The 72,089-nt window shown below is 34.6% G+C and overlaps 2 protein-coding genes, 2 long non-coding RNA genes and 1 other non-coding gene across 5 annotated transcripts; 2 read left to right on the forward strand and 3 right to left on the reverse strand.

The window, feature by feature from the left end:
* Positions 1–16,258: 16,258 nt before the first annotated feature.
* LOC105774559 (uncharacterized) lies at positions 16,259–17,283 on the reverse strand. Its single transcript, XR_001127417.2, has 3 exons — positions 16,902–17,283; positions 16,688–16,794; positions 16,259–16,605 (listed from the first exon to the last, which is right to left on the reverse strand). It is a non-coding gene; the product is annotated as an uncharacterized LOC105774559 (long non-coding RNA).
* Positions 17,284–20,221: 2,938 nt separating this feature from the next.
* On the forward strand, positions 20,222–24,611 carry LOC105774522 (protein STRUBBELIG-RECEPTOR FAMILY 5). Its single transcript, XM_052632018.1, has 12 exons — positions 20,222–20,241; positions 20,326–20,377; positions 20,811–20,950; positions 21,041–21,106; positions 21,244–21,309; positions 21,394–21,725; positions 22,144–22,412; positions 22,514–22,785; positions 23,184–23,304; positions 23,662–23,798; positions 23,889–24,045; positions 24,364–24,611. Exons 1-12 carry the CDS (start codon positions 20,222–20,224, stop codon positions 24,490–24,492), a joined length of 1,761 nt encoding a protein of 586 aa, XP_052487978.1. The 3' UTR covers positions 24,493–24,611.
* Positions 24,612–26,634: 2,023 nt separating this feature from the next.
* LOC105771523 (uncharacterized) lies at positions 26,635–27,789 on the forward strand. Its single transcript, XR_001126541.2, has 3 exons — positions 26,635–26,981; positions 27,075–27,210; positions 27,318–27,789. It is a non-coding gene; the product is annotated as an uncharacterized LOC105771523 (long non-coding RNA).
* An 8,760-nt stretch (positions 27,790–36,549) lies between these two features.
* LOC105771878 (uncharacterized) lies at positions 36,550–37,875 on the reverse strand. Its single transcript, XM_012593261.1, has 3 exons — positions 37,818–37,875; positions 37,115–37,696; positions 36,550–36,713 (listed from the first exon to the last, which is right to left on the reverse strand). Exons 1-3 carry the CDS (start codon positions 37,873–37,875, stop codon positions 36,550–36,552), a joined length of 804 nt encoding a protein of 267 aa, XP_012448715.1.
* Positions 37,876–53,304: 15,429 nt separating this feature from the next.
* Positions 53,305–53,411, reverse strand: LOC128042063 (small nucleolar RNA R71). Its single transcript, XR_008197271.1, has one exon. It is a non-coding gene; the product is annotated as a small nucleolar RNA R71 (small nucleolar RNA).
* Positions 53,412–72,089: the final 18,678 nt, after the last annotated feature.

The following is a 72,089-nucleotide window of genomic DNA, read 5'->3' on the forward strand; positions in this document are numbered from 1 at the left end:
AGAGAGAAATGTAGTGAAAATAAGGAATGAGGGATAAGTTAGAAGTAAGGGATGGCAAGGTATTTATAGGTGAGGAGTAGGGTTTGAGTTTACTAAAAAAAGTTTAAGATTACCTTCCTTCCCTCTCTCATGTGGTTGGCCATGTATCAAGAAAAAGGGATAATCAAGTCTTCCATTTTGAATTTGAATTTCAAGTTTAAGATAGTTATGTAGTGAACAGTTTCAACAAGTAAGTATTGGGCTGAATTTTGATTATTTTCCAACTTGAAGGACCTTCACTTAAATATCCCAAAAACACTTTTTGGGCAGCCAATATCAAGTGTCGAAACTGGACTTTTAATTCCCATTGTTGGACAATTCTTCAGTCTAAAACTTAGCAAATATGTTCATATTTTTATCACCTTTCTTTACTGGGTCAAGTAGTCAATCCCCATGCCCAAATTGCATGGTCTTGCAATCTACATGGGTAAATTGTACATGGCTACCTTTTATTTAGTTACATCATGTCTCCATAGCCTACCTATATAGTGACAAATACACATTAATAATTTAACATGAATAATATAAAATATGCCTAAAAATCATGTAATTAAGCATAATTTCACATACTTTCTAATTTCATGTCTAAAATTAATAATTAAGTAAAATTCACTTATTTCAATAATAATTACTCGAGATAAACATAATAATTAAGGAAAAAAGTGGTAAAACATATAGAAAAACCCTATATAATTTCGAGTTTACACACCCCCAAACTTAAACCATTTCTCGTCCTGAGTAATGTTCATGAACAACACAACTATTGCCAAGGCAATTTTGCAAAATGATAAAATAGCATCAATCTTCACACATAATCATGCATCAATAAAATCATGTTAAAAAATACTCTTTATTGAGAAGTTGCTCGAATGCAAATATTATTTCTAACTTTATACTAAGTACATCATAATGTCAACATGAATCATAGTTTGCATGCATTTTCAAAGTCATACATAACATTTACCAATCAACATGCTTTATTTATCAACTAAACATAACAATCCCAAGGTTTAATTAGTGTCTTCATATGTTGAACTTAGTAATTCCTCTCCACTAATGTAGTTGGTATAATCATCTAATCAATATGTCTTTTATTAAGTTGTAATAAGGCTAGGCTTAAGGTAGGGATAAAGAGAAGTGATTTTAAGGTTCAAAAAGTCTTACCCTAACCTTGTCTTGGATCCTTTGTATCACAACCTTCATACTATTAGATCTTTCGAACACCCCCAAACTTGTTTTGAACTCATCTTCAGCTTTTTATTTATTTATTTTCTTTTAAAAAACTTTGAGCAAACTTTGTTGTTTATTTTTGAGGACTCTTTTGTTTGCTCTTATTTTTCTTCATTTGAGCAATCTTCTTTATTTTGAGCAAACTTTTCTTTGCTCTTTATTCGTTTTTTTTTATTTTTCCTTTTCAATATGTGAAGAGCATGTACATCTTTCCATAATTCTCCTCAAATGTCACATCCTAAAAATTAGGTCAGAAGAAATTGGGTTTGCGAAACCAAGAGCAGTCACACCCTGATTTTTTAGTTAAGATTGTGAAAAGTTTATCAAGTGAATTGATCTAGTTAAGTGGTTAGGTATTGTATTTGTGTGTTAGAGGTCTTGTGATCAAATTCATTTTCTTGAATTTTGTTTCTATTTTTGCTTAAACCCCTATCTTTGAACTTGTAGCTTAAATAATATTTCTGCGCAAGTTATGAAAAAATGGGCTTGTTGCTTTAGTGGTAAGATGTCAACCTATTCGGAGATCTTATGTTTGAAACCCTGTATGCGTAAAGTGGGGATTTTTTGTCTTAAATTAGGATAAAAAATCTGATGTGGATAATGATGGGAGTTAGTGGGGTAGTTTTAAAAATAGTGATGAGGGATTTTCTCCTAAAATTCCTCCCTCACAACTGTCCCTCACTCATCCACTTTCTTTCCATCTTTCCCATTTTCTTTTGTTGAGTTTTGATTTACATTTTTTTTGTTTTCTCTGAAAGTTCTATCATTCTTCTTTTTTTTCTTACTTCTTGTTCAATTGTTCCCTCTCCGTCATTGATCCTATTCTTTATGTTCCCAATTTCTTGACATATTGCTTACTGGGTCCCTATTGCAGAGTTCTTATGTTGCATCAATTAACCACAACAATGTATACCCTAGAACCATATAAATTAGTATAATACTAAAGGGTTTAAGTTTTTCTACTTATTTCAATTTGGGTATTGTTTTTAGGTGGAATCCCACCCCGTGACAATAAAGAAACATGTTTCTTTTTTTTAATTTACAAGTTGTACAAAAAAAAAAGAAGGAAATCCAAATTGTCTTTTATGGTTAGCAATTTCTGGTCTTGGTCTTTTGTTGGTATTTGGAGTAAATCCACATTACATGCTAACTGATAGTGAAGTTTCTTAGATTATCAACATTTATATAGTTATAAACACATGAATAATGTTAGGGTAATAGCAGTTAGAAAACACTCACAATTGACGTGCAAACTAAATGACACATGAACAAACTACGCAGGTAATTTGATCACGTCACCTTTTATGGGAAAGCTAATTCTTTAACCTGAGAAAACTAAATAACAACAACCTAAATTCTTCAAAACTAGACAGTTCATCTTTAAAGAAAAGCCTCTGCAATCTTCAAACCACATCTAGTCTTTTCATCAATTTTGAGATAACCCTTTAGCTTATTTTACCCGTTACTAATCACTTTAGGCAACGACAATCACTCTTTTTCTTCAATTTTACCTACTTCTCTTTTACCCAATTTTTTATATTTTAGTAATCAGCTTTTTCATTTATGCATAAAAGTTTAATTTATTCATTGGAATGTTAGTTGAAGCATACCTCTAGGACCCGAATTTCCAGTGGCGGCGGCGGAGAGAAGAGGCGAAGAATTTCCAGAGAAGAAAAGAGGCGAAGAGGAGAAGAGAAGGGATTTGGGAAGTTGGGAAATTAGGGAAAAGAAATTAGGGAAGAATAACTTAGGGATTTCAGGGAAATCTGACTTGGGGCAAAACTAAAGGAAATTTGAGGCTAATAAAATGACATCGTTTAAGTTGAATTTAATTAAAATTTTTGGCGTTTATAAAAAACACCACTAATGTATAACCTTTTGTGGCGTTTTAGTCAAAATGCCACTAAAAATGTAGCTAAAAATAGCATCGTTTTGTAAACTTTTAATACATATTCACGGCATTTTTGGTGAAAATGCTGCTAATGTATAACCTTTGCGGCGTTTTAGACAAAACGCCACTAAAAATACAGCTAAAAACGACGCCGTTTTGCAAACTTTTAATACATATTCGCGGCGTTTGGACCAAAAATGCCACTATTGCTCAACTTTTTGCGGTGTTTGGACCAAAAATGCCACTATTGCTCAACTTAATTAAAATTTGATTCACATTATACCCTAATCTAGATATGAGCCAACTTTTAATGCCCAAGCTAACAAGTAAAATGACAAAAGAATCTGAATGATAAGACATTGATTATTTGATGACTCAAATAAAACGTTTTAAAAGAACTAAATTAGAATGCTAACCATAATTTAAGAGAGATAATTATGAATTTCAAAAAATAATTTTCATAAACCTAAAAATAAACATGAAATATATGTTGAATTGAAAAGGAAAATTAATATTTTGATATATTAGTCTTCCATTTGCCAAATACATCATTTTGCCATTTCACTTTTTTTTCCTATTTTATTGTTTGTGTTTTGCTTTTGACTTTTTAATCAATATTAAGTGCTTCCACAATTTATTATAAACATAAGCTTTTACATTAATATCTATACACATCAATATCCATATGGAATTTATTTTTTAGGGTTTAGGGGTTGGGGTTTTGAAGTTTAGGGTTTAGGGATAAATAGGGGCACAATCAGAAATTTTTTACAATCAGAAATTTTTTAGGGGCTGAAATTAAATTGTAAGTAAAAATTCAATCTCATCATTTTAATGGCATATATTTTTATAATTTGTAATGGACTAAATCAATTTTTTTCATCTTTAGAGGGAAAAAGTGCAATTTTACCTTTAATAATTTAAAATTTTAGAAAATTTCAAAAGGCCTAAATGGAAAGTTTTTCATTTTAGGCAGCCGAGACCCTGTCAAACCCCTAATTATGCCCCTGAATGTATATTAATTATAGGGTTTAGGATTTAATTGAATATTATTCACTTGAGATTGTAAAAGCTCGAATTCAAGTTAGATTTGTAATTTGAGATGTAAAGTTTTATTTAATTTGGATTGAATTTTATAAGATTCAAAATTAAAATCGAGGCATTCAAAATTATTTGATTAAGTTTTATTTTGGGATTTTGGGCTGGGGGGAACTAATTCTGGAAAAAATACCAAGGCATTTCAAGGCTAATAAAATGGCGTCGTTTCGCAAAAATAATACATATTTGCGGCGTTTAGACCAAAAACGGCACTATTGCTCACCTTTTGCGGCATTTTTCTCATAAACGCCACTATTGCTTGATTTATTGCGGCATTTTTCTGCTAACGCCACTAATGTATAACCTTTGCAGCGTTTTTTGTCCAAACGCCACTAAAGTCCTATTTTCTTGTAGTGAATAGCCTGCTTTCTATAATATTGGAACAGTGGTTTTGGGACCACAAACTCAACTAGTAAATTATTATTTTATTATCACTTTAATGTTTACAATATTATATTTAGGTCGTGTTAAAATTTCGTTAAGAAATTTTGATGTTTAAGTAGTTAATTAAGTAAAAAGGACTAAATCATAAAAAGGGTAAAAGTTGAGTTCTAATAGCTAAAAGAGCCAAATAGCTATGGAATCTTAAATTAAAGGACTTAAATGGTAATTAGACCATTTAATGAGTTAGTGGATGCACATGGCATAGTTTTATTGAAATTTTAATGGTTTTAAAAGGTTAATTTACTCATTTGGTAATTAAAAAGAAAACTAAATAACAAAATATGAAGAAAACATTGTCATCTTCATCTTTTGCTAAATTGAAAACCTAAAAACACCATTGGAGAAAGGGGGATATTCGGTCAAGCTAACATTGAGTGCATGGTATGTAATTTTGTCCTGTTTTTAATGATTTTTATGTTTTTGAGGTCGGTTTAGTTTAATCTAGCTAGCCCGAGGGTTAATATGTAAAAATGTTAAAGGTTGAGGATTATGCCATGAATGATTCTTGAATTGTTTATGATTTGCTTATAATATTGAATGAAGTTAAGTTTAAATGTTTCTGATTGTACAATAATGCTCCGTAACCCTAACCTGACGACAGATAAGGGTTAGGGATGTTACATTTAGTGGTATCAGAGCTACAATTTAGTCAATTCTTGGACTGAATGTACCATGTATGGAATCTAGAAATACATGCCATTATATAACCTATGATAGTGTGATAACTCCTGACTCAAATTCAACTATGTTTTAATATAGATAAAATTTCATCCAACTGAGCCGATTCCAATGAGGCTAAAAGAAATGCGCAAGCCTCCATTCATCGAGCAGCTTTGAGTGGTAGTAGGCTCATAACTGAGGGCCGAGGAGGGGAGACTAAAGAAGCCTTCTTTGAAATGATGTCCAAATAGTTTACTGAGTTCGTGAAAACGAACCTGTTGGCTCAACGACCTCTACCCCCTCCCGTAACCCAATCGGTCCCCATAGTTCCCTAGGGTTTGGATCAAATACGTACAACCAAGCCTCTAATTGATAAAATCCAAAAATATGGGGCTGAAAAGTTTTGTGGTACAGCCAAAGACGATCTAGAGAAAATTGAATTTTGGTTAGAAAATACGGTGAGAGTTTTTGATGAATTATCCTGCACACTGATGAATGTCTAAAATGTGTTGTATTGTTACTAAAAGACTCAACATATCAGTTGTGGAATACAATGATTACGGTAGTATCGTGAGATTGCGTAAACTGGGAATTCTTCCAGACAGGGTTTAGAAAGAAATATATTAGCCAGCGATTTCTTGATAAGAAACGTGAAAATTTTCTAGAATTGAAACAAGGTCGTATGACAGTAGCCGATTATGAGAGAGAATTTGTACGACTTAGAAAGTATGCTCATGAATGTGTACCAACAGAAGTTGCTATCTACACTCAATTTGAAGATAGTTTAAACAAAGACATCAAGTTGCTAGTCAGGATTCTTGAGCTGAAAAAATTCCTAGTTTTGGTTGATAGAGCACACAAGGCTGAGGAAGTTAGTAAGGCAAAAGGAAAAGCAAATTTAAAGGCTCGTGATACAGGAAAATGATCTATAGGAAAGACATTCTCATCTCCATCGAATAAATCAAAAGAATTTCATAGTCATTCATCAGCTTTGGTGGGTTATTCTAGGAGAGATAAAGGACAGCATCATTCGTGCTCAAAACCTTAGGCTACATCTGCAGTGAGCGTGAGTAGTGTTAGGAACAACAAGCCTGAATGCCAATAATGTAATAGACAACACTTCGTTGAATGCAAATTGAAAGATGGGTCGTGTTTCAAATGTAGTTCCTATGATCATTTTCTCAGAGATTGCCCAGAAAGGTCTAATAAAGAAAAGGTATAGAATACTCGTTTGAGTAATACAACTGCGAGAGGGAGACCACCCCGAAACACTAGAAATATAGGTAATTGTCAAGGTGGAACGAAAGATTTTGCTGTTAGATCTGAGGCGGGGACTACCTAGGGCTTATGCGATTCGTGTTCGAGAGGAAGCTTCAGCACCTGATGTGATTAGGGGTACATTTTCTATCTTTGATACTAATGTTAATGCTTTCATTAACCCGGGGTCAACCCACTCATATGTATACACAAATTTAGTATTGGATAAGAAAATACCTTTTGAGCCTACTGAATTTAATTAAAGTAGCGAACCCTCTTGGTTAGTATATATTAGTTAATAAAGTCTGCAAAAACTGTCCTTTGATGTTTTGGGGTTACAACTTTCTAGTTGATTTGATGTTGTTACCATTTGATGAGTTTTATGTAATTATGGGTATGGATTGGTTAACTCTGCATGATGCTGTTGTGAACTACAGATGAAATCATATTGTGCTAAAATGTCAGAACGGTGAAAAGATTCGAATTGAATCAGATAGACTGGATGGTACATCTAATGTTATCTCAGCTATGACGACACAAAAACATGTTAGAAAGGGATGTGAAGTGTATCTTGCTTATATATTTGATATCAAGGTTTCAAAATTGAAATTAGAATTGGTTCCAATTGTATGTGAGTTCATAGATGTATTCCCAGAAGAATTACCAGGGTTACCACCAATTAGAGATGTTGAGTTCGCTATTGAGTTAGTGTAGGGAACATCTTCGATAATGATAGCTCCATATATAATGGCACCTACAGAGTTGAAAGAGTTGAAAGAGTTGAAAGCACAATTACAAGAATTGACAGATAGGGACTTTGCTCAGCCCAATTTTCCCTTTGGGTGCTCCTGTTTTGTTTGTAAAGAAAAAGGATAGATCTATGCGAATGTGTATCGACTACCGACAGCTCAATAAAGTCACGATCAAGAATAAATATCCCTTGCCACACATTGATGATATATTTGATTAGTTGAAAGGTGCGACAATGTTTTCAAAGATTAACTTTCTTTCTAGATATTATCAGCTACGAGTTAAAGACTTGTATGTGCCGAAGACTACTTTTAGAACTAGGTACGAGCATTATGAATTTCTTGTTATGTCGTTTGGTTTGACCAATGCACCTGCTGTGTTTATGGATTTAATGAATAAAATATTCAGGTCATACTTAGACAGATTTGTTGTTGTGTTCATTGATGATATTCTGATCTATTCATGAGATGAAACAAAGCATGCCCAGCATTTCAGAATTGTTTTACAGACTCTACATGAGAAACAATTGTTTGCTAAGTTTAGTAAATGTGAGTTACGGCTCCGAGAAGTTGGATTTTTGGGACACGTAGTATTGGCAGATGGTATTACGGTTTATCTAAGTAAAATCTTAACTATAGTGGACTAGAAACCTTTGAGAAATGTGTCAGAAGTTTGAATTTTTCTGAATTTAGCAAGATATTATGAAGATTTTTCAAAGGATTTTTTATTATTGCTACACCATTGACAAAACTACTTTAGAAAGATGCTAAGTTCAAATGGTCTGAAAAGTGTTAGTAAAGTTTTAATCAGTTGAAAGCGTTGTTAATCGAGACACCGGTGTTAGTTCAGCTAGATTCCAGTAAAGAATTTGTAATTTATAGTGATGCTTCATTGAATGGTTTAGGCTATGTTTTGATGCAGGAAGGCAAAGTGATAGCGTATGCTTTTCAACAGTTGAAACCGCACGAAAAGAATTACCCTACTCATGATTTAGAGCTTGCAACTATTGTTTTTGCTTTAAAGATTTGGCGACACCACTTGTACGGAGAAAAATGTCATACCTTCATCGATCACAAAAGCTTGAGGTATTTGATGTCACTGAAAGATCTGAATTTGAAACAATGGAGATGGCTTGAATTGTAAAAGATTATGATTTTATCATTGATTATCACCCAGGAAAAGCTAATGTTGTTATTTATGCTTTAAGCAGAAAATCCCTATTTACTTTACGACCTTTAAACACACGATTGACATTGATTGATGATGATTCAATTTTAGCCGAATTGAAAGCAAGAGCGGCTTTTTTGCAACAGATTTGTGACGCTCAGAAATGCGATGTTGATTTGATCTCTAGATGGAAACAGATTGAGTTGACACCTGATTCAAATTTTCATGTTGGTTTTGACGATAGTTTGTATTTTAGGAATAGGATATCTGTCCCAAAGAATTTTGATCTCATTTAGAAGATTTTCAGGAAGCTCAAAGTAGTAGCTTATCAATACATCCTAGTAGCAACAAAATGTACGGTGATTTGAAACAAGTGTACTACTGGCCAGGTATGAAATGAGATATTTTAGAGTTTGTATCAAAATGTTCGATTTATCAACAAGTTAAAGCCGAGCATCAGGTAACTTCTGGTTTATTGTAGCCTGTGATGATTCTAGAATGGAAATGGGAATGAGTTACAATGGATTTTGTATCGGGATTGCATTTATCTCCGAGAAAGAAAGATGATGTATGGGTCATTGTAGATCGTTTGACGAAATCCGTACATTTTATTCCAGTACATACAGACTATTCACTTGAAAAGTTAGTTGAATTGTACGTTTCTGAGATTGTTATATTGCACGGTGTGCCGGTATCTATCATCTCTGATAGGGATCCACGGTTTACTTTTCGATTCTGGAATAAATTGCATGAAGCTCTAAGAACTCAACTGCATTTCAGTACAACGTTTCATCCACAAACTAAATGTCAATCTGAGCAAGTGATTCAGATACTCGAGGATATGCTTCGATGTTGCATTTTAGAGTTCAAAGGTAACTGGGAGAAATTTCATCCGTTAGTTGAATTCACATACAATAATAGTTATCAAGTGAGCATTAAAATGGCACCGTACGAAGCTCTGTATGGTCAAAAATGTCAAACTCCATTATACTAAACAGAGTTGAGTGAGAAAAAGTTATTCGGTATTGATTTGATTCGAGAAACTGAAGAAAAGGTCAAAGTGATACGTGATAGTTTGAAAGCCAATTCTGATCATCAAAAATCTTATGCAGATTTGAAAAAAAAGGATATTGAATTTCAAGTCGGCAACAAGGTATTTCTAAAAGCATCACTTTGGAAGAAAGTTCTCCTATTTGGTCGAAAAGGAAATCTTAGTCCGCGATTTATCGGGTTGTATAAGATCATTGAGAGGATTGGGTCAGTAGCTTATCAGTTGGTTTTGCCGTTAGAGTTGGAAAAGATTAATAATGTATTTCATGTACCGATGTTACGACGGTATCGATCAAATCCTTCACATGTGATTTCACCTGTAGATGTTGAGATTTAGCCAGATATGACGTATAGTGAAGAACTTATCAAAATTTTAGCTCAAGAAGTTAAAGAATTGAGAAATAAAAGTATAGTTTTAGTTAAAGTTCTTTGGGAATGATACGGGATTGAAGAACCCACTTGGGAGTTGGAACGCCGGCATCTGTTGGAACGTCAACACCCCTACGGCGCAGCAGAAAATTAAAACATTTGGCGATCCTAACCACGGATCCATGTGTGAGGAACGAATCGGGGTGAAATAAAGGTTTCGAAATTGCCAAATCTTTATTCTGAGTAGACAGCAACGCCTCAGCAATGAGTAATCTGATCTACTATCAAACCAAGCCACAATCTATCGTGACTCCGGCCTCTACGTAATCCACCTAGTTGACAATAAACAAAAGGAATCCCCAAAAATGTTTTTGGAAAAACTTTTCTTTGACGGCTGCTAGACCCCAAGCAAAGAAAAAATGGGATTTTTATATCTATTTTTAGGGTTTCTAGAAATTAAATAAATATAACTATCTTTTAAACCAAAAATTATAATTACATTAATTATAATAATGATTTCGATAAACTATATATTTATTTGAATTTATATACTAACCAAATTGATGTTCTCATTATGCGTACAACAACCTTGTACATAATGTGTTTGATATTTGATTATCCAACTAAATTAATTCTATAATTAATTTAATTCAAGCGACAACCAAACACAATACCAACTATGTTTTATTCCGTTCATTTCAACTATAGGGTGTGACCCTGTAGGTTCTTGTAACGTTAGCAGTAATACTAGAACGATTCCAATGTTACAAACAATGAGTGGCACCTAGTGATGCATGATTGCTACCTAAGTCACAAGAAATCACGATTCAACATAACCTTTTTATGATTAACCTTTCATGCAATAATCTTTAAGTCCTTTTCTCTGGATTGGACACAAGTCATGGAATAGTCACACTTGCATAGTTCATTCCATGTTCCTTGATATCTTAAGTAAACTATGATATACAAATAAGTATGACATCTCATATCAGCTTATTTGAGCATGGCCATGCATTTCTAGTCTCACTCAATCAAGTGGCCTAAGATATTACTCCTATTATGTAGGAGGGACTTATCCTATATCGATCAACCATATTCCTCTACATGGATCATGGTATATCCAACATCAGCCTTTATAGAACAACCAGTTACGGTGTACGTTTGACTGTATCAAAATATACAACTCACCATATTGAAATTATGTGAGGATTAGATACATATTAATCACTATGAGTAATGTTGTGACAATTACATAATAATCCAAGAAACATACTCATAACGGGTTAGTCCAATATGTTGTTCTCTAACACACATATTCATGCATCGATTTTGACATTCCATATCAATGACAACAATTTATCATCAATCAACTACATGTTAGTCTTAATGCATTATTGTTGTCCTATCCAACAATAATACTTGACTAAGGACCTTTTAAGAATAATCATATTACTCTTAGGACATTATTATAAAACAATTTATTTATACACACAGAAAAGAAACTGAAATAATAATGGTAACGTCTTATATTAATAAACATGATAAATCAAATATGTTATTACAACCATCTCATGATTGATCTTTGGGCATACTCTAACACTGGAAACCGGAAGAAGCTTTGAAAGTGTAATAATAAACCTATTTTCTGGTAAGACTTTCGGGGACGAAAATTCCTTTAGAGGGGAGAGTTGTAACAGTCTATTTTCTATGATATCAGAATAGTGGTTTTGGGACCACAAAACTGACGAGTAAATTATTATTTTATTATTTTTAATGTTTACGGGATTATATTTAGGTTGGAGTAAAATTTCGTTAAAGAATTTTGATGTTTAAGTAGTTAATTAAGTAAAAGGGACTAAATTGTAAAAAGGGTAAAAGTTGAGTTCTAATAGCTAAAGGAGCCAAATAACTATGGAATCTTAAATTAAAGGACTTAAATGGTAATTAGACCATTTAATGAGTTAGTGGATGTACATGGCTTGGTTTTATTAAAATTTTAATGGTTTTAAAAGTTAATTTAGTCATTTGGTAATTAAAAGGAAAACTAAATAACAAAAGATGACAAAACATTGTCATCTTCATTTGTTGATAAATTGAAAACCTAAAAACACCATTAGAGAAAGGGGGATATTCAGTCAAGCTAACATTGAGTGCATGGTATGTAATTTTGTCCCGTTTTTAATGATTTTTATGTTTTTGAGGTCGGTTTAACTTAATCTAGCTAGCTCGAGGGTTAATATGTAAAACTGTTAAAGGTTGAGGGTTATGCCATGAATGATTCTTGAATGGTTTATGATTTGTTTATGATATTGAACAAAGTTAGGTTTAAATGTTTCTAATTGTACGGTAATGCTCCGTAACCCTAATTTGATGATAGATACGGGTTAATGGTGATACAATTATGGGGCTCCAATTTTTAGCTCGAGAAATTGGCCTTAACCTTTTATAAAGCCCATTTGACAAGCTCAATAGAGCACATAACTTGTGGCCTAACTTTGGAAAAAATTCGGGCGTCCTTGGAGTTGAGTAAGATTATTAAGATTTTGAATCTTGGTTTCAAGAGAATCAAGAAAATAAATCTTGGTTTAAAACGGAAATATTTGAAGATTTTGAGTTTAAAAAAGAAATCAAGATTCTAATTCTTGGAAATCTTGGTTTAAGAACGTATTCTTGAAGCAAGACTTTCTTGAATGGTCATCTATGAGCATAGTGGAGTTAAAGCCTTGAAGAACATTATAGGACTTAGTTTAGTTTTAGAATAGATTATTTTGGCCTAATCTATTTTTGACCCATTATGAACACTTTTACTTAAGTATATTTGCTTTATTTTAAGTTGTAAAATTCAGTCCATGCTCGCATACTATAGGCTGGACAAATTTGTCTTAGCAAGTTAAGTTTTGTATTTAGTTTTGTTTCGTTATATTAGTACTTGGTGGGCAAGTAACTTAAGCCCAACAAGGAAATATGTAGCACTCCAAACCTGATTCTAAGGAGGATCCAGGAATGGTGTGTCATTGCCTTAAAATCATTTTTTTGGAAGTCATATCTAGCGTATACCAATTTACTACAGTTTAAGCTAGTATGAAATATAAACTATTTGTCAATCGAAGGTAAATAAGATGATACACTTTGAAACCCATAAATACTTTACTGAAACTTCATTGAAATCACAATTTCGTAAGCACAAGTTTAAATACAAAATTTTTTCTACGATTGTGAACATTTGCCACCACCCTCATGTCATGCATAATAAAAAAATACAATAAGTCTCATGGCAACGGTTGTCCTTTGGCGTAGTCTTCAGAGATTCTTTTACTTCATTAGTAGGCCTGGGAAGGAAAGGTAACTAAGTAAGTTCAGAGAATTTAGTGAGTTACAAAAGAAAACATTGCAATAGTTACATAATTCAAGTAAGCCTTTCTAACTCAGCAAAGTCACACAGTTCGCCAGTTGGAAAATACCAAACACAAATAAGCTATACACTGGACACTATTCCTTTGGCGCGTACACTATGCTTATGCAACCATACAAACTACTTTCTTCATGTTAGTCTCAAACCCTAGTCCCTATACAGAGTCATATCAATCTTTCATTCATTTTCCTTTGTCATGATTTGCCAATCTGGTTTGTAATAACACTTGCCCTACTAGAGGCTAGACGACCATTTTCATGTATCGTGATCTACTAGTTCAATGCTCATTTTATTGAAGGCAAAACCATGAATTCATTTTCATGTATCAGATCATGTTATTCATTTCAAAAGCAATAGGTAGTGGCTTAAAAACGAAAGAAGGTTCTTACATCTTAACACAAATAGACCAAACTAAACTGATAACAAGTATTCATCACTCTTGAACAAACATTTCATCTTCACAGAATGTGTATACTTAGCTTAAACCAAACATAAACATAGGCAGTACACACACATGGAGTAAAAAGGAACTCACCGGAAAATGTAGCAAGTTCAAACAGTAGGACTCTTGCCTATATCATGAGAACCTTCAGGAGTGTATTGATATGGGCAATACCAGAAAACTAAACAAATTTGCAAGTAACATTATCACAAAACCCAGATCGAGGAAGTTTCTTTCCTTAGTCTTAAAACTGACGCTAAAGTGTGTAGTTCAAAGATTGCGTAAACAACTATGAAATAACCTAGGGTTCACTGATATTTACCAAGTTCTAAAACAACAAAGGAGTTGGCTATATATAGCAAATCCAAATCTTCAAGCAGGCTTCAATTTTAAGGTTTACCGAGAGACAAGTGCAGAGAAAGTTTGAGAAGAAAATGTGAATACAAGAGAAGACATAAAAGCTTGCTTAAGAAGCTAATACCAACTTTATATAAATAGACACGAAAGCTAGGTTTAGTGGATAAATCTTATTATCCCACTAACCTCCTCGATTCCTGTGATTAAGAATTTTCTCTCTCATCATAAGTGCGAGTCTTATCGGCTATGGTAACTTAGTTCTATTCTAACCAATTCTCATTTGTCTAACTAAATTGTTCAACCAAAATAATAAAATAATAAATGGTTCTATCAAACTAAGGACTTAACACATTCGTCTAATAGTTTGGCGGCGTATACTCTATAGGGGAGTTCGCCAAACCACCAAGCTCGCCGAACACATACTTCGCCCTAAAGGCGCACTTATAGACTGACATACTTAGTCACAACTAATACCTTACCCACTCAGAACTTTCTCTAAACACCATACTTTGATAAACAATATTTGAACACTAAAACTATGTTGGGTGGGATGTTACAAAATATATTATTTTTTACTGCCTATATGCTTTTAAAACTCCTAGTTCATTAACGAAAACTTAATTTTAGCTTATTACTTCTCTTTGTTTCCCCTAATGCATTCACTTGATTCATTCGTTCATCAATTAAAGGCTTTTGGATGATTTTCTTTGCAAGATCTCTTTCTTGTAAATTTTAGAAGGAGATTTCAACTCAGTTTTCTTCAAGAATCATGATGATCGTTCTTAAACCTTCAATTTACTAAGTGACCAGCCTAGGGGGTTGATGAGAGCTATTTGTGGTGTTTGTTGAAGACTTTTCTTCAAAGGACTCCATAAGACATCGCCTTTCAACACATTCATTTCAATATTTTTCTTATCTTCTATATTTTTTTCAATCTTGATTTAAATTTTATGAATCTTTTTCTAATGTTTGTGTTGGGGGTTTTGACTTGCTCATTCCATGTTCTATTAGAACGAGAACGAATTTTCTACTTAAGTCGTGGGCAGATTCGGCCCTATGGGTGTTTGACTTTTTTTTGACCTATTAAGGAGCGGCATGTTTGAAAAAAAAAGTTGGTTTTTAGCTAGGACTAGAGTTAGCTCTTTAACTAGTCATATTAAGAAATTTATAGTGAAAAAAAATGTTTTTCCTTATCCTTATCCCTTAAGAGAATATTTCAAGTTGTTGGGAACTTTTTTAGGAAGGCTATTGTAAGATAGATATTAAATATAATTAATGAGATGATTTTGGTTTTTAAGTAGGAGTTTAAAGCTTATAAAAACTATATTGGATGATCTCTTGTATCAGCCTATAAATAGGCTACTTGTGGGGTCACTTATAGAGCAGTTTGCAAGTGTCTTTGTCGATAGCTTGACTGTGTTTTCTTGTGGTTGTTTTGTGACACTCTTTTAGTTATTCTTTTGAAAGGGGTATTGATTGTATTGTAATTTATTTGGGTGATTGATTTGTAACAATTGGGATCGGTATTGGGGATACAATTACTTCTTTGTTTAAGGGTAGATTGAACTTATGCCAATAGACAATCCGAAATATTGTTGAATAAAATTATTCATTGGGTGAGGCTCCACAGATGTAAGACCCTTGTGCCTAAATTGTGTTAACGAATATCGTGTGTTAATTCTCTCCTTAATTTTCTCCTTACATTACTTTCCATTTAAACTTTCTGTTCACTTCTATTCTAACGGCAGATAGAATGAAATTGTTTTTCAAGTGCAAACTGAATCTTTTTTTAGGTTTTTGGTCATTAAAATTTTAAACTTCATGATCCTAGCTCTTCTTAGTGAAAAATCAGTCTTGAAATTCAAGAAGCGCTCAAACTCCAAACCAAACCAAATCAAACCAATCCATCTTTTCTTTTCTTTTTCCTTCGACTTGCTTTATTGTAGTTCAAACTTGTTGTTCATGTTCTTTTCAAATCAAGAAATTAATTTCCAAATTCGGTTCTTGCTTCTTGGGTTCCAAATCGACTTCTTTAAATGAGATTTTTACAACCCTTTAGTCGAATTACTCCTTTTCGTAAGATCTTTTTGTTTTTCTTTGTTTGAGTCATTTTCTAATTTGTTTAATTATTTTCTTTTAGATATTCTTTTTCAGCATTAAAACTCCTCAATATTAGTTTATTTTCCATCAATAAAGCGTCCCTACATCAAAATGTATTTAGGAATTTTTACAACCCTTTACAAAATGAATCTAGGAATTTTTATAGGAATCTATGGCTCCTAAATCTACCTCCTAAGTTAAAAATTATAGTCTGGAAAATATCATGGAACTATATTCCAACTCGGGTCAACTTGAACTATAGAAGGCTTTCAAACAACGTGACATGCGTTGGGTGTGGCAGAGCAGCAGAATCCACAAATCATATATTTCACGAATGTCCTATGGCAAGAACAGTATAGGAAGAGTTATTATTCTCAGAAGTATTACAAGCTCCTTATATGGATTTTGTACAGTGGCTCACCTGGGTTTTTGAAAAGAACTCCCCCAATCAATGACGGATCTTTTGCTGTGCTCTTTGGGCAATATGGGGAGAAAGGAATAAGAGAGTGCATGAAAAGACTAATAGATCTGGGAAAGAGATAGCATTTTTATAAAGAGATATATTAGTGAATTGAATGAGATTGAAGCAAAAGTACCACAGGTTAAAATAGGAGGCAGAGAGTGGAAACACCCACCGGATCAGTTTGTAAAGGTCAACTTTGATGCAGCCTATGATGGGAACCTACGGCAATCGGCAGCGGGAATTGTGGCCAGGGATAGCGAAGGAAATACTTTTTTATCATGTACAAAGATTCATCATCAACAACTCAAATAGGCAGGGACATGCAATGGCCAAACATTATTATTGAAGGGGATGCATTATCAATTATAAAGAAGTGCAAACTAAAAAGTTATGATAAATCTATGATCGGAGCATATATCCAAGATATACATCAGCTACTGGAAAAATCTGGAAAATGCTATTTTGAGTACATTCCCAGAGAAGCGAACAGCCTAGCACATAAACTAGCGACGGAGACATTAAAGAAAAAAGAAAGTCTTACCTGATTGGAAGAGTCCCGGTATCTTGAGAACACGAAGAAATCGAAAAGGCGAGGAACAAATGTGGAGAAGAAATGAAAGGTTACAGAAAAAAGAAGCTGTATAGTGGAAATTCAAAGGCGTGGTGGACAAGGCTTCATTGAAATCTGGAAACGTCTCATTGATGAAATGAAAGATGATTTTGAAAATACGGAAATGGATTTTTCTGATTGGGCAAGATATGATGGCATTTAGGGCCCGTTCTTCTGCCCGTTTTAGAAGCACTTTTAGGGAAAAAAGTCCTTTTTCCTGAAAACGAAGAAAGAACAAACTCCTTTTCTTCAAAAAATTTCACCGTTAGAAAATCACTTCTCTCCAGATGAGAAGCTAAAAATTTCTCCTTTTCTTCAGCTTGAAGTGCTTTTGGCTGGAAATTGACCAAATTAACCTGTCTCTTCTCCCACAAATGTTCTTTCCCCTCTTCTGCTGGTTCTTTGGAACTGTCTTCTCCCACAAACTTGCTTTTGGCTGAAAAGAACAGAAATTTGATTTCTCATTCAGGTTATTAGGTTCTAGAGGATTCTGATTTTTATGTTTTTTAGGGCTGTTTTCTAGTTTCTTTTAAAGATTTGGACTATAGGTTTTTGCTTTGTTCTTCGGGCCAAAACTTGCATCTGGTTTTAGCCTGAGTGTTTTGTGCTTTTCATTTTTAAGTTAATAAAAGCCCAAACTGAATTAGTTTCAAAAAAAAAACTGTAGGATTTTTTGACAAATAAAAAAATGTGGTTAACTAATTACAGAATTTTGAATTATATTTGCAACACACTTTGAAATGCCAAAATCATTTTCTAGCCCTAGATACGATCATTTTACAAAAGCAGTGCAAATATTGTTTGGGTTACGATATAGCTAGGTACTATATTATTAATAATTTGGCTATGCACACAATTTTATTTTTGCAACCATTTAATCTTTAAAACTTTGAATATGATCTTGATTAGGAAAGCTAAAAATAAGTGAAAAAGAGAAAGAAAAGAGTACTCTACCGTACCTTATATTAAGAAATAGAAATATTTGTTATATTATGAAAGGTGGCGGGAAGGAAGTGTTAGAAAGATCCGGAACCATTGGAAGGCTCTTATTTTATTTCTCCTCAGCTTCGCCACTTTACATCTCCTCTCACCGTTGTTAGAGGTATCCTCCTCTTAACCAAATTTAGCTTATTCGAAAGAGAAAAAAAGAAGAACAATTTATGAAACATATAGAAAAGAAAAGGAAAGAAACAAAGAAAAAATACACCAAGGGAAACCTAAAAAGTTTCTCCGTTTTTAGGAGATTGTTGTCATTGATGTTTGTTGATTCCTTTTCCTCCTACTTGGGTTTATGCATGAAAGGAATTGAACCCTACATTCCAACTCTGCCTTTTCGTTGGGTTTTTCTGGCATTGGAACATGCATCATTTTGTTGCAAGAAGTTTCCTTCTTTTTCTTGGTACCCTTGTTTCTTTTGTCCATTCCAAGACAGATTCCCCAGATGGTATGTATATAATATGCCTTATTAAACTTTAATCTTTAAGAAACTTTCTTTTGCTGCAATTCTTGATATGCATGTTATTTAAGAATTCAATCCATGTTTGTTGCTCCCTTTTTTACTCTTATTTAGATTCTAGAGAATTCAACAAACATATTATATTTGGCAACAGTCATTTGCCTATGTTATGGGGATATTAGATGCTAATTATACATGTATGTAAATTCTTGAAATTCGAAATAGATCCCTTTGCTTTGTGAGAAAAAAAGAGAGGCAAATACACTAATTTCTTCTTATATTATCATATGTTTGATCATTGTTTACATTATCTCTCTGCAAGAATTATCATTTTTGGCTTAAGAACTCGGATGTCTAGTGCATTAACATAAACATAATTCCTTCTGCATCGCAATTTTGACGCTCGGTAATTGTATTCTTGTAGTTTCTGCCCTTAATGTGATGTTTAAAAGCCTAAATAGTCCAGACCAATTGAGCGGTTGGAAGGATAGTGGTGGTGATCCATGTGGTGATGGCTGGAAAGGGATCAAATGTTCAGGCTCATCTGTAACTGAAATGTAGGTTATTCCCATACTTCTGTTATTCTTCCCTATCTGTCTGGGGAACCAGTCTTGCATTTTCTATATTCAACAGGACATAATTGGATTAAAATCTTGCAGAAACTTAAGCGACCAAAAACTCAGTGGACAATTGGGGTACCAGTTATCGAGCTTGTCTTCAGTAAAGATCTTGTGAGAACTTGCCTCCAGAAATAAGCAATCTTTAATGTTATATTTTCTTTCTTTAAAAGAAATTACCTATTGGAAAACATAATATGAAGGCTATGCATTTTTTGGTCCTGATACAGTGATTTGAGCAAAAACAATCTCAATGGTGATATTCCATATCAACTACCTCCCAATGCTCAACGCATGTAAGTCAGCTGATCTAAGTTAATCAGCATGAAAGCTTTATTTTTTTTTCTTCTTTTCTTTGCAAGTCATATTCGGAATATAACTAATGGAGTTCCCCAGTCTGATCTTAATTTTGTGGCCATTGGTTTTCCTGTTTTAAAGTCATGTTGCTTGCAGCTTTTAAAAATGGTGTAAATTATTATTTAGTTTATTTCTTAAATTTGATTAGTTAAAATATTCCTCTTCTTCATTGTCGGTAATGTGTAAAGGTCAAGACTAACACTTTGTCTTTCTAGCTTTACTTAATCAAATGATCTAAGTAAGGTTAATTTGTTTTTAAGGCAAACACCATCTGCTAGAGATATATCTTCCGAATGATAGGAAAGTTTCTTTTTGATCACTTTGATCTACACAACATATCCAAGTTGCATTTATTTCTTTCTCTATAGTATCTCATATATCTTATGAGCTCAATTTGCAGAGACCTTTCTGAAAACAATTTTAATGGTAACGTGCCTTACTCGATATCTCAGATGACCAACCTTGAAGACATGTAAGTGAAGTATTTGTTTCTTTCTATTTTCATTACAATTTCATCAGTTGTTACCATGTCTAAATATTTGGTTGGTTGCTGCAGAAATCTTAGCCACAATCAACTCAAGGGTCAGTTGAGCGATATGTTTGGCAAAGTCCAAAAACTTAAATCATTGTAAGTACAGCATAAATCTTAAAACTGTATGTGAACATAAATTTAATGTAGATTTTAATATATTAACTTTAATTTTGAACAATTGTATACTTGAAACTTTGATTTTAATTTTAATATTCATAACCATTAACATCATTATTGACAGTAAGGTGATACCATTTTAAGTTTATTTATTACATAAATGAACAACTTTATTTATTCAACATAAAAATAATTGGATTGATTTATTATTATTATTATCATTATTATTATTATTATGCAATTGAATCAAGATTGAAGTTTACGCTTACAATTCAATCAAAATCAAAGTTTTACATTTATAGTTGCCTAAAATTAAAGTTTATGTATGAGATTGAATATTGAAACAAAATTTACCTATATTTTTGAGATTTATCCAAATTATTGGTGAAAAGAAGAAAAACCCTTTTCTTCTTTGCAAACGTTACTGCCCAGTTTCACTAACTTATGAACTGACTTACAGTGATGTATCCAACAATCAACTATCTGACAAGCTTCCAAATTCATTTGCAAATCTTACAAATTTAAACACTTTGTAAGTGGCAAAATTTTCTTATTCCGTATTTTATTTTTTCTCTTTACTCTTACAAGTGCTTTACTGTTAACTCTGCTTTCACTTATACAGGCATCTACAGAACAACCAATTCACTGGTTCAATAAATGTCCTTACTGACCTTCCCCTCAATGATCTGTACGTGACTAGCGGATAAAACTTGTTGAAAATGATAGTCTTCTGTTCTTTTCTTTTTTTCCCTTTTCCTTCCGGCGTTAATGCTGATGAAAAATCAGGGAGACCTTACACCTCTCTGTCACTTTCGTTTCTTGCAGGAATGTTGAGAATAACGAATTTACTGGATGGATTCCTAATGAGTTGAAGGGGATTGACAATCTAAAGTGAGTATCGTACAATATTTCACTTTTATAATTCTTTTAGTTCCCTGAAAGTTGTTTCCTGACTTGTAATCATCACTTTGGAAGAACCGGAGGAAATTCTTGGTCAACTGGGCCAGCTCCTCCTCCACCCCCTGGTGTACAACACCGTCGCCGTCCCGCTACAGAAGAGAAGAAAAGTGAAGGTCCAAAGAAATCTCTTCAGAATGGATTAATTATAGCTTTTTCATGTTTAGGTGGACTTGCTCTTCTCCTTCTCCTTCTCCTTATGTTTGCATTTACAAGGAGAAGAAGGTCACCTCCCCCATCCTCGCTTTTCCTCGATGATGATAAGATGAGTGGGCGTAAAGGTTTTACTCCCCTTCATTCACAAGAGTTAGGCGCTGAATCATATGCTGGCATTTTGAAAGAACCCAAAGGTATACATTTGTTTGTGGTTTCTGCATGTAGCAATCACATGTAGAGTTGCCTCCCTAACTGTTTGAATTGTGCTCATTTAGCATAAGCATGAAAGCATCCATGTTTCAAGTGCAGTATATGCTTCTTTTCCTACAATGCATGGTGCCAATCAAAATATACTTTTATGTGAATATATACATTTATACAAATACACATATTTTTGGGATTTGCAAAAAAGGCTGGACAAACTTTTCAAGCAGATATTTGTTACTGTCACTCTTAAGAGTTTTGCACAGAATAGGTACATGTTTTATATATATCTTGACCGGTTACTTCCTATAATTTTTTGCCTTTTTGGCATCTTCTGATTGCTTGCTAACTAACTAATAATTGTTTTCCATTGATCAATTTAACTGATTAGTTATCTGTTGATGACAGATTTTAAGTCAATGGATCCAGGTAATGGAGATATTAAGTCTTTGCTAAAATCTCCATCAATGGGCCTTAGACGTTCGGTTTCAGGTCGTGTGTCCTTCAGTGAAAATGAGTTTGCAAACCGTCTGAAAGGAAGAAGAAGCACTTCTGTTCAAGCTGTACCTTATTCTTTGGCAGATTTGCAGAAAAGTACTGATAATTTTGCACCAGGTCGACTTCTGGGCGAGGGCTCCATTGGTCGTGTTTATAGGGCAAAATATCCCGATGGAAAGGTTAGCATTTTTTTTTGTTCTCCCCTTCTCTTCATTTCTTTTTAACTATATATCTAAGGTGCCATCTCATTTGCTCCTGTATGTATATATCTTGGTCTCAGGTTTTAGCAGTGAAAAAGATAGATTCCTCACATTTTCAAGGCCAGAAGCCTGAGGAATTCTCAAAACTTGTTACAAACATCTCTAAGCTTCACCATCCTAACATTGCTGAACTTGTTGGCTATTGTTCAGAACAAGGGCATAACATGCTAATACATGACTATTTCAGGAATGGCTCACTTCATGAGTTCCTACATTTATCAGATGACTTCAGCAAACCCCTAACTTGGAATACCAGAGTTAGAATAGCTTTAGGTGTATCCAGGGCTATTGAGTAAGTCACCATACATTCTTTTTTGTTTTCAATAATTCAGCGTCTTCTTCTATTCCCTCTGTTTCGGTATTGGTTAGATCAAACAACAATAGCATCACTCCGAGATTTTAAAATCTACAATGTTTACAAAATTTAACACATAGTGTTGGTGTGTACTTCAACTAGCAGTTTCAAACTTTAACTTGAATACTTAATCCATATATGCTACGCTCACCACTTTTCGAGTTTAAATTGGATCATGAGTTTGCTCAGATAACACCATTTTCTTAACTCATCATGATATTGCATTGTCTTGCCAAAAACTTTCACCTCCTACTGAGTGATGATACAGTATCTTAGAAATGTTGCTGGTCTTTTGCTTAAAAATTTAACCCTGTGGTGGAAATTGCTTTGTTCAGGTATCTCCATGACGTTTGTTCTCCATCTATAGTTCATAAGAACATCAAGTCATCCAATATTTTGCTTGATCTTGAACTCAATCCTCATCTATCTGACTACGGCATGGCAAGCTTTCATCTGGTTAGCATATCCTGAAATCTAATAGATTCCTTTTTTATTTGGTTAGAGAATAAATATGTCCTCCACTCAAAATTTTGACAGAGTTGCACGAATTTCTGATCAATTCAAATATACCCTGAAAACTGGTTTAACTTTTCTAAGTAAGTTTAAAAGTGTTTTGTTAGTCCTGCATGCAAATCTATTATGAAGGTATGTTAATAAAAGAAGCTTATCATCTCTTATATTAGGAATGTATGGAAGCCATTCTGCATTAGTATTTCAACCGTGAAGATTACCTTAGAAAAATAAAGTTGCAACTTCTTGCCTTCATATTTTCTATGAAAGAAGTGTAAAGTTTTTCGAAACAATTCATTTCAGCGTACAAGCCAGAACCTCGGGATGGGTTACAATGCTCCAGAATGTGCACAACCATCAGCATACACACTAAAGAGTGATGTTTACAGTTTCGGGGTGGTAATGTTAGAACTATTGACTGGTCGGATGCCTTTGGATAAGTAATCCTAAATCACTCAGTCCTCCTATCATTTAGCCAAATGAAGTATAGTGTCTGAGTTAATAGTTGAATTGCTGCTTCTTTTTATCAGTCAAAGACCAAGATCAGAACAGTGCTTAGTGAAATGGGCCAGACCTCAGCTTCATGACAATGATGCACTGGCAGGAATGGTTGATCCTGCCTTGAGGGGCCTCTATCCTCCCAAATCACTCCCTCCATTTGCTGATATTGTTGCCCTCTGTATACAGGTGAGCAACAACATTTCAATCATCAAAATATCTCTATTGTATTCGGACTCGGGCATCTGATATGGGTAAATGTTTAGCATGGTATGCTTCATTTTATTCCGTGGCACAATATCAAAGTGCCATGTTATCATATAGTCCAAAATAGGGAAAATTGCAAGTTTCAAAAATAATGTGGACCAAAAAAAAGTCTAGGGATTAAGTTGAGAAAAAATGTCAAGATTAGGGACAAAAATGTTGCTTTGTCCTTTCAATTTATCATCTTCCTAAACAAGTTCTAACAATCTTTTGTTTTTTTTCCCTTCTGCTTTCTTTGTTCAGTTGGATCCTAATCTTAGATCTTCAATAGCTGAGGTGGTACAGGCATTGGTACGATTAGTTCAACAATCAACCATAAACATGAGAGAAGATCTTTCAGCTTCTTGCCGGACAAACGACTCTGAATATTAATATGTTTGACTCTTGCCATTATTATTATTTATTATTCTTTTTGTTTTTGGTTCCATAGATTATTGTCATTCTACTGTATAAATTTCTAGCACATTTAAGTTGAGAAGAGCTTTTTTTTTTTTTTTTCTTTTAAATGTTTCCATAATGCACCTGCTTGTAAAATAACATAGAATCTTTAGGATCTCTATTTTCTTTGATAATAATTTCTTCCATTATCAGAGATAAAGTTTTTGGAAATAAATTAGGGTTGAATATTTTGGAAGTTGAATGGATTTGAATTTTAAAATAGTGTAAATTTTCTAATAAAATTCTTAAATATGAATCTAATCATTTCTCTAAATTATTAAGGCTAGAAAATGATTAAAAAAGAGAAAATAGAAATGAAATATGTCAGTACATATTATTATTTAATATTTTCTCCGTGTTAGTTGTTACATTCTCTAGGGTTTGTTTTTTTTCTTTAACAAATAGATGCCATTTAAACTTGGAGAAGAAATCAGTTAGAGGTGAATATTCGATGAAGTCGAGTCAAATCAAATAAAAAAATTTTGAGTTAGTTAAGTTGATGAATCCTATTTTAACAATCGAATTCAATTTGAATTTTTTTCGAATCAAGTCAAATTTTCAAGTCAAGTCGAGTCAAATTAACGAATCTTATTATTTATACTCAATGTTTCGTTTACTTGGACCGATTGTTTTACTAGTAGATGAAGTACAAGCTTTTAGATTAATTTTGAATAAATGAAAAAAGGAGAGTGAGGCAATTCGAGAAGGAAAGTAAGACTAATGGGTAAATACTTATCAAAACAATCTAGTTTTGCAACTTGATATTTTTTACTTTTAACTTTAGAACTGGTAAACATTTATCAAAACGATGTAGTTTTGCCTTTTCTTATTTAGATTTTCGGATAACTCGAATTAGGGGTGAGCATTCGATCAAATTTAGTGAAACCGTTCGAGTTAAATTAGAAAAATTAATAATATTAAATTAAAATATTGTACAATAACTATTTCTATGTTAGAACACATAAATTTGAAACAATATATATTTGAAAACTTTTTTAAAGTAAAATAATAAAAAATAAGATATTTTAGTATGATAAACTTGAATCATTACTCACTTATTTAGATTCCATAATTATTATTTTATTAATTTTTGATATATTTTTAGATTTTTTAAAATTTATAGTTTTTTAAAATACAAATTTTAAAATTTTTATAAATATTTTGAATTTTAAAATTATTTTCAAATTTTGAAATTTACTTTGATATTTTTGCAATTTTTGTTAAGAGATCAATTTGCTCATTTTCAAAATTGACAGGGGCCAAAACGACATTTTATACTAGAGGTGATCATGGGCAGGGCGGCCCGGCCCAACCAGACGGCCTGCCCAAAATATAGGAGGGTTCGTGTAAAAATATAGGATCGAAATATGAGTTTGGGCAAAAAACGAGGCCCGTTTAGAAAACGGGCCGAGCCTCGAGCACCACTTTTTTGGCCCAGGCCTGACCCGAATATATAATAAATATATATTTTTTAATTTTTTAATTTAAAATATTTTAAAATACTTTTTTATTTTTTTATTTTTAAAATAATTTTTTGGTGTTTATTAAAAAATGGGCTAGGTCGGGCCGGGCTCGGGCTTAGGAATTTTTTCCTGGGTCGAGCCTGGACAAAATTTTAGGCCCATATTTCAGGCTGGGCCGGGCCCGGGCCTAGGACACGGGCCAAAATGTTTTTTCTGAGTCAAGCCCAAACCCGATCCAACCCGACCCATGATCACCTCTATTTTATACTAATCTGTTATTTAAATTATTCAAATTATTCAAATTGTAAAAATTCAACTCAACTCAACTAGAAATTCAAAATTTCTTATTCGAGTTGACTCGAATAATTCGAATAACTCGAATAATTTAATTCAATTAACTCGAAATTTAAATTTTTTTCGATTTTTTCGAATCAAATCGAATTTTGCTCACCCCTAAAATCAGTTACAATATGACCGTAGGTGTGGCCCAACCATTGGGTAACTAAATGGCGCCTAGGGGACCTCGAAACAGCCTAACCGCATTAAAAGCGCCAACAGTAAACAAAGGTAGCAAAACCAAAACAGCTAAACAAAATAAAGATAACAAAACAAAAACCAGAAAAAGAAATGAAAGCCCCTGGATCTAAAACCTTTCCTCTCCAGACAACTTTCAAGCTTTTCGTAGCACCAGTAAATCGTCGAGGTAACCAGAAAAACTCATCATGTTCTGATTGCAACAAAACTAGAAAACCTCTCATCAGGCCTTCGAGTTCATTGGACAATCCACTATCTTCGAATCCAGACTCAGCCTTTACAGATGGTCGATTACCCCAACCCCTCTCCTATCCTTGTCAACGAGCCTTTCGACCTCCTTCGGGACTTCCTCTACCCAATACATGGGGTAACCATACTGTCTGCCTTCCATCGCCAACCCATGTGTCGTCACATTAGCCTCCCGAGGTACGAATCTAAACTGGAGGCTCCTAAACTTGGCCCCTCTTTCCTTAATATCTTTTATGAGATTACTGATGCTAAATTTGTCCTCTTTTGCAGATTTCAGTTACCGGATGACTGTTAAAGCATCCCCCTCGACACACACATCTCGAAAACCCAGCTCTTTTACAAAAGAGACCATCTTCAAACATGCTCGCGCCTCAGCCATGGTCGGATCCAGAATGTTCTCCCACGGGTAAATGCCCCAATAAGAGATGGCTAATTTTCTACATACCATTAAACTGCTTTTCATAAAATCCTCTGCTAACCACTGTTTCCAACTACGTTGCATGTTGATTGTAGAGAGAACCACACCAACCCCCCAAGGACGTGCTTCGAGAAAACACAATCACGGAACAAATGGGACACCGATTCCTCCTCCACCTTACAAACTAGACAAAGCGAATTCACAAGCTTACGTGACATTAGCACCCCTACCGTTGGCACAAAAACATTAGTTACTTCAAATTCAAATTCAAATTCAAATTCGATAAATTGAGTTTGCAGAAAACAATTTTATTAGGAAAAATACCAAATTATTTAATCCATAATAAAAACTCATGCAATTTGTCCAACGTTCATAGTTTAAAAATCCCATGCCACAGTTCAATAGTCTATCATAAAATAAAATCCAAAAAAGAGGTCATAAAGTCCATAAAAGTTCAAAACATAAGAAAAATTCATAATCGTAAAAGAAACATTTCCGAGAGCATCATTGACGACCAAATCTGAGTATTAATCACGAGGATTATATGAAAACACATAAGTAATATGGGTGAGCTTTGAAAGGCCCACTGTGAGATCAACATAAGTATATTCACATATATACCAAAATATATCAATCACGACATATCAAACATCAAAATATTTATAAATTATAACACTGATATTTTTGCATGGACATATCGATGCATATTTTAAAATGATGCACACTTTATAAAATTTTTTACCCATCTCCGATACACACTACTATCGAGTTCCCTAAAAATTGTCCATCCGAATTACCATTTGTGCACAAGCCACCACTGATTTGCAGATAAACTGCCACTAATAACACTTTGAGGACAAGCCACCACTGATATGCAAATGTACTACCACTTATAACACTTTGTAGACTAGCCACCACTGATATGTAGATATATTGCCACTTACTTTGACCTTTCACAAAATCCCACCCCATGTATGTGGCATGGCAATTTCACTTTTAAACACATGTAAGTCACTTCTAACACTTAGGCATGTGGACATGCTCACATAATCACATTTCACTAATCTTCACTTTAACATGTTTAATCATGCTTGTCACATTAGATCATAAGTCTCAATATTCACATACTCATATATATATCACATACTTGAATCACCAAATATATCACATAAGCCAAGCAACACATGTCATAAGAACGAGATCTACACATACATCATTATTTATAACAATAATCACATCATATCACATATCTCATGCGATTCACAAAATGTATTTCAAATAGAGTCACTTGCTTGGGTCCTTCGTAATGAATCTTTCAACTCCTCTCTGAATACTTAGTGTACTCATAATTAATTATGTTTAAGTTATTAATATAACAAAAAATAATTATATAACATACAATAAGTAGAATCGATCCCACACCTTTTATCGAATATCCTAAAAGCCACAATCCTTAGTATCGATTTCGCTTTGATCTAACTCGAAAGACGTATCTAACACATGAATAATGATTATTGGTTAGGATCCGTTTGAAAATAATTTATCACTAATAGATCAGTTACTAATAGCCTCACCAACACTTACCCCACGGTTTTGGACTCTCGAAAAGATGATTTCAAATGCAAAATTAGGGGTCTCCCCTATGATTATCATTTGTTCCTTCAAAGATTGTAAGGAACGGTATTACAAAAAAATAAATAATAATAAATAATTATCCCTATGGCCACTATACCATTTAGCCAAGAGGAGGAGTCTACGATCGAAATAACCTACACTTACAAACTTGATTAAATAAAGATAGACGATGAATTGAAAAAGAAACAAGATCAGTGAGTTGAGCGATCTAAAAGAACCATTAGAGCAAAGTGAGTATAAGTTTAATCAATATATGGAACAACAAAATAAAGAAGGAAAAAAAAGGAAGAAATTCAACCACTAATGGCAGTGGCGACAGCGGCGGTCTGGTGACGAGGGAGCAGTGGTCTGACGATGGTTGAAGAAAAGGAACTATATGAGTTTTGGTGCAATAAGGTTGGAGAAGAAAATAAAAAGGCAAGGGAGAAATGTAGGAGAAAAAAAGACTCGTGGTGGTGATCACGTTGGCGATGGGAGGAGAAAAAGATTAGGGGAGGAGGTGCGGTGGGCATGAGGCATGGTGAACGGTGATAAAGGGTTCAATCACAGTGGAGGAAAAGAAAAAAAGTTAAAAGAGAAAGGGTGGTGGTTTTTGCAAATAGAGAGAAAATAGATGAGAAAGGAAGAGGAAAAAGAAAGAAATTGGAGAAAGAGGGAGGAGGGGACGACAAGGAGGGGTGATGAATGAGAATACAGTTTGGTCAACATGGACTAGGTTCAGTGAACCTCTACTAATGGTAAAGGTGAGAAGTTTTGGCAAGGGAGAGAGACATGGAGTGAAAAGGGGATCATGCACCCTCAACTTATGATAAGTTTGACTCTTAATGGAAGAAAGAAATCCTTCTAAATACGGTGACTATAGGGTGGATGGCAACTTCTTAAGCACATGGGAAAAATTGTAAATAAATTTAATTGAAAAGGTGTGAACAATAGGACCTGAACCTTGGACCACTAGGATAGCTAAGGAGTATTAAACCACTAGACCACTTCATTCCTTATTTTCAAACTTGTTCTAATAATAATAAAAATATGAGATGTGACAACATTCCTCTGTAATGAGCCACTTGTAGCCACTTCTAGCTGTATATTCCCCTGTTTTATCCCTCTCTAGATCACTTCATCCCTTTGTACATGGTTCACTAGTGGGATCAAAAGAATTTTTTGCAATTGATCATCACCAAACAAATCCCTAATATCATCATGCTTCTAGGTAAACATGCCCTCATTAATTACATCTGAAACAGTAGTGTACCTAATATCAATATTTTGAAACTGAAGTCTGCCATTTCCAAGACCTAGTAACCACACATTATTCCAGATGTTCACAGCCGACCCATTCCCAATCCTCCTTCTTGTTCCTACCTCAATTAGTCTGCAGGCTCCCCAGATACTCCGCCAGGTATATGAAGAGTAAGCTCCCAATCGTGCACTCATAAAGTCCCCCTGGGGAAATCCTTAGCTTTCATTACTCGAGCAAACAAACTATTAGGTTGCATAATTAGCTTTCATCTCTGCTTCACTAGCAGGGCCATATTAAACATATTAATATCTCTAAACCCTAACCCACCCTATGCTTTTAGAGTGCACAAAACACTCCACCTACACCAATGTATACCCTTACCAGACTTCGAATTTCACCACCAAAATTTACACTCATATTCTCTAAATTGCGGCACAAAGTAACAAGAAACATGAAATATTGGATAGCATAAATCGAGATGGCTTGCAAAATGGACTTAATGAACACTTGTTCCCCCCAATCAGTAAATATCGCACACTCTAACTTTTCATTTTCCTTGTCAATTTCTCCTTTATGTCCACAAAAGCATGTTTTTTCCTTCTACCCACCGTAGTTGGTAAACCAAGGTACCTCTTTGGATTGTTTGAGATTCGCACTCCCAAAATTCCTCCAACTTGTTCCCTCACAACATTATCTACATTACAATTAAAGAAAATAACAGATTGATCAAAATTAACTAACTGACCCGATACACCTTCATACTCGAACACTATTGATTTCATGTTATTTTCCCTTTCGACCGGGGCTTCACCGAACAAGATGCTATCATCGAAAAAAATAGATAACAACTAACTTACTTTGTCCTATGCTCGCCCCATTAAGCCTTCTTTCCTCTCTAGCCATGTGAAGTAACCTTGAAAATCCCTTGGCACAAATTATAAACAAATAAGGGCTAAAGGGAGCCCCTTGCCTTAAGCCTCAAGAAGGCCGGAATTGCTTTCCTTGAACCTCATTCAAAATTACAAAGTACGAAACACTGGAGACACACCTCATAACAAGTGTAACACCCCTAACCTGTATCTGTCATGGAAACAGGGTTACAAAGTATTTCTAGAATTACAGATTAAATAAATAGATATTTCGCATTATATAGCATTCATATCAGAAATCAATCATCATGCCCCTTATATGAGTCCTCGAAGCTCAAAATAAACATTAGAAACAATTCGCGACTAAATCAAGTACTCAGACAATTTTTCAGAAAATATCAAAAGTTTTCAAAAGTGTAAGGGACATACGCCCGTGTGGCCAGGCCGTGTGTCTCACACGGTCAAGAGACACACTCTTGTCTCAGGCCCTGTGGGCATTCGAATTAGTGACAGATGGCTGTAGCCTAGCCCGTGTCCAAACTTGGGAGCTCTCTGACTTGGGTCACGCGACCAAGCCACACGCTAGTGTGCTAGGTCGTGTCAATAACTCGAGCATATTGACTTGCATTAACAAAGTGCAAGGGTCATACGAACAAGCCACACGCCCATGTGCTAGGCCATGTGAATAATTTGAGTATTCTATTTTGAAATTTAAAAGATGCAGGGACACACGACCAAACCAGACGTCCGTGTGCTAGGCCGTGTGAACAATTTTTAGTATACTGACTTGTTCAAAATTTTAAAATACAGGGGACACACGACTGTTTTACTTGGCTTTGTATCACATACGGCTGAGACACACGCCCGTGTCTCTACCCATGTGGATGAAATAGGTTATTTTTCTAGCCACATTTCTCACCCAATTTGTCTTCTACCTACATTAACACTTTAACACATCAACAAGCCACAACAAAGCAATCAAAACAAGCCATAATCATGTCCTAAACATAACATATCATATAAAAGCCAAACAAATGGCTAATCTTAACAAAATATATTTATATGCCAACATTGGCCAATTTACACTATACATGCCATTATAACCAAAATAATTTACTTTATATACCGAAATGGGACGATGGATAGTGTGATGTGGCTTCGACCAACTTCCAACCTTAACGAGCTTCCGAGTTACTATAAAACAGGGAAAATGAAACAAAGTAAGCATTTAATGCTTAGTAAGTTCGTATAACATGGAATTTAACTTACCATTTAATCACATTAAAGGTAAGCATTCTACGCATATTCAAATCAAATTGGCCAAAAGCCCTAACACATATCCTCATCAACCATGTTAGTCATGTATTTCATATGAATATCAATAAACATGTATGAGCTCAACAATAATCAAATTTCCATATAATATCTTTCCACATCACGTGTTCATATAACATGTATAAATCATATCCATGTATTTCAAGTATATACTCGTAATAATTCATCTCAAATTCATATTATCTCATGTTAGAAATTTGCCCATTGAATTATTCAAAATATTGATGGATACATGGGTAGTAGACACGAAGTGTACAAACTATAATCTGTCAATTCACATTCAGGAATGCTCGTATGAGCATGTAAATGGGAAGCTCTTTCGGGCCGTGCAATGGGAAGCTTCGGAGAGCCATTTATCGGGAAGCTCATTAGAGCCAATTATCGAAAAGCTCTGGAGAGTCATTTATTGTGAAGCTCATTAGAGCCAATTATCGAGAAGCTCTAGAGAGCCATTAATTGGGAAGCTTATAAGAGCTATAATTAGGAAGCTCATGGGAGCCAATATCGGGAAGCTTCGGAGAGCCATTTATCAAGAAGCTCATTAGAGCCAATTATCGAGAAGCTCTAGAGAGCCATTAATCGGGAAGCTCATTAGAGTTGTGGTGTGTCCGCAACACATGTAGAACCATAACCAATCCGAGAACCCTTAATGACAATGTTATTTGTATTCATCGAATTTTTTAGGTTCAAACGGGACTTGATACTTATTGGATATCTTCGGATATGTGATCAATACTTATATGTAGCAATTATATATTTCACAACATAACATTCAATTTTAAACATATAAACATACAATTTAATTACACGAACTTACCTCGACAAGTGTTCGTAAACTCAAAAGCTACTTATCCGATACTTTCTCTTTTCCTCGATCTAACTCTATATTGTGTTTATCTGAATCTATACGAATGAATTTAACTCAATTTAATACAATTCATATTCAATTCTTTCCACTACACATCTTTGGCAAAATTACTATTTTGCTCCTATACTTTTAATTAATTATGATTTTTTCCCTAGGCTCGGAAAATGAAATTCATACAATTTAATCCTTATTCCAAGCCTAGCCGATTTTCATATGTCAATAGAAGCCCATGTATTTCATAAAATTGAAAATTTTTCTATGAATTTTCCATCTTTTCAATTTAGTCCCTAAATCATAATTTCATCAAAATTTAATCCTTATTCCAAGCCTAGCCGATTTTCATATGTCAATAGAAGCCCATGTATTTCATAAAATTGAAAATTTTTCTATGAATTTTCCATCTTTTCAATTTAGTCCCTAAATCATAATTTCATCAAAATTCTCTTTACAATAGTTGTTTATCTATCAACAACCTTTCATTTTCTACCATAAAACTTCATAATTCAACTATACTCATCCATGGAGAAACCTTAACACTTTAATAGTTTTGTAAATTAATCCCCAAGATAGCTAAATTAAGCTTTACGTTCTCGGAAACATAAAAATCATTAAAAACGGGACAAGAATACTCACCTCATTAAGCAAAATAAGCTTGCTAACTTCAAGCTCCTATAGCTAGGGTTTCCATGTTTTATTTTTAGGAAAGATGATGAAAATGATAATATTTTATTATTTAATTCATTTATCGTCTTTTATTTTATCATATTTCCAATTTAAGCTTTTACTCTATTAAATTTTCCAATGATGAATAATCATCCTTATCTACTAACTCCTCTAAATTGTCTATTTGCCATATAAGGACCTCAAATTTTGAATTCCATAGCTATTTGGTACCTTTAGCTACTAGAATTCAACTTTTGCACTTTATACAATTTTGTCCTTTTCATCAAATTAAACAAGTAATCGGTAAAATTTTCTTAACAAAAATTTCATACGATATTTCTATCATGCTATAGACCATAAAATAATATTAAAATAAATTTTCTTCTGGCCTCGAATTTGTGGTACCGAAACCATTGTTTTCATTTCACTGAAAATGGGATGTTACAACTCTCCCCCTAAAGAATTTTCGTCCTTGAAAATCTTACCAGTAAAGAGGTTCGGATATTGCGTTCTCATAGTTTCTTTAGGATCCCAGGTAGCTTCTTCTATTCCGTGTCATTGCTAGAGAACTTTTACTAAAGCTACCTTTTTATTTCTCAGTTCTTTCACTTCACGTGCCAGAATTATGATCGGTTCCTCACTGTATGTCATGTCAGGCTGAATTTCAACATTCGTTGGGGAAATAACATGTGAAGGATCTGACAGATACCGTTGTAACATAGACACATGAAAAACATCATGAATCTTTTCTAATTTTGACAGTAAAGCTAATTGGTACGCAACAGGTTTGATTCTCTCTATAATTTCATACGGCCCGATAAATCATGGACTCAGTTTTCCTTTACGGTCGCACCGAAGAAGTTTCTTCCAAGGTGAAACTTTTAAAAATACTTTGTCACCAACTTGAAATTCTATCTCTTTTTATTTAAGATCCGCATAAGATTACTGACGATCTAAGGCTGCTTTTAAACTGTCTCGGATCCCTTTTTTTTTTCTTCAGTTTCACGAATCAAATCAACTCCATGTATCTTTTTCTCACTAAGCTTAGTCCAATACAACGGAGTTCTACATTTGTGACCATACAAAAGCTCATACGGTGCCATATTTATGCTTGATTGATAACTAGTATTATATGCGAATTCGACTAACGATAGATATTTTTCCCAATTGCCTTTGAATTCTAAAACACAACACCGAAGCATATCTATAAGAATTTGAGTCACACGTTCAGATTGACCATCCGTCTGAGGATGAAATACGGTACTAAAATGTAATTGTGCACACATAGCTTCTTGTAACTTGTTCTAGAATCGGGATGTGAAATGTGGATCTCTATCTGAAATAATGGAGACTGGTATTCCATGTAACCTAACAAACTCTGAAACATACAATTCTGCTAATCTGTCCAGAGAGAAATCCGTATGTACCTGAATAAAATGTGTAGACTTCACCAAACGATCGACGATAACCCAAATAACATCTTTCTTTTTCGGAGATAGGGATAACCTTAATACAAAATCCATTGTAACTCTATCCCATTTCCATTTTGGTATTGTCACTAGCTAGAACAATCCTGAAGGTACCTGATGTTCAGCTTTAACTTGCTGACATATCAAACATCTAGATACAAAGTCAGAAATATCACGTTTCATTCCCAACCACCAATACATCTGTTTCAAATAATTGTACATTTTATTACTCCCTAGATGAACAGACATAGTACCATTATGAGCTTCATGCAAACTTTTCTGTACAAGCTCTGAATTCTTTGGTACAAAAACTCTACCTTTGAATAATAGATAGTCATCGGGTCCTACTTGAAATTCTGAATCAGAAGTTGACTCACATTGTACCCATTTAACTTGCAACTCATTATCACTTTTTTGAGCTTCGTAGATCTGTTGTAAAAACATCAATTTAGCTTTTAACTAAGCTAAAATGGAGCTATCATCAGACAATGTCAACCGGGTATTCATTGCTCGCAAAGTAAATAGAGAGTTTCTACTAAAAGCATCTGCAACTACATTTTCCTTTCCCGGATGATAATCAATAAGTAAGTCATAGTGTTTCAATAGTTCGAGCCATCTACGCTATCTCAGATTCAATTCTTTCTGTGACATCTGATACTTTAAACTTTTATGATCGGTAAATATATGACACATTTCACCGAACAAATAGTGTCACCAAATTTTCAACGTAAAAAAATAGCTGCCAATTCTAAGTCATGTATCAAGTAATTATTTTCATGTGGTTTTAGTTGTCTAGAAGCATAGACTATTACTTTACCTTCCTGCATCAAAACACAGCCTAAACCATTCAATGACGCATCACTGTAAATCACAAATTCCTTACCCGATTCAGGCTGAACCAGAATTGGTGCTTCAGTCAACAGGGCTTTCAACTGATCAAAACTTTGCTGACATTTATCAAACCATTCAAATTTCACATCTTTCTATAATAGTCGTGTCATCGGAGTAGCTATCATAGAAAACCCTTTTACAAATCTCCGGTAATAACCAGCTAATCCCAGAAAACTTCTGACTTTAGACATATTTTTTAGTGGTTTCCAGTTAACAACTGTTGAAATTTTATTCAGATCCACTCTAATGCCTTCAACCGACACTATATGTCCCAGAAAACCAACTTTTCAAAGCCAAAATTCACATTTGCTAATTTTAGCATACAATTGTTTATCTCAGAAGTTTGCTAAACAATTCTCAAATGCTCAGCATGTATGATGCTATCAATGTTGGTGTTGTTCCCAGTACAAGATCTATAGCAAATTCAACTCCTCTAACTGGCGGTAATCTAGGTAACTCATCTAGAAACACATCAGGATACTCACAAACCACTGGCACTGATTTAATCTTTGATTCAGACACTTTATATCCAACACATAAGTAAGATAAGCATTACAACCTTTCTTATATATTTCTGTGCTGACATAGTTGATATCACATTAGAAAACCCGTCCAATTTATTTGATTTAATACAAAGCATTTCACCATTCTGACATTTCAATACTATATGTTTTGTTTACAATTCACCAAGGCATAATGCAAGGTTAACCAATCCATACTCAATATCACATCAAATTCATCGAACGGTAATATCATCAAATCAGTTGGGAAACAATAATCCCATATCATTAACAGACAATTCTTGTAAATTTTATCAACCATCACATCCTGGCCTAGGGGGTTTGATACTTTAACCACGAATTCAGTAGACTCGATAGGTGAATTTTTACTAGATTCAGGAAAATATATGAATGAGTTGAACCAGGATCAATTAAAGCAGTTACACCATTATCAATAAGAGAGAAAGTACCAGTAATAACATCTGGCATAGAGGCATTTTTACGTGCACATATAGCATAAGTCCTAACTGGTGCTCGTGCTTTAGATTTTACAGTGAAGTATTTTGTCACACCACGATTACCACTTGTATTTCCAAGATTACGAGGCAGTCTACCTTTCGCAGCTACGTTGCTCAGCCTCAAAGGTTGAATACTATCTTTTTCAGGTTTCTCCGGGCAATATCTAAGATAGTGGTCAAAGGAACCAGATCTGAAACAAGCTCCACTCTTCATTCTACACTTACCAAAATGTAGCTTATTACAATGCTTGCACCTGGGTTTGGTGTTTCTAACACTATCCGCACTTGCTACAAATGTAGCCTGAGATCTTGGACTAGAGCGTCGAGTACCTCTGTCTCTACCTGAATATCCTGCAGAGGTAGTAGAACGATCATAATATTTCTTTGATTTCTTTGATGCTGGCTGGTGTGACTTTCCCGTAAATCTTTTACTTGGAACTCTAGCTTTAATCTCAGCTTGTCTTTTCTCTTTACTAAGTTCTTCAGCTTTATATGCCCGATCAACCAGTACAACAAAATTTTTCAACTCAAGAATCCCGACTAATAATTTTCTCTTCATTTAAACCATCTTCAAACCGTTTACACATTGCGATTTCAGTCGGGATACATTCTCTGGCATATTTACTCAGTTGAACAAATTCCCGTTGATATTCAGATACTGCCATGCGACCCTATTTAAGCTCTAAGAATTCTTTACATTACTGTTTAAGAAACCTCTGGCTAATGTATTTCTTTCTGAACTTAGTTTGGAAAAATTCCCAAGTGATCCTTTCTTTCAGCACAACAAAAATTAATGTATTCCACCATTGATAAGCTGAATCTTTTAACAGAGACACCGCACATTTAAGACATTCAGCCGGTGTACAAGATAGTTTATCAAGAACTCGGATAGTATTTTCTAACTAGAACTCAGCTCTTTCAGGATCATCTTCAGTGATAGCTCAAAATTCTTCTGCACCGTACTTACGAATTCTATCAACATGAGGCTTACTGGCTCCAGCAGGTTCTGTACATTAAGGCGTAACGGGAACTGGTTGAGAAACACGAGGGGGTAGAGGTTGTTGCATAGCCGTATTTGTTCTTACAAATTCAGGAAACCATTCATTCATCATTTGGAAGAAGGCTTCTTTAGCCTCTCCTCCTTGGCCCTCAGATACGGGCCTTCTACTACTCGAGGCTGCTCTTTGCACTGAGGCTTGAGCATTACTTTCAGCTTCCTCAGAATCAGCTCAGTTGGATGACATTGCTATATAAAAACATATTTTAAAATGGTTAGGAGATATCACACTATCACAGATTATATAATAACATGTATAGCTAGACTTGTATATGCTACGTTAGTCCGATAATCGACTAAACCGTAGCTCTGATACAAATAAATGAACACTCCTAACCCGTATCTGTCGTCAAAATAGGGTTACAAAGTATTTTTAAAATTTACAGATCAAATAAACATATATTTTAGTTTATATAGCATTCATATCAGAAATCAATCATAATGTCCCTTATGTTAGCCCTCGAAGCTCAAAATACATGTTAGTAACAATTCAGGACTAAATCAAGTACTCAGAAAATATCAAAAATTTTCAAAGGTGTAGGGGACACACGCCCGTGTGTCCAGGCCATGTGTCTCACACGATCAAGAGACACGCCCATGTCTCACACAGTCAAGAGACACAAAGTCGTGCCCCAGCTCGTGTCCAAACTTGGGAGCTCTCTAACTTGTGTCACACGGCCAAGCCACACGCCCGTGTGCTAGGCTGTGTGAATAATTCGAGCATATTGACTTGCATTAATAAAGTGTAGGGTTCACATGGCCAAGCCACATGCCTGTGTGCTACACTGTGTGAATAATTTGAGTATTCTGTTTCAAAATTTAAAAGACGTAGGGGACACACGGCCAAACCACACGCCCGTGTGCTAGGTCGTTGAACAATTTTGAGTATACTGAATTGTTCAAGTTTTTAAAATACAAGGGACACATGGCTGTGTTACCTGACTGTGTATTACATATGGCTGAGACACACGCCCATATCTTTGCCCATGTGGACGAAATAGGCTATTTTTCTAGCCACATTTCTCACCCAATTTGTCTTCTACCTATATGAACACTTTAACACATCAACAAGCCACAACAGAGCAATCAAAACAAGCCATAATCATGTCCTAAACATAACATATCATATAAAAGCCAAACAAATGGCTAATCTTAACAAAATTATTTATATGCCAACATTGGCCAATTTACACTATACGTGCCATTATAACCAAAATAATTTACTTTATATACCGAAATGGGATGATGGATAGTGTGATGTGGCTTCGACCAACTTCCAACCTTAACGAGCTTCTGAGTTACTATAAAATAGGGAAAATGAAACAAAGTAAGCATTTAATGCTTAGTAAGTTCGTATAACATAGAATTTAACTTACCATTTAATCACATTAAAGGTAAGCATTCTAAGCATATTCAAATCACATTGGCCAAAAGCGTTAACACATATCCTCATCAACCATGTTAGTTATGTATTTTATATGAATATCAATAAACGTGTATGAGCTCAACAATAATCAAATTGTCATGTACATATTCTTTCCATATCATGTGTTCATATAACATGTACAAATCATATCCATGTATTTCAAGTATATACCTGTAATAATTCGACTCAAATTCATATTATCTCATCTAAGAACTTTGCCTGTTGAATCATTCAAAATGTCGATGGATACACGGGTAATACACATGAAGTATACAAACTATAATTGGTCAATTCATATTCAGGAATGCTCATATGAGCATGTAAACGGGAAACTTTTTCGAGCCATGTAACGGGAATCTCAAGTGAGCCATATAACGGAAAGCTCTTGCAAGCCAATTATCGAGAAGCTTCGAAGAGCCATTTCTCGGGAAGCTCATTAGAGCCAATTATCGAGAAGCTCTAGAGAGCCATTAATCGGGAAGCTTATAAGAGCCATAATTAGGTAGCTTATGCGAGCCAATATTGGTAAGCTCCGGAAAGCCATTTATCAGGAAGGTCATTAGAGCCAATTATCGGGAAGGTCTGGAAAGCCATTAATCGGGAAGCTCATTAGAGTCGTGGTGTGTCCGCAACACATGCAGGACCACAACCAATCCAGGAACCCTTAATGACAATGTCATTTGTATCCATCGAATTTCTTAGGTTCAAACGGGATTTGATACTTATTGGATATCTTCAGATATGTGATCAATACTTATACGTGGAAATTATATATTTCACAACATAAAATTCAATTTTAAACATATAAACATACAATTTAATTAAACGAACTTACCTTGACAAGTGTTCGTAAACACAGAAGCTACTGATTCGATACTTTCTCTTTTCCTCGATCTAACTCCGTATTGTGTCTATCCGGATCTATACGAACTAATTTAACTCAATTTAATACAATTCAGTACAATACACTTCTTTGAAAAAATCACTATTTTGCCCCTATACTTTTAATTAATTATGATTTTGTCCCTAGGCTCGGAAAATGAAATTCGTACAATTTAATCCTTATTCCAAGCCTAGCCGATTTTCATATGTCACAATAGCAGCCCATGTATTTAAAAAAATTGAAAATTTTTGTATGAATTTTCCATATTTTCAATTTAGTCTCTAAATCATAATTCACTTTACAAAAGTTGTTTATCTATCAACAACCTTTCATTTTCTACCATAAAACTTCATAATTCAACTATAATCATCCAAGGCAAAACCTTAACGCTTAATAGTTTTGCAAATTAACCCCTGAGATAGCTAAATTAAGCTATTACCATCTCGGGAACAGAAAAATTATTGAAAAGCGGACACAAATACTCACCTAATTAAGCAAAATAAGCCTGGTAACTTCAAGTTCCCATAGCTAGGGTTTCCATGTTTTATTTTTAGGAAAGATGATGAAAATGACGATATTTTATTATTTAATTCATTTAGCATCTTTTATTTTATCATCTTTCCAATTTAACCCTTTACTTTATTAAATTTTCCAATGATGAATAATCATCCTTATGTACTAACTCCTCTAAATGGACTATTTGCCATATAAGGACTTCAAATTTTGAATTCCATAGCTATTTGGTACCTTTAGCTACTAGAATTTAACTTTTGCACTTTATGCAATTTGGTCCTTTTCATCAAATTAAACATGTAATTAGTAAAATTTTCTTAACAAAATTTTCATACGATTTTCCTATCATATTGTAGAAAATAAAATAATATTAAAATAAATTTTCTTCTGGCTTCAGATTTGTGGCCCCGAAACCACTATTTTAATTTCACCGAAAAAGGGTTGTTACAACAAGTGGGATCCATGTTTTGCAGAACCCTAGAGACACCCATCACTCTTTCCAAAAAGTTTTGTCCAACCTTGCCATAAGCTTTGCTCACATCTAGATTCAGAGCAAAAAAGCCAATTTCTTCTTCTTAAAAGGGTGTAGAATCTCATAAGCCAGAAATATGTTATCAGTAGTTTGTCTTCTAGACAGAAACACCCGTTGAGTTTCATCTATGCAATCATTAAGGACCTTACGAAATCTATGAATAATCACCTTCGAAATCACCTAATAAATAACATTACATAGGTTAATGGGCCTAAATTGATCCATATTCTTTGGCGATACAACCTTTAGGATAAGTACAATGTTCGTGCTATTAATACCCTTAACATCATGTTGACCATTCAACACTTCCAAATAAAATTTCTCAACCTCGTCCCCTACCACATGACAAGTTCTGATAAAAGAACGTAGGAAAGCCATCTTTTCCTGATGCCTTCAAAGGAGCTATGGCTCTAATCACCTCTACCACCTCCTCATTCTTAAACTTAGCCATCAACTCCTCATTTTGAATTCTCGAAACTCACGCTAGAATTCCCAAAAGCAATAGATCACAATCTCTTACTGGCTTTGAAGAAAATAGATCTTTAAAATTTTTTGCTACCAAATTAACCATCTAATCATGCTCACTTACCCAACTGTTACTCCCATCTTCCAGTCCATTGACCATGTTCCTTTTCTTCCGGCTAGAGGTAAAATTGTCAAAAATGATGTGTTTCAGTGACCCAACCAAATCCAATTAGCCATAGCCCTTTGCTCCCAAAATAATTACTCTATATCAGCTTCCATGTTCAAGGCTAACTTCACATTTGTAATCTCAGCCAGTACCTCATCACTAGATCTTCAACATTTAGCTCATTAAGCCTAGCGCTCAAACCCGTTCTCCTACGATACCCATTTACTTGCATCTTTTTTAGCTTAACTGCTCAATTATGCCTCTAACTCCCAAAGCTTTGCCGAAAACTTGTTATTATTTTTTCCCACCACCTCTCTAGATGATCTTTGAACCCCTCCTCCAAAACCCCACCGACAAATAAGTAAAAACATAAACCACTTATCACAGGCCAAACCCTCCTATCACTCTCTGTATAAACAACCACAGTGTAATAATCTGAAAAACTATACTGAAAGTGGTTTATCGAAAAATATAAAAAAAGCATCCCACCAACTTGGGTCAGCTACCCCCTAGCCAATCGCTCGCTTATGCTGTTTTCTGGCAATCGTCCTCTTTCCCATGTGAACCATTAACCAGAGAAACTTAAGTCACTTAGTTTACATTTTTCCAACACCTCCCCTAAAATAATCATTTGTCGCTCCTTCTGAAGGCGTCCTCCCTTTTTTTTTCAAAAGAATAACAAACCTCATTAAAATCTCCAAAAACCAACCACGATAGATTACTCTCTCATTTCAATTGTCTTAGTAAATCCCATGAGTCCTTCCTTGCTTGTTCCATTGGGGAGCCATAGAAACCCGTGAACCTCCAAACTACCCTTCCATCTCCCTTCTCCTCTTCCACATTAATATGAGATCTTGGAAAACTTCTTCAAGAAATAGTCAAACCCTCCACCCACCTTAAAGATAACCTCCCTCAACCCTATAACATCCACATCTATACCATGTATAAAACCACATTTCCTTCTTATCTGCTCCATATGTCTCACACTGACTTTTGTTTCAATCAAAAAATAAAAGTTGGGGTTGAACTTGTCTCAATTTGTTCTTGAGATGTCTAATAGTCCGTAGTTGCCCCAAACCACGGACATTCCAGCTTAAGATTTTCATTGCAACCGGTCGACTTGCCTCTTGACAATTGTCGATATGAAATGGGTTCTCCCTACCGGTCTCTCCTCCCTTACCACTATTAAATTTTCTATCCTAGAAATGGCATAACCCCTTATCTCTTTTTGAGGCCTTTTCTTACAATCTCTACCTTTGATTGGTGTCTCCTCCCCATCGTGTTTTATAGCTAATTGCCCCCGTAACTTCTCCTCCTGTCCATTAACCTCTAATACGTTACTACCATGCCCTTCCAAATTGATACCTAACATAGGGTCTATTTTAATGTCGACCCCCTTCGGTCAGCTGCCCCAGGTCTATTTCCCAAATCCTGTTGCCCAACCAAGCCCCTTTTATCACTACTCATTGTGGTAGCTCTTCTCGATTGCGCTCGAATTGACAGATCCCAACCCAACTCTATAGACTCCTCTCTTAACATTCTAATTTGATAGAAAGAGTCGTTCTGTCCCAAGTGCCCACATTAGAAATAGAACAGTGTTAACTTCTCTTATTCGAAACTAACATAAGTAAAGTTTCTAGTCGAAAACACAATCTTCTTTTTTCTTTTCAGAGGTCTCCTTATATCCAACTGAACCCTGATTCTAAGAAAGGTTCTCACTCCCCGACTTAGACTTTTCAAATCATATTCCTAGAACTTGCCTATAAAATCTCCCTATTGTCGCGTGATAGTTTTCAAGAACAAGCCCATAGGTAACCCGTGAACTTGTACCTAAAAATTAACGAATATTAAAGTAACCTTCGCCGAATTTTCCCCCTTCTCCAATAGATCAAACACCAGAAGCTAGATATTAAAAGTCCAAGGTGCACCATTAATAACCCACTCTAGATCTATCTTATGAAAAACTTGAATAAAAATCTTTTGTCCCCTGGACCCAAGATCTGAACCCCTCTAGCTGGATGCCAAAAATTTGCCATGGTACTCTTCATTGTTGGAAGATGAACTACACTCATCGCTAAAAAACATCCAACTAAACTAAAATCAGTCACCACCGAGCACGATCTAGACTTTACCCATCTTCCTCCTCCCCATCTTCCAAAGACAGGTCTGCCATCTCATTTTCCATAATAGATAGCCTACCTTCAATTATATCTATCGTATTTCGTGGCAAGAATCATCATTGTCTCGAAGAAGAAAAACACAATTGAAAAGATAAAAGAAAAAACCCTAAGCATGCTAGAGAAGTAGAAAGAGGCGTGCTAGAGCAGCAGAATTAAATCAAAATATACATTTCTAAAAGGAAAAGAATAAAAATATTTTCTAGGTTTTAAATTACTTATAAATTTACTGAAACCCTTTCCTTTTACAAGGGATAAATATTTTTGTGAGTTGGTGCACATCAATAGTGTATTAAATCGCTTATAAATTTAGTAAAAGTTTTCATTTTACAAAGGGATAAATACTTTTGTGTAAATATTTTTTATAATTTTATATAAATCTAAAAAAATACATACATGTGTGGATTTGAACTTAAAATTCACTCTCTCAATTTTACCATCTCAACTAAAGATTTTAAAATTAAAATAAAATTATTATAAACAAATTAAAATTATAAAAAATTCATGCATTGCTTAAAAACTAGTTTAAATATAATATGTATTTATTATTTTAAGTTCAGCGATTGATTAAATATTGGTTAAGTGATAATTTTAAAATATTTATGCCTGCATTGCATCCTTAGATATTATATTTTATATTACAAAAATAAAATTGAAATCTAATTTCAACAAATTCATGTTTTCAAAAAAAAATATTGAAATTGTTTAAGCGGTGTAAGGCAGCTTAAAACATGTGCTTCATTCAGTATTAAAGTACGAAGAACTTAATCAATGAAAATTATGGATTCTCCTTGCCACGGTCAATCGACCATGATGGAAGGTAAGGTAACTAAGAAGATTCATTTTAGTAGGGAGAGTTCGAATGATGGGGATCTAATGATGGGGCTGGATTGTGAAGATATTCTACCAGCAAGGTGTGTTTTGTTTAGGGACATGCTGGTTGGGTCAAAAAAGATGGGGGGCTTGGATATGCATGAAAAGGAGGAAAATGATCTATAGTTTCTTGAAGGGGATGTGACCGTGGGAATGAAAGATGACATGCCATCAATTCGTTTCTCCGATTTGTTTTCATCAAATCTTGTATGAGAGTATGTCTTGGGCAATCGTTGTTAAACTCTTAGGGAGAAAATTTGGATATTATGTGTTATCTAATAGATTCTATAGTCTATGGAAACCATCAATTCCCATTTCCATTATGGATTTGGAGAATGACTAGTTTTTAGTCAAATTATGGACGAAGGTTAATTACATTCATGCTCTAACTAAGGGGTCATGGATTGTAGATGGACATTATTTAACTCTTCAACTATGGAAGGATTATTTTTAGACGTTTCAATCATTCCTTTCTAATGTGATTGCTTGGATTCGTCTCCCAAGTATCTTTGGGTTTATTTATAGGAGGAGTGTTATCAAGATAATTAGGGAAATGGTGCGTCAGGTTATCAAACTCTACAATAACATATAAAATGCTCAATGGGGCAAATTTCCTAGTATGGTGGTGCTTCCTGATCTCAATAAGCCTCTAGTGTCTAGAGACAAGGTGGATGGTCTGGTATAGAGGGTGGAGTATGAATCTCCCCGGAATATGTGTTTTACTTGTGGCCATTATGGCTATATGAAAGAATCATGTACTGTCGTGGCGGATCAAGACAAGCGGCAAGTTGATGGAGTTGACTCTCCTGCGGAGGCATGACCATGTGTACAGGTTGGCTCAAATAAAGGGGTTGAGAGTATGAGCCTTGGATGTTGGCTGGTAGGTGATCAAGGTGGAATAGTAAGGATAATAAGGAAGGTGTGTCCCATATGGGATCTCAGTTTAATATTCTGCTTGATTCAAGGGTGAATATTGAAGGGGAAATCTAATATTTAAACCCTAAAAATATGCTAAGTTAAAAGGGAAAAGGGTTAGTAATTTAGGACAACCTGTTAGGAGAGAATGGGCCTACTTTGGTCGATAAAAATGTTGATGGTATTGGGGTTAGTGGATTGGGTCTGCAAGTTGGTTCTTTTAGTCGAGGAGGCTAGATTGCTAATGGTGCATATAAAGGCCATCATGGGCCTACTATGAATACGGTTGTAACTGTTAGAACACCGGCACCCCCACGGCGCAACAAAAATTAATACATTCGGTGATCCAAACCATGGATCCATGTGTGGAACAAATCAGAGTGAAATAAGGTTTCAAAATTACCGAATCTTTAAACTGAATAGACAGCGACGCCTCGACAATGAGTATTTTGTTCTACTATCAAACCAGGCCACAACCTTTAGTGACTCCGGCCTCTACGCAATCCACCCAGTTGATAATGAACGGAAGAAATCCCCAAAACTATTTTTGAAGAAGACTTTGCTTGACGGCTGCTAGACTTTTCAAGCAAAGGAAAAACATGATTTTATATTTTTAGGGTTTTTGTTTTTAGAAAAAAACTATCACATATATCCCTCTTATAATTGGTATATATAATGAATCATAATTCATTAAATAAATAAAATAAATATAACAAATTTTTAAATCAAAAATTATAATTACATTAATTATAATAATGATTTCGATAAACTATATTTATTTGAATTTATATATGAACTAAAATCATATAATATGTTCTCATTATGTGTACAACAACCTTGTACATATAATATGTTCGATATTTGATTACCCAATTAAATTAATTCTACAATTAATTTAATTCATGTGACAACCAAACTCAATACCAACTATGCTTTATTCCATTCATTTCAACCATAGGGTGTGACCCTGTAGGTTCTTGTAATGTTAGCAGTAATACTAGAACAATTCTAATGTTACAAACAATGAGTGGCATGTAGCAATGCATCATTGCTACCTAAGTTACAAGAAATCATGGTTCGACATAACTTTTTTACGATTAACCTTTCATGCATTAATCCTTATGTCCTTTATCTCTGGGTTGGACACAAGTCATGGAATAGTCACACTTGCATAGTCCATCCCATGTTCCTTGATATCTTGAATAGACTATGATATACAAATAAGTACAACATCTCATATCAACTTATTTGAGCATGGCCATGCACTTCTAGTCTCACTCAATCAAGTGGCCTAAGATATTACTCCCATTATGTTGGAGGGACTTATACTATATTGATCAACCATATCCCTCTACATAGATCGTGGTATATCCAACATCAGCTTTTATAGAACAACCAGTTACGGTGTACGTTTGACTTTATCAAAATATACAACTCACAATGCTGGGATAATGATGATCTCAAGTCTGAGGATCATATACATATTAATCACTATGAGTAATGTTGTGACAATTACATAATAATCCAAGAAACATACTCATAACAGTCAGGTCCAATATGTTGTTCTCTAACATACATATTCATGCATTGATTTTGACACTCCATATCAATGACAACTCTTTATCATCAATCAACTATATGTTAGTTTTAACGGATTATTGTTGTCCTAGCCAACAATAATACTTGACTAAGGACCCTTTTTAAGAATAATGATATTATTCTCAGGACATTATTATAAAATAGATTATTTATACACACAGAAAAGAAACTGAAATACTAATGGTAATGCCTTGTATTAATAAACATGATAAATCAAGTATGTTATTACAACCATTTCATGATTGATCTTTGGGCATACACTAACAGTAACAGACAATGGGTCTTTGGGTTCATTTTAGAAAAATGGGCTTATAGATTAACAAGCCTGTTTTATTGGTGATTCTTCACTATCTCTAAATGGACTTGGTGCTAATCTCGGGTTAAATAATTTTTTGGGTCAAATCTCTCATGAACCTAGTTTGTCATCTAGCCCGTGTTTAACACCTGGTTTCTAATTAACACCAAATTAAGAATAATTAACACCTGGACATGATTGAGACCCAAATTTGGTTTAGTTAGAATGGAATCAGTTGATTCCTTAGTGGGAGAAAAATAATTAGCAATGGATAGTTCTTATAATGATTTTGTTCTCGACCTTGTCCCCAATTTCTCCCATTCTTTATCTTCTTCGATAGTTCAAAGGAGGAGTAGCCATTGAAGGTTTTGCATGGAGCAGACTTCATGAGGATGGAGCTAAAAAAGTAGGGAAACCAACAAGCAGGTAAAGTTCTTAACCCTTCTATATACGTGAGACTGGGAAATAAGGTCACAGACCTTTCGAACTATTTTAAGGGTTCTTCATGCTTACTTAATTTTAAGCTTTAAAGATGAAATGCAAGCTTAACCACTTGGTTTTTGGGCAGTAAGCTGGTTCCAGGAGAATAGAAGATCTTGCATTCGAAGAGAAGGATAAGCTATGGAAACGATGAAGTTTTAGGTGAGTTCCAAACTCCAAACCTATTATGGTCTACGCTGTTTAAGTATGCCATGTTGCATAAGCATGAAATATCATGATATGTACATGCATTGCATGATTGTGGGTAACCTCAAAGGGTTAGACGAAGTTAGAAAGGGATGTGGGGAGAGAACCTATTAGATACCTCCCGGCGAAGCCTCGGGCCTTGCGAAGGGAACACTGCGGTGTTCAAAAATCAAGGTTAGGTGGTGTAAAGGGGGTAATACATGGAGGATTTGAGAAATGAAATAATGGAATGGTATTTACCGCGATGGCGGTATTGATTGGTCCTCTAAGGTGACACCGTGACAACAATATGCGACATAAGACCATATATCAAAGACACTATGGCAATTTGGTATGTGGTACATAGCGTAAAACCATAGGTGAAAGACACCATGACAGCATGGTACATGGTAAAGGTATATGACATAAGACCATGGATGAAGGACGCTATGGCTACAAGGTATAAGGTATAAGGTATGCGGTGTAAGACCATAGATGAAAGATGCTATGGCAGCCAGGTATAATGGGTAAGACCATGGATGAAAGATTCTATGGAATCAACTGATAGTATGCCAGGATGGCAGATAGGTGTAAGACCATGGATGAAAGACTCCATGGCATCCGCAGGGTAAGCCCGTTAGGGTAGTAAACATAGAACAGAGATAGTTTGTCAAGACAGTAAACATGAAATAGAGATAGTCCACCGGAACAATAAACACAAAATAGAGATAGTCCAGTGGGACAATAAACATAGAATAAAGATGGCCCGTTGAGATAGTAAACACAAGACAATCTACCGTTAAAAAAATTTTAACAAATCAAATTACTTTTCAAACAAGTCAGAATTGCTTCAGGCCAAAAAGTATCGATAGTTTTTTGGACAAGTATTGATATTTTTGAAATATCAATACCCTTCAAATAAACGATGCCAAATTGGCATTCTATTTTCACAAAATCAACTAAGTATCAATCCGGTATTGATACCTTTTTATAAGGTATCCATAAAATTGTTATGGTATCGATATTGAAACTCCAACTGTCACTGAATTTAGCAATTATTGCCAAAAATATCAATACCTTTTTACTTGGTATCGATACTTACTGTTGTAGGTGCATTAAATGTTTTGATTTTCACATCCCTAACGAATCAGTTAACTACCATAACAATCTCAATGGTTGGAAATCAATTAGAGGGTATAAATATTAGCTTCTAAAGATCCTACCACAACAAGAAAGCTTATTCAAACAAAAATTGTTAATCAAATAACCTTTGTACTCGATACATCCCTAATTCTCTTATACACACTGGTGAGCTCTCATTGTTTTTATTTTACTCAAGTGTACTCTTGTCTGTTTGTGCTTAATTGGCAAGCATTCTGATCTTGTTACGATTATTTATTTGTGTGCTTTTTTGTAATATTTTGAGAGGGTTTATGTCTTAAGATTTGGGTAGAAATCTTAAGGGATTTGTAAGGTTAAACCTTGTCCTCAAAGATTGTACAAATTAGTAAATTTGGGAAAATCCTTAGTTGTGGAAAGCTAAGGTAGTAGAGTAGACAATCGGGGTCGAACAACTCTAAATTGTTGCGTTCTTTGTTCTATCTTTTCTTTCTCTCTTATCTAAATTTTTTAAAAGCCAATTCACCCCCTCTTGATCATTTAGATTTGATCAATCGAGCACACACATGATGACCATGTTATGGTATTTATTTATTTATTTGTTAAATTAGTTAATTATACCTAATGGAAAAGTTTGAATTCTTTAGTACTTACTAAGCTTCCATAAGCTTAACGAGTTGTTTTGAAACGTGTAGGTAAAAATCATTTTGAAGGTAGATTTTGAAGTAGCTCTCCTCATGCTCATGTCATCATCAATCAAGGAGTGAAGAGTATGCAACTTACATGCGGGGTATATAGTACCATGTACTTAGGGTTAGAATCATCTAAATTTTTGTTGTAAATTGTCATGTGATTCTAAAACTATTATAACACCCATAGCTCGAACCGGTAGTTAGACCCGAATTACAGAATGCTACATTCGTAACTAGAAAAGAACACATTCAAATCACATTGGTTATCTCAAGTAATACAAGAATATGTAAACAGAAAAATATATAGGATTTTCCTATATAATTCATCACCTTTTTACTTAAAATTGTTGTTAAAACCAAGTGATTATTTCATAAATTAATGACACATGTGAAAATATGAAATTAGGACATAGAAATTATTAAAATGTGATTTTATGTTTTATTATATAGTTTTCATGCATAAAATGGCTTATTTTATATTAATTTAAGCTTATTATATTTTTACGCTATGAAGTGGGCCATGCATGATTAAATTAAATAAAAAAATATAATGTTATATTTTAATAATTCATTTTAAACATTTCATTAATAAAATTAGGTTTAATTAATTTAGTAAATTGATTAATTAAAGTGGTTAAATTAATTCATTTGGTCCTCTAAACTATCTGCCACTTTTGATAGGTCTGACAGTTTTCTTCTAATTACAAAACCGTCCAAAGTGGGGACCAAGTCAACCCAATTTTTGGCTGCACGTGGCTGATTATAAACCAATTTTTGGTTTAATTACATAAGGCCCTTGAAGAGTTAAAGAAATCAGAGATTTACCTGAAGATTTGCTAGAGACCGAGTCTTAGTCCTGAGTTATTATTGCATTCAAATTGACCAAAAATCAAGGAAAAATCAGCCACATTTCCTCAATTCATGGCTGACCACTCTTGGAGGAGGTCTCAAAGGATGGACACTCCTAATTTTAGCAAACTAGCTCCCTTGCCTCACCTATAAATAAGACCTCATTTCTCAATTTTTCAATCATCCCTCATCCCTCATCCCTTTCATCGCTCATCCTCTCTCTCAACACTCTTAGCTCTCACGCCTATAATCATTCTTGCATGAGGAGAACCATCAGCAAAGGAGCAACGCAAACAAGCGAAGAGCCTCGTTAGTCAGAGTCTTGGGTGACAGCCACTTTGAATTAGGTTTAATCTTTCTTTTCTTTAATTTAATGTTGTTTGCTATGAGTTCTATGTTCTTGTTTACAACAATGATAAGTTAAATTTTATTTAAGATAGGATGATTATTTTGATTAACTAATCTTTATGTGATTCATGTTTATAATGTTTGCACCTCAATCGATCATGTTTTCAATTAAAATCAAGTTTTTATTTCGTTCACACGTGATTGAAATGCACCTAAATTAGTTGAGCAATCCTAACCAGACAACAGCTAATGGACGCATAATTGAAATGTACATGCTCAATTTAGATCCTAACCCGATGAAATTGTAGGTTGCATAACAACCCTAACCATGCTCTGTTATCTGCATAATTTTTGATTTGTGTGATTAAATTGTTTCAAACCTAACACGTCCCTGTTACCTCACACGAATCTTAAGAAACCCTTAGTAAATAAGGATCAGTAAAATGCGTATTTACTAAGTAAAGGATTCTGAAAAGATCGAGTTGCCATGAAATGTTTTTCCAAATATTATTAAGCATGATGATAATAAATTATGTTTAATTAAGTTAATTGTCCTAGTTTATTTATGTTATAATTGTTGCAAATTGTGTTTAATTTTACGAAAATCTATTTCATTCATATAGTCTGCATATTAGGGTAATTTACATTAGGGATCATTACATTTAGTTTATACCATTTCTCAACTATATTTTGTTTTAATTTTTTCAAATTGTTAATATAAGTTTACTAATTAAGCGACTTAGCACAAATACAATCCCTGTGGAGATGATAACTCGATACTTACTTATTACTTGATAACGACTGTGCACACTTGCACAAACCCAGTGTTACAAGTTTTTGGCGTCGTTGCCAGGGATTGTCAACTATTGGCATAGTCATTTTTTTCGTGAAATTATTTATTTTCAATTTGATTTATTTCTAACATTACTAACTTATTCCTTTTAATTTTTGTGATTTTCTGTTCAGGTGTTTATGAGCATAGATTGAATTATCGATTTACTCCCTGTAGACCCTAAAATTGAGCGAACTTTCAGACAAAGAAGACGAGAACGAATAGCTCAAAGACAAGTCGAGATGGACCTTGGAAATCAGAATCAAGACCAAGGTAATGAAGCTGATTATGTATGAAATCCCATCCTTATTCCCGATGATAGAGATCGATACACCAGACAATATGCTATGCCACTTTTTAGCGAGTTAAACCCATGAATTAGAAGGCCAAATATTGAGGCAACCCAGTTTGAATTGAAACCAGGGGTATTTCAAATGTTGGAAAAGGAGGGCCAATTTAGTGGTATGCCCACGGAAGATCCACATCTCCACGTTCGATTGTTTATGGAGGTGAGTGATTCATTCAAGATAACCGTTGTGATTGAAGACGCACTGAGGTTGATGTTGTTTCCGTACTCGTTGCGAGATCGAGCACGAGCATGACTCAATTCATTGCCACCAAGTTCCATAACTACATGGCAAGAATTAGTAGAGAGATTTTTGGTATTTCCCACCTAGCAAAAATGCTAAGTTGAGGAACGAGATCATAAATTTCTGGCAACTAGATGACGAGTCTTCGTATGAGGCTTGGGAGGGATTCAATGAGTTACTTTGTAAGTTTCCTCATCATGGGATTCCTCATTGTATCCAGTTGGAGACATTCTATAATGGTCTCAATGTACATACAAGATTGATGGTAGATGCTTCCGCGAATGATGCAATTTTGTCTAAGTCTTATAATGAGGCTTATGAGATCATTGAGAGGATCGCGAGTAATAACTATTAATGGCCAACAAATCGAAAAAATTCAAGAAGACGTGTAGCCGGAGTTCATAAAGTTGACTCTCTCACTTCGTTATTGGCTCAAGTATCGTCTATTTCCTCTATGTTAAAACAGTTAACCGCTAATAGTACTAATACTTTTGTAGCTCAACCACCAAGTTCGTTTGAAGTAGTTTCCTGTGTGTACTGTGGGGAAGGTCATTCTTTTGAGAATTTTCCATCAAATCCTGAGTCAATGTACTATGTGGGGAATCAATATCAAATTAGGAGTGGACAAGGACCTCAGTCCAACTTCTACAATCTTTCATGGCGTAATCATCCTAACTTTTCTTGGAGCAACAAAGGAAATGGATCGAACAACAACTTATTACAGCAGAGACCCAACCAATCTTAAGGGTTTAGTTAGGAAGCTCCAAAACCACCTCCAGCTGAGGCATCAAATAGTTTGGAGAACTTGTTGAAAGCGTACATGGAAAAGAATGACGTTTTGATCCAAAGCCAAGCAACAACACTGAAAAATTTGGAAAACCAAATTAGTCAATTAGCTACAGAGCTTCGTAATAGACCACAAGGAACCTTACCGAGCAATACTGAGAATCCAAGAAATTTGGGTAAATAACATATCAAGGTAGTGGCATTGCTAAGTGGAAAGACTCTAGAACCCCGATTGATTGATGTTGATGATGAGCATGTTGAAAAGGAGGAAAGTCAACCAGCTATTGAAGTTCCTACACCAAAGGAATCAGGATCTGCAAAGTCTGACAAGGTAAACCCTAACCTAGTGAATTCAGATATATTAAGATCTTCTTTGGATACAGATTTACCTACTCAGAAAAGTTGTCTGGTTCAACCGAAAGTTCCATCACCTCCATATCCGCAAAGATTGCAGCAACACAAGCAGATAGAGGAGCTGCAATTCAAGAAGTTTTTGGATGTTCTGAAGCAGTTATACATCAATATTCCGTAGGTGGAGGCTTTAGAAAAAATGTCAAATTATGTGAAGTTTATGAAAGATAAACTGTCCAAGAAAAAATGACTGAGTGAGTATGAGACTGTTGCTTTGACAAAGGAGTGCAGTGCGTTCCTGCAGAACAAATTGCCACCGAAATTGAAAGACCCAGGAAGCTTTACTATACCCTGCAACATTGGTGAATCTTACTGTGGTAAAGCTTTGTGTGACTTAGGAGCAAGTATCAACTTAATGCCTAAGTCTATTTTCAAGATGTTAGGGATAGGTGAAGTAAGACCTACAACTGTGACGCTTCAGCTAGCGGATCGATCTTTAGCATATCCCGAAGGAAAGATCGAGGCTATTTTGGTAAGAAATGATAAATTTAATTTTTCTACTGATTTCATTATTTTAGATTTTGAAGCAGATAAGGAAGTACCCATTATCCTTGGAAGACCTTTCCTAGCCACGGGAAGAACGTTAATTGATGTGTAGAAAGGTGAACTCACCATGCGAGTTCAAGATGATCAGGTAACCTTTAACATTCTTAAAGCACTGAAATTTCCCGATCTGGTAGAGGAGTGTTCAGTTATGGAAAAGATAGAAACCTTGGTTTCTTTGGAAAGCAATTCTGAAGAAGATCCATTGGAGAAAGCTTTAGATCTTGACCCTTTGGAGGATGAAGAAGGTGAAGAAAACATGGCTTTGATGAAAGCCAATCTAAGAAATTATATTCAATCCACACGGTTTGAACCGTTAGAGTTGGAAGTCAGAGAATTTGTGCAACCGAAGTTGTCAATCGAAGAACCACCTAAACTCGAACTAAAGGTACTTCCTTCCCATTTGAAATACGTGTATTTAGGTGATTGTTCTACTTTGCTTGTGATTATTTCAGTGGAACTAACAAAAGATCAAGAGGAGCGATTAATTGTTGTGTTAAAGAAATTTAAGAAAGTAATTGGTTGGAGCATAGCTAATATTCGATGTATAAGCCCTTCATTTTGCATGCATAAAATCATTTTAGAAGAAGGTGAAAGAGCTCGAATTGATGGGCAAAGGAGGCTCAATCCTATTATGAAAGAAGTTGTGAGAAAGGAAGTGATTAAATGGTTAGATGCAGGAATCATCTATCCTATTTCAAATAGTTTGTGGGTAAGTCTGGTGCAGTATGTGCCGAAGAAAGGTGGAATCACGATTGTTAAAAATGTGCGTAACGAGTTAATTCCAACAAGAACTATTATCGGTTGGAGAATCTGTATTGATTACAGAAAGCTGAACAAAGCCACTCGAAAGGATCATTTTTCGTTGCCTTTTATGGATCAGATGTTAAATTGACTGGCAGATAATGAATTCTATTAATTTTTAGATGGCTATTCGGGATATAACCAAATAGTTGTAGCCCCAGAGGACCAACATAAAACAACCTTTACTTGTTCGTATGGTATGTTTGCTTTTAGGCGAATGCCTTTTGGTTTATGCAATGTACCTGCAACTTTTCAACGATGCATGATAGCAATATTTACTGATATGATCGAAAATTTCGTCGAGGTTTTCATGGATGAGTTTTCTGTTTTTGGTAACACTTATTATATCTGTTTGAGTAATTTGGCTAAGGTATTGAAGAGATGTGAAGAGACAAATCTTGTCCTTAATTGGGAAAAATGCCATTTTATGGTCAATAAAGGAATTGTCTTAGGTCACAAGATCTCAAATAAAGGAATTGAAGTTTACAAAGCAAAGGTGGACGTAATTGAAAGATTACCAGCCCCAATTAATGTGAAAGGAGTCAGAAGTTTCTTAGGCCATGCCGATTTTTACCGAAGTTTTATCAAGGATTTCTCAAAAATTTCTAAGCTGCTGTGTTTGTTGTTAGAGAAAGATACAATGTTCAATTTCAACAAAGCATGTTTGGAAGCTTTTGAAGATCTAAAGAATCGATTAATTACAACCCCAATAATTGTTACACCTGATTGGAACTCACCTTTTGAGTTGATGTACGATGTAAGTGATTATGTTGTTGGAGTTGTGATGGGTCAAAGAAGAAATAAAGTATTCCACCCCATTTACTATGCAAGTAAAACCTTTACGGGAGCCCAACTCAATTATACGGTAACTGAGAAGAAACCATTTGCTATAGTTTTTTCTTTTGACAAATTTCGTTCATATCTTATAGGTACCAAAGTTACAATATTTACTGACCATGTGGCCATTAAATACTTGCTCACGAAGAAAGATGCAAAACTAATGCTAATTCGTTGGATACTTTTACTCCAAGAAATTGACCTTGAGATCCAAGACAGAAAAGGTGTCGAAAATCAAGTAGCTGATCATCTATTGAGGTTGGAGCAAGATAAGGTAACCCAGTCCGGTACCTATCAACAAAAATTTCCTAGATGAGCACTTATTTGAGGTAAGTCAAATTCATGAAATACCCTTATTTCAAATTCATGAAATACCCTGGTTTGTTGATTTTGCCAATTATCTTGCATGTGGAATAATTCCTTGAGAAATGACATACCAACAAAGGAAGAAATTCATTCATGATAGTCGGTATTATTTTTGGGAGGATCCATTTTTGTTTAAACAGTGTGCAGATAATATAATCCGAAAGTGTGTAGCTGAAAGTGAGATTGCTGAGATTTTATATCATTGTCATTCATCTCCAAGTGGGGGACACTTTAGTGGTTCACGTACTGCAACAAAGATTTTGCAAGTAGGTTTCTTTTGGCCTACAATATTTAAAGATGCTTACGATTATGTGAAGAACTGTGATAAGTGCCAAAGAACCAGAAATATATCAAGGAGGAATGAGATGCCCTTGACAAACATTTTGGAGATTGAATTGTTCGATGTATGGGGCATTGACTTCTTAGGCCCATTTCCTTCTTCATATGGGAACAAAGACATCTTAGCTGCTGTGGACTATGTATCCAAGGGGGTTGAAGCTGAAGCATACCCTACAAATGATGCTAAGGTAGTCATGTGATTCCTACATAAGTATGTGTTTACACGATTTGGGATACCAAGAGCTATTATTAGTGATGAAGGTTCTCACTTTGTGAACAAATGGCTTAAGTGGTTGCTTGAAAAATATGATGTGAAGTACAAGATTGCTACTGCCTATCACCCCCAGTCTAATGGACAAGTTGAAAGAGTGAACCGTGAAATCAAAGGTATCCTTGAAAAGGTAGTACGCCCTAATAGAAAAGATTGGTCTCGAAGGCTCGATGATGCATTATGGGCCTATCGAACAACATTCAAGACTCCGTTAGGAATGAATCCTTATCGGTTAGTCTTTGGAAAGGCATGTCATTTGCCATTAGAATTGAAGAATAAAGCTCACTGGGCTTTGAAGCAGTTAAAATTTGATATTAAGCAAGCCGGTGAGAGAAGGATGTTACAACTTGATGAGTTGGAAGAGTTGAGGTGTTTTCCTATGAGAATGCCAAAATGTGTAAAGAAAGATCAAAGAGATGGCATGATAGTCATATACAACCTCATGAGTTTAAAGAAGGTCAGAAGGTGTTGTTGTTTAATTCAAGGTTGAAGTTATTTCCTGGGAAGCTGAAATCCCGATCGAAAGGACCTTATACCATCCACCGAGTTTATCCTTATGGAGCTATTGAATTGTACGACAATTACGGAGGTATGTTTAAAGTTAATGGTCAACGTCTCAAACACTACTAGGATGGTGAAGTTGAGCGAGTTGAATCTTCGTTCAAATTAATAGACCTTCGATTTTTCATAAACTCGTCTTGTAAATAAATAATTAGAATTTATTTTCTTAAATTAAGTACATTTAATTAATTCTTTCTAAGGAGATTAGAACTTAAGCGAGACCGCTGTGACCCCTCCAACCTTTCCTGGGAATTAATTTAATGTAATTTGTTAAGAAGAAATCTTCTAATTAGGTTTTAAAATGTTTTTTATGTTTAATTTATTTTGTTTAATTTTAAATTTTATTGTTAATAAAGGGGGTTAAGTTTGACCCAGGTACTAATCAGTTTTCTTTCAAGATACAGTCTAAGTCTAAAGCCCAAGTCAGCAAAAAGGAGGGAAAATTTAACCCTTTCTGTCACAGTCTAAGATACAGTCTAACCCTTTTCTTTTCTTTGGTCGAAACTACCTAGTGCCGCCACAAGAGAATTGTTGAAGCATCGACATTGCTACCGCATGCAGCCGTTATCACCGTCGCATACCACCATTGTTGCCACACGTTGCCGAAAGGAAGATACTGATGATGCAAGCGAAGATGGAACTAAACAAGACAAGGGGAATGAGTCAGAAAAATAAAAGGGGGGATTCTTGTCTTCTTATTTATTTAATTATTTTTTAAGTCTTTAGGAATTTATTTCTTTAGTAATTAGGATTTAATCTTTGCAAAATAAAACATAGCAAGCATGAATAAATACTTCTTTAGAAAAAAAAAGACTAAGTGATGTGGCAATAAGAATGAACATGTCTAGGATTGGGTTAATAGGAAAGAATTGGTATTTAAGCAATCTTAATGACTCACCTCTCTTTCTTTACAACCTTACCTGGTGTTCAGTTTTCATTCATTACTTTGTTCTTGCAATGAGGACATTGCTTCTTTTTAAAAGGGGTAAGACAAATAAATTGCTCAAATTTTAAAATTTTCAGGTATGTTTCAATCATTTCTTTCATAAGTATGTTTTAATAAATGAATGTTTAGAGAAATTCTTTTTAATAAGATAGCTTGTATGCAAGTATGAATGATGATTTTATCTGAGTGATTGTATGTTATCGTGAAGAATGGAATGTTTTTATGATCTTAGTCTTAGGTAATGTTTTCCATGAAAACTTAGTTTCTCTTAAGATCAGACATGCATGAAGGTTTATATCTTTAGAATTGACTTAGTAACTTTTTTGAGGCAAAATCATAGGGGACAGAAAAATTTAAAATGATATAGGCACCATTTTTCTTTGGACGACTTGAGCCTTTTGAAGCCCACCTTAGGATATTAGACCCTTGAAACTATAATTTTGAACTTTAAGGCCTGTTTTTGAAATGAACCTACATTATAAGCCGGTTACCATCGTTTTAAAATTATCCTAATTTTGTGCACCTATCTTAACATAAGTGTCTTGGGAATCAACATTTGAGGAAATTTTCATAAAGATGTATGTGCTCATGCTTAAAAAAATAAAAAAAATCACAAAGACAAAGAAAGAGCGAATAAAAGTTCTCCTAGTCTTCTAAATGGAAAAATATATGAGCTTGAGTTCAAAATAAGTTTGGGGGTGTTCCAAAGGTTCACTTGAAGAAAAAGGTTGAATTTCGAGAAATCCAGGACAAGTTAAATGTTAAGATTTTTGAAACCGAAATATCCCATCTCTTAAAAACCCTACCTTTAAACCAAGCCCCATTACAACATTATAAAAGACCTATTGATTTGATTATTATATCACCTACATTAGTGGAGAGGAATTATTAAGTTCAACATATGAAGATCATAAATAAGCCTTATGATTGTTTGCTTGATTGATGAGAAATTGTGTTGAATGAAGAATATTATCTATGGCTGTGACATACATGCAAACTATGATTCATGTTGGCATATCTTGAAAATTAGAATAAAATTTTCAAAATGTTTGTATATGAGTTACTTGTTAATAAAGAAGATCAATGAGCATGAATTTCTTGATGCATGATTATGAGACAAAGATTGATGCTACTTACACTCTTAGCAAAATTTGCCTTAGCAAGACCTTGTGCTGTGCATGAACATTACTTAGGACAAGCAATGATTTAAGTTTGGGGGTGTGTAAACGGAAAAATATATAGGATTTTTCCTATATAATTCATCACCTTTTTACTTAAAATTGTTATTAAAACCAAGTAATTATTTGATAAATAAATGAAATATGTGAAAATATGAAATTAGGACATAGAAATTATTAAAATGTGATTTTATGTTTTATTATATAGTTTTCATGCATAAAATGGCTTATTTTATATTAATTTAAGCATATTATATTTTTACGCTATGAAGTGGGCCATGCATGATTAAATTAAATAATAAAATATAATTTTATATTTTAATAATACATTTTAAATATTTCATTAATAAAATTGGGTTTAATTAATTAAGTAAATTGATTAATTAATGTGGCTCAATTAATTCATTTGGTCCTCTAAACTATCTGCTATTTTTGACAGGTCTGAGAGTTTTATTCTAATTGCAAAACTGTCCAAAGTGGGGACCAAGTCAACCCAATTTTCAGCTGCACATGGCTGATTATAAACCAATTTTTGGTTTAATTACATAAGGCCCTTGAAGAGTTAAAGAAATCAGAGATTTACCTGAAGATTTGCTAGAGACCGAGTCTTAGTCCTAAGTTGTTATTGCATTCAAATTGACAAAAAATCAATAAAAATCAGCCACAGTTCCTCAATTCATGGCCGGCCACTCTTGGAGGAGGTTTCAAAGGATGGACACTCCTAATTTTAGCAAACTAGCTCCCCTGCCTCACCTATAAATAAGAGCTCATTTCTCACTTTTTCAATCATCCCTCATCCCTCTCATCCTCTCTCTCAACTCTCTTAGCTCTCACGCCTATCATCATCCTTGCATAAGGATTTTAGCAAATTAGCCTCTTAAAGAGCCCTTGGTCGGCCACCTTGGAGAACCATCAGCAAAGGAGCAACGCAAAGAAGAGAAGAAGCCTCGTTAGTCAGAGTCTTGGGTGACAACCACTCTGAATTGAGTTTAATCTTTCTTTTCTTCAATTTAATTTAAAGATGTTTGCTATGAGTTCTATGTTCTTTTTTACAACAATGATAGCTTAAATTTTATTTAAGCTAGGATGATTATTTTGATTAAATAATATTTATGTGATTCATGTTTATAATGTTTGTGCCTCAATCGATCATGTTTTCAATTAAAATAAAGTCTGTATTCCGTTCAAACGTGATTGAAATGCACCTGAATTAGCTGAGCGATCCTAACCAGACGACGGCTAATGGACACATAATTGAAATGTGCATGCTCAATTTAGATCCTAACCCAATTAAATTGTATGTTTCATAACAACCCTGACCAGGCTCTGTTATCTGCATAGTTTTTAGATTTGTGTGATTTAATTGTTTCAGACCTAACACGTATCTGTTACCTCACATGAATGCTAAGAAACCCTTAGTAAATAAGGATCAGTAAAATGCATATTTACAAAGTAAAGGATTCCTAAAGGACCTAATTTGGTTTCTAAAACTCATGAAAGATAGAGTTTAGAGTTTAATTATCAAAATTTCATTTAAATTATAAATCATAAGAATTTAGAGTTTAATTTAATCATCATAAATAAATAGTAAATCATTATTCATAGTATATATGCGAAAACAGAACTTAAATCGGGTTTACGAGACCTTAAAATTAGTTTGGAAACAAATAGGGACTAATTTGAAACAAAATAGAAAACCATGAAAAAAATTGAAAATTTTGAAAAATAGAGGTCACACGGCTGTGTGGCCAGGTCGTGTGATAGAGCCTAGGTCGTGTGGCCAAACTGCGAACAACTCGAAGTTAGGGGCATACGACCGTGTCTCCAAGCCGTGTAATAGCCTGATGCCATGTCGATAAACCTGCACCTAAAAATTTATAAGACACACAACTATATGAGGAGGCCGTGTGTGGCACACGGTCATGCAACAACCCATGTCCCAGGCCGTGTGCACCTAAATTGACTTCTAAAACAAACAAATCATCACCCATTTCTTAGGTGTCAATCCAAACCAAAATCAACCATTCACATGCCTTCAAAACACATTCAAAGAAGCTTAAAACATACCAAAACATTCAACCTAGGTGCCTAACCAATATGCCCTAATGGGCACCACATTTCATACACCAATCTTATTCACATCAAAGATCTCAAATCTTTACCATATACGCATGCCAGCATATCAATACATCTATTCCATACACACTCAATTCTACCATAACTTAAGAAGCATATACCAAATGATCAAAACATTTATATTTGGACATATACAAGCCAAAACCAAAGACATATACACAAATAGGCTAGAACCAAACTTAAACAACATCATTTTGCAAATTAATATAAAAACTCATAGTACTTGTCATTTATAACCAACATCAAAATGACCAAAACTTCTATTGAAATAAAGGATGGATAGTGTGTATATGCTTCAACTTGATTCCAACCGATCAAACTTTTCAATGATCTATAGAAAAAAAAAATATCATAAGCAACTAATGCTTAGTAAGTTCGTATAAATCATAAACATGAACTTACCAAAAGGGCACAATTCATACAATTGATGCTTAATTTCATTAATGGCTCATAAATGCATTCAAATCCTATACACATTAAGATGCGATTTCCCAGACTTGGAATGTTCGAAAAATGGCTTGAATGGGAAGGATCGTTTTGAATGGTTCAAACAAGGGTGAAAAACTTGACCCATAGAAATCTTAGCTACAGAACCTTAAGTATATTAAAGCTAAGACTTGTTTAACACTTAAGCTATTAGAACCTCGGTATAGTTGAAGTTGCCTATTTTGGGATGGGGAACGGAGTGATAAGACAAAGGTGAATGCCATAAACCTTACGGTTTTATAAGTTCAGAAGTTTAATTAAGAACAAAGATAGAAAAATCTCACAAATAATTTTATATTCAAAAGATGATTACCTTACAATTGATAAGTTTCAAACTATTTATAGAATCTTAGAAAGTTAATAGCCACATTCAGCCATTAATGATGGTCACACATAGAATTAAAATTCATTCATACATAATGTTGATTCATTGAACACATGAAGGGTCACATTCCTCCCCCTTTGGATGTTCATGGACATTCATCCCCTTGTGATTGCATGTATTAAATGTTCATGCATGTCTTTAGATGTGAATAGGCAATTCGTCCCCCCTTTGAAGTGCATGAATGAGAAGATTCATTCCTTTGAGAAGATTCATGTATGAGCATAATTAATGCTGCCGTTTTAATGTAGAACTTCTCCCCTTGCCGTGCATGCATGTATAGAAGAAATGTATGCTTCAATAATCTTGCAATTAAGGCCTTTTTATGTGCATGAATGTTGACTAAAGAGTCAAATTTATTCCCCAAACTGGTGCATGCATAGTTGAGGTTCATTATGTGCATTTATGGAGCTTCACCTCCCTTGGACGTGCATGCATGTGAGCCATGCATCAATGCACTAGAATAGTCATATTAAGATCCCCTCCTTACCACCATCCATGTATGTGAAGGATTCCTTGAATTTGGCCATTCATCAAATGCATGTATCCATGTATCTTGTCTACCCATACGAACGGTCACATGAACCAAAAGTAATGGCATGTATTTTGAAGTTCCATGAACATAATTGTGCATGCATTCAACTTTAATGTAGATGCAAGAAGAGTCTTGAAATGGCCAGTCGAACAGTCCTTCTGGCACACATATAAATAGATGTTAGATCATTTCAAACAATCACACATGAATCAACACAAAGACTCTATTTAACATGACACTATAACAACATGACAAACTAGATTAAAACTAGACTTTCAACATGACTACATGACATACTTAACTAAGAAAATAATTAAACATAACCAATTGCAAGAAACTTAAACACTTGAATGACATAACTTTTCACATGATGAAAACATAAGATAAAACTAAATTTGTGAATTAAAATGCAATGTAAACTAAGACACATTAAAGACACGAAAATCTAAAACACGTTTTAAAGCACAATTAAAATTATAAAATAACAAGGACACAAATTAATTATCATGACAAGAATTGAACAAACATAAATTTAAACAAGCTGTGGAAATAAAACATGTTAAAAAGTATAAATCGACTTCAAAACTTCCATATGCAAGGTATTGCATGGACTTGAACATTTTCATCTTACATTTGGGCCCTACAAGCTTGGCCCAATCTCGAGACATTCAAGTCAAATCACATGATGTGACCGGAATCACATCACATCATATCATAAGTCCCACAAGTTAGTAAGCTCAACAATGGAACATATACAAGTAAACACATTAGATATACCATTCATTCAACAATTATTCATTTAACAATTCACATTCCCATTTCAAGTGTTCATTTAAAATGTCCATTTTTACATATCTATCCATATAAACATTTCATATAGCACTCCATATAATTATTTCCATATAATCGATTCATATAGCCATTTCATATAACCATTTCATATGGTCATTTAAAAGTCTTAAACTTAACACAACATGATTCAACAATTCCCAATAAGTAACCATTTAAACATATGCATGCTCAGAGTTCATAATTTGTTTACTTTAAAGAAACAGTTCCTTATCAAATAAAATTTATTCTTCCAATGGATCTTTGTAAAAGTATTCAATAAATAAGTCTGAAAATAGATAATGCTCGTATGCGCTAATCAAATACAGAGTAAGTGTGTCAGGTTACCTGTCCGGGCTAAACTAATGACAACACAGAAAAATAGCTTAGTCAGGGCTATATATGCATGTAAGGTTACCAGTCTAGGCTAAATCTTTAAAACGAAAATGAATTACCAGTCCAGGTTAAATATCAGTCACATGTATATCCGAGTTCGCAACACATGCAGGAGTTCGGACCAGAGCAGAAATTCAGTCAGAAATCTCATGTATGAAACTTTTACTCGATGCATCGAAATCATTTCAAAAATTCAGTATATTTCACATAGACCAGTTTCATTTCAGTAGTTTCAAAAATATATAAATACCATTAACAATATTTAATAATGAAATATAAAAAAATAATCAGATGAACTTACCTAAATCGATTTTGCAGCAAAAACGACTTTAACGTCTAATCGACAAATTTTCCTTTCTCGCGTTTATCAATTGACTGATTTGGTTCTTGATCTAAATATAATATTTTCATTCAATTAACCAATTAAAATACTTTAAAACACTTAAGTTCATGTAATTTAACCTTTATCAATATTTTACACTTTTACCCTAAACCTTCACCTTTTATTCAATTTTATAACATCCCGTTTTTAGCGGTGTTAAAAATAGTGGTTTTGAGACGACGACTCTGACAAGTGAGTTAATATTTTATTATTAATTTAATGTTTATATGGTTAATTTAAGGTAGTATTAAATTTTTTGTTAAGAAATTTTTAAGTTTAAATGGTTAATTAGGTAAAAAGGACTAAATTGAAAAATGTGAAAAAGTTGAATTCTATTAGTTAAGATGGCTAAATGGCTATGGAAAGGTAAGTTAACGAACTTAGATGGTAATTATACCCTGTTATATGATAGTGGATGTTTATGGGTAGGTTTTAATGTAATTTTAATAGGTCTTAAAGGTTAACTTTGTAATTTGATAATCAAATTAAAATGCTAAACAAAGAAAAAGGAAAAATGTTGTCATCTTTCTTATTTTTCCTATCTCAAACCAGAAATGGTCATTGAAGGAGGGAAGTAAGCTTCGGTTTTGCATTTTCTTCATGCATGGTATGTATTTGAGCCCCATTTTTATTGATTTTTATGTTTTTAAGCTCGTTTTACTTAATCTACTTAGCCCGAGATTAATTTGCAAAATTTTTGAAGGTAGAGGGACTTACTATGAATGAAATTATTGTGTTTGTGAAGTTGGTTGATAGAATATTAAGGTTCACCATTGAATAAGCTTATTTTGCTAGGTGATTTTTAGTGAATTTAGGGTTTAGGAATATATTTATCAAAATAGTAAAATTTCATGGTAACATGATGAAATGATGATTTAATTGGGCTAGTATGGGTCTTTAAGAAATTTAGCTAGCATGTATGGAGGGTAAAAATAGTAGTTTTACAAGTTTCGAGCTTCAAGACCAAATTGTGAAAAAGTTAAAATAAGAGGGGTAAATTTGTAATTTTATGATAATGTGAATTATGGATTGAACTGAATGCTTGATGTTAATTGAAGTAATTAATTGAATGTAATTATTTGTTTAGATCAAGATAAACTAAAACCGGGCTTAAATCGAGGAAAAGCTAAAGCTTTGGACTAGACTTCAACTCGATTATTGGAACCATAGTTGTCGAGGTAAGTTCATATGAATTATACTCTTATTAATGATAATTTAATTGGTTATTTGTTATATTATGTTAGTATAAACCGACTTGGTTATATGAGTATATCGATGCTTTGATTAAATGATGGATAAATGATCCCGTTTGAACCTTAAGAATTCTTAGGATACGAATGACATGTCATTACGTATTTCATTTTTTGGGTACTAGTCATGAATGTCCTATCGATGGCTAAGGCCCTACATCTTTTACGGATTCTCCACAGCTCATGTGAGCAGCATCGTGTAGCTAACATTTCGACCCACGGCTCATGTGAGCAAGCCTATTTCATAGCTCGTGTGAGCATTATTGAAAAGGAAAGATTATGGTTATATGGAAAGGCACATTATGTGTGAGCATTCCCAAGTATCTGATGTAATTCTAGATAGTTCAACGGGTAAGTAAAGGTTTATAGCAAGGTATGTATACAATTGGATAATTATTCATAATCTTATGAAAAGTAAACTTGATGAACGCAAATGAGTTGAATAGAATTAAACGATTAAGTGAAGGATGTCACGTTCATGAAGATTCATTTGTGAAATGGTTGATTCCTTATATGTAATATACATGAACTTACTAATTTGTGAATGTGGTGATGTTTATAGGATTGCATTAAACATATGAGTATGGTAATGATGCTCTGCGTATTTCATAAAATGAGTTTAAGAAGGGTAAATTATGTTTTAGTTTATATGGGCTTACTAAGCACTAGTTGCTTACCTAGTTATTTTCCTTAGTTTCGTAGATTATCAAATGCTCGATTAGTTGGAAGCTTGTTGGAGATCTATCACACTATCCAACAATCACTTCGGTAGTTTTTATGTTATTTTGGCCAAGGTTATAAATGACATGTATAGGACTTTTGTGTAATGGTAATTGTTGAATATGCTAGTGATAATCTTGGTGTGAATATGTACTTTGAATGTTAAACTTATTGCTTCGGCAATTTTAAAACTTTTGGTTACCTTTAGGTACTTATAACATATGGTCTTTTTTGTATATTTAGTATGAAAAGTAAAATGGTTTATAATTTAAGTCACTAGGTAACTGAATTGAGTATGTTTTGTTCTTGGGATGTGACATTATGGTCTTGTATTGATTGAAGTTGTTTTGGTTAAAATGTGGTGCCTTTGAATGACATACTGGTTAGTTGAAATAGGTTCTTTATATTGGTATGTTTATATGTGTTATTGAATGTATGTTCAATTGGAGTTGATGATTAGGCAAATTTTGGCCTTGAAATGCTTGTTTTTAGGGTTAAACTATAGAACACAGCCTAGGACACGGGCAGCCACACGGCCGTGTGACATACTTGGCCTGGCAACACGGTCGTGTGTAAATTATTATTTCAAGTCAATGTGTTACACGGCACGACCGTGTGTCGCAAGTCAGAGAGTTATACAGCCTAGGGCACGGCCTACGAGATAGCCGTGTGACCTAACTCAACGAGTTACAAGGTTTAAGACATGGGCTGGGAGATGACCGTGTGTCCCTTTGTTCGAGTACCACACGGTTTGGGCTATGTCACGGCCGTGTGACCCCTACTTTTCACAATTTTCAAAGTTTTCCCAAATTTTCTAAATTGTTTCAAATTAGTCTTGAATTGTTTCTAAACAGTTTTAGGGCTTCAAAGGCCTAATTTAAGGCCTGAATGTATATTTTTGTTAGATTGATAATCAGTTATAAATAATTAATGTTAAATGATTGTATTATTTTTATTTGTACGGTAATGTTCCGTAACCTAATATGACGACAGAGATGGGTTAGAGGTGTTACATTTAGTGGTATCAGAGCCAGATTTAGTCAGTTCTCAGACTGAACGTAGCTCGTAAAGAGTATAGAATACATGTTATTTATATAACCAGTGATATTGTGATATCTCCTGACATAAATTGAACCATGTTTTGTATATAGATAAAAGATGTCATCCAGCTGAGCCGATTTCGATGAGGTTGAAAGTAATGTACAAGCCTCTGTTCAATGAGCTGTTGTAACACCCCTAGTCCGTATCTGTCACCGGATTTGGGCTACGGAGTACTACCAGAGCATAACATCAAATACTAAAAATTTTATTATCATAAACAAGTCAAATCGTAAATCATAACAACATCAACCAAAATCATACATATGGTCCCTTTTACGAACCCTCGAAGCCCTAAAAAGACATTGGAAATGAATCAGGACTAAATCAGAAACATAAGAAAATTTTCAGAAAAAGGCAAAAATTTTCAAACTGTAGGGGTCACACGGCCGTGTGATTCACATGGCCAGGAGACACGCCTGTGTCTTAGGCCGTGTGGGTATTTGAAATAGGGACACACGGTCATGTCTCAGCCCATGTTTGTACCCATGTAACTCACTGACTTGGGTTACACAACCAAGCTATACGCCCGTGTGCCAGACCGTGTACCCTTCAAAATAACCCCACACGCTCGTGTGCCAGGTCATGTGCTAGGCCGTGTAACAGCTTGTCTTGCAACACTTTTGAAAGCTATAGGGGACACATAGTCGTGTCGCCTGACCATGTGTCACACACGGCTGAGACACACGCCCGTGTCTCTACCCGTGTGGATGAAAAGTAGGTCATTTCCAAGTCATTTTTCTCACCTAATCTCACACCTCATGCACAAGGCAATTGTACCATTTATCAAGCATTCAAAGCACACTTTACATATGCATATTCAAGCTTACACAACATAGAAACTATCCATTAAACCAATATGCCAAAAAAAGTGGCGCCTTAATTTCAACAATCAAATGTACCTAAACACCTAACCATTCCATTCATCAATTAAACTACAAATTGAACAATTTCAATGCCACATTTATCCATATGTTCATATACCAAAATGCATGCACAACCAATACAAAATGACCATTTTCACAACTAACATGTATCATGCCAATTTGACCAAAAGTTGATCACTTTCAAACTACCAAATCAACCCATTAGCAACATCATGGATTATTTTTATTGACACCATTCAACACTTTATAACATATCATTACCATATCATTTCCTTACCATCATTTTATCCAACACAACATCAACATAACAACCTCATAAAATACAATATAATTACATTATCATACCAACTAGTTCATCAACCAAATCAACATATATACAAGCCACACATAATGGCCAATTTCATCAAACAGGACACCTATACATGTCATTATAACCATGACTCAAAATCATCAAAATCTACCGATTTAGCCGATGGATAGTGTGATTGATCTCCGACAAGCTTCCAACCCGAACGAGCTTCCGGTTATCTAGAAACACAAAAAAATAACATGAAGTAAGCATGTAATGCTTGGTAAGTTTGTAATTCAAAAAAAAAGCTTACCCTTTCAGTATATATAAGCATAAAAACAATTTGAGATAATCCAACATAACTTGATATTAGCCTAAGCAACAACAACCTTTCAAGTTAGATAACCACATAGCTTAGCAAATCATTTCAAAACATCATAGCTTTTATGCACACTACTTATAAACATCCATACTTTCTTTGCATAGGCTAAGCATATTTAAAACATTATCAACTCATACCTTTTCATATTTTCATAGCATCACTTATCGAAGCATTTGTCAAACTTTCCCTTTTTCATACTCGTACCACTAGAATAATATCGGACACTCGGGAATCTCACACACTATGTACTAATGTCACGGGCCAAAGTGCAAAGCCCGTGACCATGGCACAAGAAGTGCCCCATGGAGGTCTATTGATTAGATGGGGAACATTTAGCCTACGAGAACTGCCCGATTCAGAGAACTATTGAAGAAGCCTGTCAGATTGAAGCCTAGTTGGCCCGATGATGAAGACATGGCAACTTAGGCTAATTTTAGTAACTAATCTTAGAAGATAGAGAGAATCATATCTTGTAAAGATTAGATTAGATTTGATATGACAAATCTTGTAAATCCCTAAAATCAAGGGATATGGTGAATCTCGTCCATCGATGTAAATGTATCTTGATCGTCAGTTTTGGGGGAGCTCAACTATAAAAAGAGAGCCTCCCCCTCATTTGTACTCATCCATTGTAAGTTGAAATCTTAAAGATTAATAGAATTCTTTGAGCATTTACTCAAACACTTTGTGTGCATTCTTTTTTTGGCTTTTCTGTTGTTCACTTGTAGCTTCTTTTGGCACAACCGCTTCTGCTATACAAATTGGTGCTTTGGAGGAGTTCTTAAAAGAATCCTCACTTTTGTGCGTAAAGGCTGACTTAGGCGAGTTTGGACGAACGGATCGCCTAAGGCCGCATGGATTGCGAGACGAAAGGTCTAGCCCCATGACAAGTGGTATCCGAGCCAAGTTTTGAACCAAGTGATATTCGAGTTGGTTTGAAGGCACCGTTGGGATGTCGAAAGAAGTCGTTGGTCAGAGTGAGCCAATGGAGACCCGTGGCTAGAAAAGGAAGTCACTCAAGGGACTTGCTGATAGCTTTGGAAAATCGAGGGGTTAATCTTGAGGAATCCATAGGGAACATGAAAGAGACACTTGAATTGGTCGAGGGACGCACGAATAGGTTGGACTCAATAGAAGAGGAACTCAGAGATTTTGTGCTGGATTCTCTCGTGTCAATGGGGAAAAGATGAAGGAATTACTCGAGTCCACTGCGGAAAAGCTACCAGAGAGGGATGAGAATCGCGAGCATATGGTGTTAGCCATGAAAAAAGAAATAGAGGGGCTCAAAGGGGAGCTCAAGATTTACAAAGCCGTTTTGAGTAATGGGATGTTGTCTTCAAGGCCGAAGCAATAAGCAATAGATGTTTCAAAACTGGAGAAGTTTAAGGGTGCATGATCCGCAAGGGATGTGGACAACTTCTTGTGGGAAATGGAGCAATACTTCCGAGTGATGGGCATCGAGGATGATGCCATTAAGGTAAACACTGCTTCAATCTATTTTACTGATGTAGCTCTCTTATGGTGGCGTCGTAGGTCCACAGATGAGAAACGTGGTGGGAACGCAATTAGGACTTGGGAGGAGTTCCAAAGAGAGTTGAAGAAGCAGTTTTACCCTCAGTTTTCTAGAAGGAGGCTCGAGAAAAGTTGCATCGTCTCACGCAACAAGGCACTGTTCGGGAGTATGTTCGGGCATTTAGCGAGTTGATGCTTCAAATCTCTGACTTGAGCGAGAAAGAAGCGTTCTATTGGTTCGAGGATGGGTTAAAGACGTGGGAAAAACATGAGTTGCGAAGGCAAGGAATCACCGAACTTACTGTAGCCATGGCCGAAGCAGAGTCCTTTGTTGAGCTTGGTCCAGCGAGAGACAAGCTCGAGGCGTCTAAGCCCAATGGAAAGGGTAATGGTGAGAGAAACCATGAAGAAGATGAAGAAGGACATAGCGATGATGGCAACAGTACCGATAGCACAAGTGGAAATGGGAAACCACGAGATGCGAAGCGGAGATTCGACAACCTAAGGGACAAGAGGAAGAAGATAAAATGCTTCCTTTGTCAAGGACCACACATGGT

Source organism: Gossypium raimondii, chromosome 6 (genome assembly GCF_025698545.1).
Source record: "Gossypium raimondii isolate GPD5lz chromosome 6, ASM2569854v1, whole genome shotgun sequence".
In the NCBI taxonomy this organism is placed as follows: Eukaryota; Viridiplantae; Streptophyta; class Magnoliopsida; order Malvales; family Malvaceae; genus Gossypium; species Gossypium raimondii.

Excerpts from the sequence above, each read along its gene's own strand:
- LOC105774522 (XM_052632018.1), top strand. The coding sequence starts at position 20,222 with ATGACCAACCTTGAAGACAT. Across the intron at positions 22,413-22,513 it reads CAAAATATCCCGATGGAAAG|GTTTTAGCAGTGAAAAAGAT; the intron begins GTTAGCATTTTT and ends TCTTGGTCTCAG. Across the intron at positions 23,799-23,888 it reads GGTCGGATGCCTTTGGATAA|TCAAAGACCAAGATCAGAAC; the intron begins GTAATCCTAAAT and ends TCTTTTTATCAG.
- LOC105771878 (XM_012593261.1), bottom strand. The coding sequence starts at position 37,875 with ATGGCAGTATCTGAATATCAACGGGAATTTGTTCAACTGAGTAAATAT. Across the intron at positions 37,697-37,817 it reads GAGTAAATATGCCAGAGAAT|CTGAAGAACTTAGTAAAGAG; the intron begins GTATCCCGACTG and ends GGGCATATAAAG. Across the intron at positions 36,714-37,114 it reads AACTGCTTTAATTGATCCTG|TGTCTGAATCAAAGATTAAA; the intron begins GTTCAACTCATT and ends TTGGATATAAAG.